This window comes from Sarcophilus harrisii, chromosome 1 (assembly GCF_902635505.1).
Source record: "Sarcophilus harrisii chromosome 1, mSarHar1.11, whole genome shotgun sequence".
Classification (NCBI taxonomy): domain Eukaryota; kingdom Metazoa; phylum Chordata; class Mammalia; order Dasyuromorphia; family Dasyuridae; genus Sarcophilus; species Sarcophilus harrisii.
This window is the reverse complement of record NC_045426.1, coordinates 360,263,539-360,335,627: the sequence shown is the minus strand read 5'-3', so window position 1 is coordinate 360,335,627 and position 72,089 is coordinate 360,263,539.

Sequence of the window (72,089 nt, the reverse complement as noted above, 5' to 3'; positions counted from 1 at the left end):
GATTTACATTTAATCTCCATAGTTCTTTTTCTGGATGCAGATGGAATTTTCTATCCAAAGTATATTGGGGTTGTTTTGGATCATTGAACCACTGAGAAGAACCAAGTCTTTCATAGTTGATCATTGCCCATTCTTGTTGTTATTGTGTTCAATGTATTCCTAGGTCTGCTTGTTTCACTCAGCATTGGTTCATGTAAGTATTTCCTGGAGAGCAACATTTGATGGAGAGAATGTTCTACTAGATCAGCGTCCATTCAAGACTATGAGATCAGTAATGTCACTAGGAGACATAGTAGCCATTCAATGCCAGAAGAATGCCTTGACCATATTGCTAACATTTGCATTCTCCAGGCATGTTCCCTAGGTGAGTGCATTTGCCTTTCTACCTGTATTCTTCATATATATGCACTTAGCAGTCAGCCTCTAAGTGTCAGGCACTATGGTAAACACTGGGGATACAAAGAAAGGCAAAAGACAGCCCTGCTGTGAAAGAGCTTACAATCTAATGGGAGAGATAATAAGCAAATATGTACAAATTAGCTATGTATGTGATAAATAGGGACTATTTGTGGATATGTGGGATAAATCTGAAACTATATATGGGATAAATAAAAAATAATTAGCAGAGAGTAAGCCTTAGAATGAAGAGGGATTGGGGAAATTTTCCTATAGAAAGTGGGATTTTCTCATTGAGGTTGTATTTGAACAATACATTCCCTGCCTGACAGTTCAAGGGAAATGCATTGATAAGGGATTGTGAGCTATAGTTCTGAGGTATGTGGGTCCACAAAAATGTACCTGGAGTAGTCATCCACTGGCAGATCTGATATATGTGTTGGGGAAATGCCCCTTCAGATGCTTACAGTGAATCCAATAAGTTCCATTGTCTAATAAATCTAGGAAAGTTTCATAGTTGAAGTAGAGGTAGCATATGGTGGTGGTGAGGGGGAGGGGTAATCCTTAGACCATTAAACCCCATTGATTCAAACCCAGACAGTCTTGGTAATTCTAAAGTTCGATCTGTTTTCCTGTTGAACCAGAAATTCAGTCTCAGAGCAACTTAATGCTTATGGTAAACTGTGAGCCCTGGGATATTGCAGTTTCTGAAAGCCATTATCTTAATTGGTCAGAAATTTATCTCTTGAGACATCATGGTCTCAATCATGGAGATTGAGAAAAACTTCCAAAGAATGTTTAGGTTGCCTCTTTGAGTCTCTGTAAAACTAAATTGTCCCTCTGAAGTGCAAAAAAAGCAATTGATTAAATGGGATAGAACTAACCCTGTGTTTTCGTTATTATAGGAATTTAGTCAACCCCCTTTTCTGAATATAGAAACTTGGGAGTGCCTGAAACACTGAGAGGTCAAGCAATTTAGTGTCAAAGATCAGACTTGAATCCATTCCTTTCTGCTTGCAAATCTAGTTTTGCCACAATTCACTATTTTGCCACAATGTTTGTCCGTTAAAAGAACATTCATCAACTCCTTTGAATTTTATTAAACAAACATACAATAATAACAATAACATCTAGCATTTATGTGGTGATCCTTACAGAAAATGTGGGAGATAATCATCACCCCAATTTACAGATGAGGAAACTGAATCAGAGAATTTAAGTGACTTGTCCAAGACCATACAGCTAATAAATGTGAGAGGCAGGAATCAACTCAGGTCTTCCTGAGTCCAAGTCTAGCACTCTGTCCACCTGTCTATTTCTAAAGATCAAATAAATACCTAGAATATAGGGATACACCCGTTTTTCATGTATCCCGAGAATAGGAATTTAAATTTCTACATAAAAAAAAATCAAAAGTAGAGTTCTGGATGAATTTTTTAGATGATAAATACTTGTTGACAGAAGAGCAGTTTTCTGTGTGAAGACATGAAATATAATTCTCTGGGATTTTGGGGCAGTGAAAAGATTAGCAGACTAGGATTTAGAGAATCCAGAATTTGCATATGTTTTCTTATATGCTTTCCTACATTAGAGTCTTAGCTTCTGTGAAATGTTTGGGATGCCTTTCTGTCCACCTTATTCAGTTGATCCATCCACAGGTAATATAGCCATCAAAATTTGATTGGACTAGCCCAATACCTTAATTTTATGTTCTCCTGACCTATGTTCTTTCATTTCTAATAATGTTTCCCAAACCCAAATATGGAAAATTAACCACCTGGAACTGGTAAGCACAAGATGCAAGGATAAGAGAAACAGAAGAGAGTTGGGTTTCTGTTTATTAAGAAGTTATTTTGGTAGTAGAAGTTTTGTAGATGGGACAAAATTTGTTACAGATTGTGCCAATACATGTTGAGGTAATTAGGAAAAATTCTATAATGCCAACTCAGGCTCACTTTTCAAGGCTCAGGTGGAGTCTGTCATGAAGTTTAACTTAACTTCTCTAGCCCTCACTGCTGTCTCTCTTTGAACAAAATTACTTACAGTCTGTACCTTATAATATAGCACTTAGTAACAGAATATCTCCTATGGTGTGGGGCAGTGGATAAAATGCTGGACCTGGAGTCAGGAAGATTTATCTTTCTGAGTTTAAATCTGACCGTAGAAACTTACTAGCTATGTGACTCTGGGCAAGTCACTTAACTCTGCTTGCCTCAGTTTCCTTACCTGTAAAATGAGTTGGAGAAGTAAATGACAAGCCATTCTGAGAAAAACTTTAAATGGGGTCATGAAATGTTAGGCATGATTGAAAAATGATTAAATAACAACAAATTATTAAATGTGCTGTTTTCACATTAATAAGACTGTGATTTCCTTACAGGTTTGGAATCACAGATATACTTATATACTCTTGCTCCCAGTATCCAAGAGCTCACATTTTAAAGTATTTTATGGTTTATAAAGCACTTTTCTCAATGGTCCTACAAAGTAAGTAATGGAAGTTTTCATTTTATTATTGTTTCCATTTTAAAGATGAAAAAAACAAGGATTAGTAGCTGCCAAAGATCATGCAATGAGTAAGTATTAGAGCCTAGATTCAAATCCATTTCTCTTCTGATTCCAAAGCTACTATTCTCTCCACAATATCTCATACAAAAGGATTTCACTTAAGTACTTGTTTTTAGTACTTTAAGGTTTACTCAACACTAATTGTAATGTAGGAAAGGATGATTGATTTAGAGTTAAGAGGAATGGATTTTTAATTCCAGTTCTCCAATTTACTACCTGTGTACTCTTGGGCAACTCATTTAACTCCTTTTTTTGGGGAGAATTATCTAGAACAGAGGTGTCAAAAACTTGATCCACAGGCTACATGCAGGCTACAATCTTCTCTGATGTGGCCTGAACCAGATTAAAATACAGTTGGGAAATATTTAGCAACATAAATAAAAATATAATAAAACATAGATAATGTTACATTTAAAAAGTAAGTTAATATGCATCCTGTACTTTATGAATAGTTTAGTAGTCCCTATTTCTTTTTTGAATTTGATACTACTAAACTGGAAGACTGAGAAATGAAATGACCTGTTCAGGGTTACATACCAAGTATAGGTGAGAGATGGAATTTAAGTCCAGGTCTTTCTGACATCAAATGACATCTTTTATCCACTCATCATACTGCCTCTCCTCAATAGGTAGTGTAAAATATCATTATCTCCATTTTACAGTTGAAAGAAGGATCTGAACTCAGAACAATTAGCTGATTTACTTGTTTAATCATCCAATCAGTAACTGATGTGCTTAGCCCCAGAGCTCACTGAATGTGGAAGCCCAAGTCTTCTGACTCCAACTCTGGTGGTGCTCTTACTAAATCCCATTACCCCTTGTCAATTGTATTCTCCTCTCTATTTAAGCCTGGCTGGCTTTTAGCAGCAGACAGGTATCCACAGGCCTTCAGAGCATGTCATTTGGCATTTCCTGTTTTAGGTGAGCTTAATACATAGGTTTCCACAGAAGGATGGTGACATCATTTCTTTTCTAGATTTCTTAAAAATTGAATTGTATTAAAGTTTAGTGTGGTCCAAACATATAGTCTGTGATTCTTTGAACTGCTTTGTTTGATTTTCTCAGGTTATGACATTCTGCAGAGTAAGGGACACTGGGTTCTTTTCTTTTTTCTCAGCTGTTGTTTTCCATGTGCATGTCATCTTAAGAGTTCCAGTTTGATCCTCCAATTGGAAGCACTGTCCAGGGAGTCAGGAATTCTGGAATTCAATTTCTTCTACTGGAATTAATTGGCTGGGTGGCCTCAGTGTGTGGGTAAGTCTATTAAATTCTCTCTGTCTTCATATTTTCATCTGTAAATAAAGCTATTAATACTACAGAGTAATCAACTCAGAGATTTTTTTTGAAATTTGTTTACTACTTTTTAAACACTCATTATTATATTTTTAGTTCCAAATTTTCTCCCTCCCTGTTCCTCCTCCCCAAGTCATTGAAAAGTCAAGCAACATAATATCTATTACATATGTGAAGTCCTGCAAAACTATTCCATATTAGCAAAAATGTTGCAAGAAAGAAAGAAAAAAAAAAAGACAGATAAAGAAAGTGAAAAAAAAGTTTCAATATGCACTCAGAGTTCATCAGTTCTCTCTCTGGAGGTGGATAGCACTTTTTTATCTTTAGTCCTTTCAACTCAGATTGTTAAAGATATTTCTGAAAAAAAATGAGATGATAAATAGGAACCATACTTTGACATTTTTTCTTCTATTTTAGGTGAGTCATAGCAGGATAAGGCATTTTATATTTTAAACAAATTGAGGTGATTATCTGAAGTTGTATTTGTTAGCTGTGTGATTTTGGCCAAATTCCCTTACCTCCTAGGGTTCCAGGTGCCTGATCTCTAAGACAGGGATGATATCTTGTATGAACGAAGATAGCACAGACATACTGAACCAGATCATAGTTAGTGATAATGAATGAATAAGTATTCACCAAGTACTTACTATGTGCAAAGCAGGTTAAACATTGGGGGTACCAATAAAAAAGACAGTTTCTGATCTCAGGGAGCTCCTATTCTAGTTTAAGAGATAACACATATGAAAGGTTTCCACAGAGATTCATGGAACTTAGGATAGAGCAGCAAAGCAAATTCTTTTAGCATCATTTCCATTGATAATTTGATAGCAGTTTTTGCTATTAAACTATTTGATAAGGCAATGGATTTTAGTGGCCAGAACTTTCTTTCTTTGGCTTTCAGAAGTAATGACCCTCCTGCCTCTCCAGGGGTGCCTTGCTTCTTTGGAGGCTGATGGCACTGGACTGGAAACAGGACATGGGGTCCGTAGGGCACTTAAGGCTCCTGAGATGGTTCCATCAAGATCTGAAGGGAAGTGGTCATCAAGGTGGTGATGGTGATGGTGATGGTTTCCTTTCCATGGCACATATTTCCTTTTGCCTTTTCTTTGATATGCTGCTACTTCAGCTAGGCTGGCATGCTTTAAACTTCCATTTGTATGGCAACTCCTATGCATGTCTTGCTTTCTTCACCTTAATTCCACAAGGTAGATAGTGGAAATTTACAAAACTTATGCTTTACAAGGGAAGTTAACTAAGGTTCAGAGAGACTGAAAAATTGCATCATAATTTCAAAGCTAGCAGTGGTTGGAACCTTGACACAAACACAAACCTTCTAAGATTACAAGCCCAGCAGAGCCACCATTGGGAATTCTCCATTCTATTTCCCCCCATTTATACTTATTTCTCTCCTTTAATCCTGTCCCTCTTCACCAGTGTTTAGCTTCTGATGTCCAGTTCCCTCACTATGCCTTCCATCAAATTTCCAGTTTCTCTTTTCCTTCCCCTTTCTCCTCCTACTTCCCTATAGGATAGGATAAATTTCTATATCCAATTAAGTGTGTATTTCATTCCCTCTTTGAGCCAAATACAATGAGAGTAAGGTTCAAACAATGCTCACCTCCTCTCTTCCTTCCCTCTACTGTAATAGGTCTTTTGTGCCTCTTCATGTGATATAATTTACCTTATTCTGCCTCCCCCTTTTCTGTCCTCCCAGAATAATCCTTTTTTTTTAATCCTTCAATTATTTCATATCATTATATCAAAGTCAACTTAGACTTACACTCTCTATGTATATTCCTACCTGTTCTAAAAGAGATACAGTTATTAAGTGTTACAAGTATCATCTTCCCATGTAGAGATATAAACAGTTTAGATTAATTGGATAACATGGGGGTATTCCCCACTTTGTTGGAGCATATTTAATATTTTCTCTGTGAAGAGTGGCTAATCATCTAAAAACTTTTAAGCCAGTTGGAATAGCACTTTCATCTTTTTATATTTCTCTTCAGTCCTGTATTTGAAGAATTAATTTTTTGTACAGCTCTGGTCTTTTCATCAGGAAAATTTGAAAGTCCCCAGTTTCATTATCCATCTTTTCCCTTGAAAAATTATGCTCAGTTTTGCTGGGTAGTTGATTCCTGGTGTAACACAAGTTCCATTGCCTTTTTGAATATCGTATTCTATGCCCTCCAGTCCTTTAATGTAGAAGCTGCTAAATCCTGGGTAATCCTGACTATGACTCCTTAGTATTTGAATTGTCTATTCTTTTTTTTTTTTCTGCTTGCAATATTTTCTTTTTGACCTGATAATTCTGAAATTTGGCTACACTATTTCTTGGAGTTTTATTTTGGGTTCTCTTTAAGGAGGTGATTGGCAGATTCTTTCAATGACTTGTTTACTTTCTTGTTCTAGGATATCAGGGCAGTTTTTCTTGATAATTTCTTGAAATACATTATCCAAGTTTTCTCTCTTTCTGGTTGGATTTCTGGTTTAAGAACCAGAAATTCTCTGGTTTTTAAATGATTTCTCCTGGATCTATTTTCTAAATTAGTTATTTTTCCAATGAGATATTTTACATTTACTTCTATTTTTTCATTCTTTTGATTTTGATTGATTGATTCTTGATGTCTCATAGTCATTAGCTTCCACTTGCCCAGTTCTAATTTTTAATTAGTTATTTTCTTCAGTTAGCTTTAAAAAAAAAATTTTTTTTTTAGCCTTTTCTATTTGGTCAATTCTACTTTCAAAGGAGTTGTTTTTTCTTCAGTGGATATTTTTCCATTTGGTCAACTGTATTTTTTAAGGAATTATTTTTTTTTTTCAGCAACTTTTCCCCCTATTTGGCCAAATTTATTTTTTAAAGAGTTTTTTTTTCCTTCAGTCAATTTCTGTATTTCCTTTTTATAGCTGTTGACTCTTTCCCCATAATTCTCCTGTATAACTCTCATTGTTCTCCCTCAATTTTTCTTCTACCTCTCATGCTTGATTTTTAAAATCCTTTTTTGAGCTTTTCCAAGAGAACTTTTTGAGCTTGAGACCAATTCATATTCCCTTTTGAGGCTTTACATGTAGGCATTTTGTTCTTTCTGTCCTCTTCTGAATTTATGTTCTGCTCTTCCTGGTTACCATAGTAGCTTTCTATAGTCAAAGCTCTTTTTATTTTTTTGCTCATTTTCTAAAGTTGAGCTCTGCTCCTGGGAAACAGGAGCTTCTTTTGTCCCAAGCTTCTTTTGCTGAGAGACAGGGGTCTTTCTGCGCAAGAGCCTGAGAGACCAAAATTATACAAAAAGGAGGTAGATGATCCAGAATTCAATTCAATCCTTGGTAAAGGCTTATAGTAAATGATGAACACTGAAATAAACACAACCAGGAGACATATAACACAATAACAAAATAGCATAAGAAGACAATTTTAAAGGATTTAACTGTTTAGTGCAATAATCATGACTGTTGGACTGATGATGAAAAATGCTATCCACCTTTTAACAGAGGGAGCATAGATCTCATATGCTGAATGAAAGACATACTTTTGGACATGGTTAATGTCCAAAGCTGCTAAATTTTGCTTTGTATAAATATGCTTTGTATAATTCTGCTTATTTTGTTACAAGAGTTTTTTTTTCACTTGGGAAAGAAGTTGGGAATAAGAGAAAAATACTTTTTTTTGTTAACTGAAAAGCATTCTTTTTTTAAAAAATATTCAATCTCAAGTTCTTTGAACGAAGGTCCAAAGTTTTCCCAACTCTACTATATTGCTTGTTATCATAACTTGATATTATTGGCATAACATTTATATACTTTAAAAACATATTGTCTCGTTTTATGTTCATAACAACCCTGGGATATAAGTGCTGTCATATTCTCCATATCCCATTTCCTCATTCCATGAGGAAACTGAGCAGGCAGATTAAATGCCCAGGCCACACAGCTAGTAAATATGTATTATTGACACAAAAATAAAGTTTATTCTCTAAGTAACATATATTTATCCTCAAAAAATCCCCATGAAAACTATGAAATAAAATAAAATAAAATTTACTTTCTAAGTAACATATATTGACCCTCATGGGTGGCCATATAAGGTTCTTCTACATTTGAGTCTTAATGCTTCTTTCTTTTTCCCTTTATGGTTCACTTTTGTGATTGTTTGCTTTACCCTTTGCAGCTTCTTGTTTTCTCTCTTTCTTTTGCCTATCTCCTTTGTCCATCTCCCTCTTATTTTTTTAATTTTTTATTGAAGCTATTTTCAAAACATATGCAACGATAATTTTTCAACATTAATCCTTGCAAAACTCTGTATTACAATTTTCCCTCTCTTACCTCTACCCATCTCCCTCTTATTTATTTTGTCTTCTCTCATTTCTGGCACCCATATAATCTACACACACACATATTATATATACATATATAATAGAAATTTAAAGTTAAAATGGTTATATTTTAAGTTTTGTGCTACTTCCTTTCCTCTTTTTCCATTTCACACTACAAAAGGCCACCACTTCACATACATACCCTCCCTACACATACGCACATGCAACTGTTCTGTGCATACTTCTATTTATCAGTTTCTCTGGAGGCAGATATTTTCTTCCTTCATAGACTCTTTGTAGTTGATTTAAATACTTATAATACTCAGAATAGCTTAGTCACTTATAATATTGCTATTACTGTATGCAGTGTTCTTGGTTCTGCTCATTTTATTCTTCATTATTTCATGCAAATCTTTTCATGTTTTTCTAAGATTATTGAGTTTATAATTTCTTACAGCACAGTAATATTCCATCGCAACCATTTACCATAACTTTTTTGACTATTACCCAATTGATAAGTATCCCCTCAATTTCCCATTCTTCATTAACTGCAGTATACAATTATAGACCCTTTCCACTCTATTGGAAATACCTAAGTCAAGGGTTCTTAATTTGTGTGTGTGTGTGCATGTGTGTTTATGTGATAAGCTTCTTTGGTATTCTGATGAAGTGAGTGAAAGGCTTCTTAGAATAATGTTTTTGAATACATAAAATAAAAAAAGAAAGAGGATTACAAAGGATACCAATTATATTGAAACATAGCTTTGAAAACATTAAAAAAGAAACAAAATTGGCAAAGGCACTGAAATCTACCCAAGAACTCCTTAAGGACCTGTTGACTCCAGCTTATCCCTCCTTCTCTCCAGTGATCCAAAATTAGGATACCTGACAAATATAATACTTCAAAGTTTACAAAGTACTGTATATACATTACTTCATTTGAGCTTTACAACAACCTGATGAGGGAGATACTATTCCCATTTTACAACTGGGAAAACTGAAGATAAGCGAAATAAGAGTCTCACACAGGGTCACACACTAAAGTATCAGAGAGTTTGTTGAATCTATTTCTTTTCTGATTCTGAACCTAGCATATTCTCTCCTTCATTTTTCTTATTTCTGTCTCTTTATGTCTCGCTGTCTCTATTTCTTGTTTCTGTCTCTCCCTCCTTTTTTTCTTTCCTTTCTCTTTTCTCTCAGTCTGTCTGTCTGTCTCATCACTTTCTCTATTCCTGTCTCTCGTTTGTCTTTCTTTGTCTCTCTCTCTCTTTCTTTCCTCCTCTTTTTCCTCTCTCTTTCCCAGTCTTCATTTCCTCTCTTTTCCTTCTATCTTCACCCTATTTATATCCTACAGCCAGATTCCCCAAAGATGTTAGAAGAATAGTCCTATTTCCTTTCTTTCATCACATTCTTAGAAATCTCCAGAAGATGGCTGGGAAACTCCATAAAACATGGTAGCAAACCCAAAGTCTTTCCCAGGTATTTCCTTTTTATTTATTTAAGAGGGAAAAAAGTTCACATCTTTTGGAAAGGGAAACCAAATCTGCAGATCCTGTGTGCTGCACTGAGGATATTTTAAGGATAATCACATAATGGATAAAAGACAGAGCAAATGGCATCTCTCAGCCCAGATGTCTCATTGATATTGCTTGTACTTTAGCTTTATTCGTTAAGCGTGCCATCTATGGGGTATCTAGGATTAATTGCCCCTGCATAAAACGAGTATTGATGATAATAGATGCTACAGAGCCCATAGAGGCTAGCCATTGTCAGACTCATCAGCAACAGGTGCCAGCAGAATAAGGTCTTGAGGAATATGAGATATGAATGTCTATTTGACTGCAGCTAGGTGGCGCAGTAGATAGAGCGCTGACCCTGGAGTGGAGAGAATTTGAGATTAAATCTGACCTCAGACACTTACTAGTTGTGTGATGCTGGACAAGTCACATAATCCTGATTGCTTTAAAAAAAAGATAACATCATTCTATCTTTATCTCTTAAAACATTATCAGTTCTGGGGTCAGCTAGGTGGTGCAGTGAATAGAGGAGCACCAGCCCTTAAGTCAGGAGGACCTGAATTACAATCTGGTCTCAGACACTTAACACTTCCTGGCTGTGTGACCCTGGGCAAGTCACTTAACCCCAATTGCCTCAGAAAAACAAAACAAGAAAACAAAAACATCATCACTTCTTAACTTTGTCTCTTTCCTTTTCCCCATCATTCTTCTCTGAGGGATGGCTCAATTAGCTGGAGTACTTTAGGTGTGACAATGACCACAGCTTACCTCAAAGAGATGTAAAACCTAGTAGCTTACACTCTCTCCCCTCACACCCATTAGTTATTATATCCATGGGCACCAGGACCTTCCTTTTGAGGGACAGAAGTTAAGATGGGGCATGGCAAGAATCATCTCCAGTGACTAAGTGGTGATGATCACCTTCTCATGTTGGGCAAAAATAAGTTGGGAGCCTTTCCAAAGAATCAAGGCATCCCATTCATAGAGGGTTTAGAAATGGAATTTGAATAAAATAAAGATGGAAATATCTTTGTCAGCATTCTTGTGGTTGTGCAAGTGAGCTATATAACAAGTAAACAAGTAGTGAACATTACTCTGTTTGAGGCCTACCATAAGAACCTAGGTTATCTAACTATCTATATATGATTTATGAAAAATATCTGATTAATATTAACTGGAATATCATGGGATATACTCAGCCTGGGATGGAGTGGAGGTGTTTCACTATTTGCTGAGTAGGGCTGTTGTGTTGTAATAGATTGTTATCAATGAATTTTTTTAAAATAGTAGGTGGAGTTGAAGACGGATTAAAGACTTCTCTGAGATTTTGAGAGAAAAGAGAGAGGGAAACTCATTAGAGATTGCTAAATCCTGGCTAGGGACCTAAGAAGCCTGTGTAATCAAGGACTCGGTAGCAACTGGAAAAGGGGTAGGAACAATTTAGCAGGAGACTGGAGGCCTTCCAAAGGCCCTAGGCCTTTACCAAGTGAAACAGAAGTGAAGAAAATTAGTTTTCCTCAAAGAAACAAAGAAACCTATCAACAATTGATAGTTAAGTGAGAGAAGGTCCTTAACTTTGTGCTTGGTTTCTTGAAAATGTTCTCCACAGTAGAAATTTATACACATATCTCTGATTATTAGCAATTAATATTCATACTATTATTTTAACTGAGTTGCATTTTATAGAAAAAGCATAACTGCCTAAATCATAACACATTGTGGATGGAAGACATTAAAGATCTAGTCTGACTTCATCCTGCAGTTAAGGAAACTGAGGTTCAAAGAGGATAAGATGTGTATAAGTTTATGTCAATAAGGCCAATTCTATGATTCAGATCTTGGGTTTGTGTCTAGTGCTCTTTTCATTCTTCTAGTTGCCGTTGTTCAGTTGTATTCAGCCATATCTGATTGTTTGTAACCCCATTTTATTTTTATATATATATATATATATTTTTTGGTGAAGATACTAAAGTGGTTTGCCTTTTTTTCTCCAGCTCTTTTTACAAATGAGGAAACTGAAGCACACAGAATGAAATGCCTTGCCCAGAATAAGTATCTGAAACTAGATTTGAATTTAGGAAGGTGAGTCTTCCTGATTCCTGGTCTGGCACTTTATCCTCTGCATCATCTAGCTTCCATTCCCTTAGAAGGTCTCTAAATCAGGAGTTCTGAAGTCAATTTGAGAAAGTTGGACTGGTAGTCTAATATAGCCATAACTTTTGGCATTATTATTTGTCTTAGTATTTATAAGCACATTGGGAAAGAGGAATGAAGCAACCTTTGTAATTAAAGTTCTCTAACTACTAGCTTAGAGTCATACAAGCACTTGGTTTTAAAGTTATTCTTTCATAGGATCATAGATTTAGATTTGGAAGAGACCTTGGAGATTATTGAGTTCAACCTCTTCATTTTAACAGATGAAGAAACTGTGTCCCAGAACATTACCATGATTTTCAGGGAGTCATGTAGACAGTAAATGGCAAAGCTGGGATGCAACCCTAACTCTTCTGACTTCAAATTCTATGTCCTTTCTACTTCTACCTCTTCCATTATTCACCTGCATTACTTGTACTACCAATGTTCCTTATTTCTTGAAAGCTAAATTTTTTTTCCCTCTTCTTTGTTCCTTTCAAACCCTTTGCTTCTTCCGTCTGTCTGATCCAGCATCACTTCCTGAGTGCCCCACATTGAGGTTGCAGAGATTAAAATCTCTGGTAGAGAATTTACATGTTTTACTCAATGTTAGTATTGTTTGAATTAGGAAGCACTATTCTATGGGGCAAAATTATAAGGTCAGCCTCAAAAGCCATGACTAATCTCTCACCTTTCTAAATTATGGGCTGTCTTGATGTGAAAGAGATCATGGAGACTTAGTATGCACTTCTCTAGACCAAAGGGAAATGAACTGCTATCAAATTATTTGAATAATTTGAACCAGATGGCAATAAAAAATGTATCCCTTTTGGTGTCTTCATTACCCAGAATAGTTAACTGAAATTATTATTTATTTTCCTGTACTTGGTGGTATCTAGACACTCTACATTCAGTATTCACACTCTATTATAAATTAATTTTCAACTTTTTACTCTTCTCTTGTTTTCGAGGCCAACCGTATATATATTGCAGAGCTGCATTTCTTCCCTGACAGTTCTAAACTTTTCCTCCCAAGTGAATGATAATGTTGATGGAACCATGGAAGCAACACCAACAAAGAAATTATATCATTTCAAGGTTCCATGGTCAGGAAATCTAATGTGCTATCACAGAGTGCCTAGGGATGAATGTACAACACTGCCAAATGCTTTTCAGAAGTTTGTTGTATTCAATAGTGATTTAAATACAATCAACCTAGATTTTTTTTCTCCACAAATAAAATAAACATTATATTTTTATATTCTAAAATTGTATTTTTCATATGCAAAATGTACATATATAATTATAAAACTAGCGGATGGTATCATCAGTCAATAACTCCATTCTTAATGGCATCCTTTTATGGACACTTTGATTTAAGGTTCTTCTATTGGCATTTTTGGGCTCCTCCACATATGAAAACACTTAGTATTCTAATATATTTGTTTTTCTCCTTCAAAAAAGCTTTCTGATAATTTTCCACTTCTTTCTCTCCTCAACATGCTTCCCTTTCACATTGAAAAACTACAAACTGAAGATGCTAACTTAACGTGTGAATTAAAAATTCTGCTCAGTTCCTAATAAAATTATCAGAGGATTTATAGAAATATAATCTTAAATTGGGAAATTGAAATCCATGTGGCATATAATTGTCAGCATATTCCTTCCTATCCTTTATTCTGTATGAATTAAAAATGATTTTTGTCCATCCATGTAAAATGAAGAACTGACGTGGTAAACATAAATTTTGGCATTTAGCATTGAACCAAAGTGCTTGTCATCTTAATAATTTGATTTTTCTTTCTATTTTATACCAAACATTTGTCAGGATTTCTCTGTGTCACACCTGTTAGAATTGTTTTTCATTACAGACTTGAGGAGCCCCATTTCTCCAAGGTAGAATTATTCTATCCAGCTCCATAGTTACATGACTATCTGGCTTGTTATTCTATTGATTGTAATTTCTTTTGTGTGCCAGGCTTTTTTTGAAAATCATATATGTTTTTACTGAAAGGGATAAGACAGAAGGATGAAGCAAAAAGCAGTCACACATCAGATTTGATCTCACTAATTCTGTGATTAGACTATTTTCATGCTCAGAGACAAATCACAGAGAATGGAGAGGATATTTGATTCCCTTAAACAGGATGTAATCAGCTCAGCCATGCAAATTTGTACATGCCCAGAGCCTAATGGAAATTTAATAAGCGCTTGCACTCTTTTTGACTACTTTCATGTTAGACTACTATGAGAAGGACTTTGGATTTGGTGTGGGAACTATGTGCCCATGTTTTGCTGAGACATGTCTTCCTGGGTAGAGCAGGTCAATTCCAAGGCTATTTTCTTTCTTTTCTTTAAATTTCAAAATTTTAGTATTTGCTGTTTTTAATTTGACAAACATCAACAAACATTAATTTTTACATATCCAAAGAACAGGAAAAGAGCATCATATGTGAAAATTTGAATCTTTATATATATGTAGTTTGGATTTTAAAAAGTATTAAACATTGAACATGCTAATTTCAAAGTTGTTCTGCTTGTCTGTGTCTCTTTCAGGTTTTATTTTGTGAATCAAATATGCTTCAATGACTTTTTTCTTCACTATCTCTGCCCCATCTCTCTCCAACCTTTCATTACAAATAAAAATGCATACTTTGGTCATGCCCAAAAATGTATGTCACATTTTAATAACAACTCACTTTTCTGACAGGAAATGGATAGTATGCTTCATCATTAGTTTTCTAAAGTGTGTTTGCTCATTTCATTGATCATGAAGAGCTACTAAGTGTTAGTTATTTCATCATCAATTCTCTAGAGTTAGTTATCAGATTGATTAGAGTTTTTAAAATTTTCAAGGTTGTTTTTCTTTGCAGTTTCTAATAAATTGTTTTCCGGGTACTGCTGACTTCCCTCCGAGTTCATAAACATCTTCCTAGTTTTCTCTGAATCCTTTTGTTAATTTTTATGATGCTATAATATTTCTTTTCATTTCCGTGCCATAATTTATATGACTACCCCAGTGCTAAAACAAACAAATAAAGAAACAAACAAACAAAAAAACCCTAAAGGACAGGTGCTACCATTTTGGAAAGATCTCCTATGCAGGATTTATGGGAAGATATTGACCACATTTCAGAAAATAGAGTCTGTGGATAGGATGCATTTTATATTATTGGAAGAAGTATTCATGCTAATGAAATCACAGCTTCATTGACATTGAACCACTGTTCAATTTACTCATTTTGCAGTGATTCCATAGTTTGTAACCAGTTCAAGCATCTAATGTTATTGAAAGTATGGTTCTGGTGTTTATATACACACAAGTATACACACCCCATATAATGCATCAATGAATATGCAAATATTAAAATATGCAAAAGATAAAGATGCAACCACAACTATACTATTAATAATTTATGGTCTACTGCAAGTTATATGCATTTCTTTTTTTAGAAAAAATTTTCCATAATAAAAAGTTGAAAATTATATGCATTTGGTTAATCATAATGAACCAGTTATAATATTTCCAGTACTATTATCATGAATGACTACTGAACTAAGGACAATCATTTATATTGATGTATGCCTAAGAGAATCCTAGAGCAGAGCTGTGCCCTGAGGCTAAAAATGTTAGTTGATAAATTTGTTGATAACAACCAATTGAAGGTGATTTTATTATACTTAATAAACTTACTTTATTCTTCAAATATCAAGATTTTTAAGGGACCAATGTATTAATATATAAATCACTAGGGGGCTTGAAAGTATGGGTCAATTTCTTTCACTGTTATCTATTATAGATATCATTGAATATATTATTTGATATTTAAGTGAAGTGGATTTATCAAATTAGTTAATATAAATTCACTTATGATGCTATCCATTGTAAATTCACAGTTCAGATCAATGATATACCATCATTTCATGTATGTATTTTAGTAGTCATTATAAATTATGCTGCATGAAGTATACAAATATAGGTATAATATTCTCATTCCATCTATTTTCTCCTCCATATTTGGTGGGTTTGAATGAATACCCTCAGTTTAGACTTGCTTAGTACGCTAAATAAATGAATATAATCAGAAGATGTGAAAAAAAACCTTAAATACATCTTTCTTTTTTTAAAGGCATATATTAGACTTCTTCCCTATATTTAGTAATAAAAAGACAAAGTTGCATGATTAAATCAATTTATTAGCCTTTTCAATAAAAATGAGTTCATGTCTTGTCACCATGTAACTTCTGAGACTACTCAAATTTTACTTTCTGTGTGTGTGTGTGTGTGTGTGTGTGTGTGTGTGTGTGGGTATATGTGTGTATATCTATATATGATATAAAACTCTAAGAAAAATTATCTCTCCTTTTCCTGTATGGACGGATCATGTAAAAATAAAAGAGAAGGGACTTAAAAAAAAAATTGTGTATTCAGGGAAGTTTCTTGGTCATTTCCCCTACCCTTTTCCCCCTTACCTTTATGTTTTATTTTACTACTCTTTGTAGACATTTTTCAAGAGTTCATTTCTTACAAATTTATGGTACACTTGTGCTCCTAAGGAAAAGAGATAAAAGGACAAAGAGAGCTGGAATATTAAGTGGGAGAAGAAGCAAATGATAAGTCATGCTAGGGTATGGATAAAAGCCATGCAAAACTGTCTAAAAAGGGTCAGGGGTTGAGGACTGAGGCAAATGCACTTGACTAAAATCAGCCCATTTCCAGGAAGGTATATAGGGTTGGAATGAATAAGTCATCATTAGTGAGGTAAGAGGAATTCCCAGGGAGAAAAATCCTTTTTCTAGGATGGAGACCTTTGGTTCTCTGTTCCTCATCTCCCCTCCTTAAAAAAAATATGCCTAAGTAATGGTGGGCATATAATGAATTGGAGGTATATATTTACAATCAGAAGGAGGGACATAGACCAGAGGGTACAGAGAAGCACAGAGGTAAGGCAGGTGTAGAGGACAAACTCTTCCACAATTTTTTTTTTTTAATATAGTGACTCAAGTGCTTAGAAGAAAGGTGGCCTTACATACAAATGGTAAAGTCCCTCATTCTTTCATTTTGTGACTATAAGCACACACTTTGTTAACTTTCAGCTTTAAGAAATTTAAGCAAAAAAAAAAAAATTGTAGATTATATATGGTGGGAAGTCAAGGCTGAGAAGACCCAGGGGCTCGATGGACCTACATCAGAATGCATCTGTTTTGTGAGGGCTTTCCCCCATAAAAAAATCTACATTTTTTTCTTTTTTGCTTAGGAAATACAGGGAAATTCACTGACAGCTGTTTTTTTTTTTTTTTGTTTGTTTGTTTTTTTAAGCCACTGGTGGTGAATCCTTTGTCCATACAATGGTCTTCAGTTGGGAGAATATTGGTGTCCTCCATTTAACTCAGGGGATCTTATCCTTTTTATGTGTATATTATGGAAACTTTCCCAAATCTGGAGAAACCCATGGACTCTTTCTCAGAATAATATTTTTAAATAATTGAATGAATTATTAAATTATATTAGATGTTAGTGAATATGAAGATTTGATATTTTTTTCCTATTCATGTTTGCAGGCGCCCCTGAAATCTAAGTATGGTCCTATTCATCTGTTGGCATTGGTTAAGAAGTCCTGATTTAATTAGTAAGGAAGACAACTTTCCTTGGTTCCCCAGATTCCCTAGGTATATGATATGTTCCTTCTCCCTTATGCAGCGACAATGATGGAAAGTGTTGGAAAGAGGACTAAAGGGTGATAAGAATAATAGTTTTTAGACCAGCAACATTAATTAAATCAATACTTTAATTGTTTAAAGACTAATAAGTTACTGGAGAAAGTGAACTTGACCTTCTTGCTTTAAAATGAAAAGAGAAGACCTAAATGAATTACAGCTAAAATGGAAGGATGAGTCATGGATTCTCTTCAGGAAAGTGCATGGAGGCAGAATTGGTTTTATTATGGTCATAAGAAACATTTTTTTTTATGAGATACTTAGTCATCTTGTCTTAATCATGAGGAGTATGAGCCAATGGACAATCATAAAGAAAGTTGCATCTTATATCCTAATATCTGTTATAGAAGATGAAGCGGTAAAGAAATTCTACAAAGGACTTGACAAGAAATTACACACTGTGTCAGCATGCAATGTGATACCTATTGATTTCAATGTAAAAGTAGGCATAGGGTTGGAAGATGAAAATATGAAATATTGGAAAACATGGTTTGGGATTAAAAAGATGAAAGAAGCCTCTAGGCTTGGAGGTTACTCATAAGTTTTATTTTCATTTATTGGGAATACTTTCATCGAGAAAAGAATGAGAAAGTATTAGATGTAATAATACATAATTATCATCACAAGAAAAATTAAGTTGCTTGTATTTTCATGATCAAGAAATAAGAACTTATTTAACACAGAAAGAAATCATTTCAGACCCAGATGTGTGTGTAGTCAGATCACCAATCAGTGAGCAAAAGTCAAAAGTTATATCAAATTAGGGGAAAAGCTCAAAATTAGAGATACTCTGCACTTTTACAATAGCTACTGAGTCTGAAAATTGTAAATTATTAAAAAAAGAGAAATTAGCTGTGATTTTCAACTTTTTTTTTTTTTTTTTTTTTTTTAGAGAAGCCTAGGAATTAACTAGAAATTTGATTTGATTGAACTTTCAGATGAGAAAATCCCTTTACCAAATCAAGTTAGAACTTACTCTGACACTTGAGTCTTAGAGAATTCCCTTGAACATGGAGAAGTTAAATGACTTGCTTGTGGTCATACTGCCAGTATGAGTCAAAGATGGAGATTTGAAGCAAGGCCGGCTTCTAATCTCAAATAGTTTCTTCAATAAAAAAGCCCAAACAGCCTAGAAACAGCAGACAATTGATCTCCTTTTCCAGGATTGTAGGATTCCAGGCAATCGCCAGGAAAAGGGTTGTTGTCTTAGGATACAAGTTGATTTATGTAACATTATGGATGATGATAATGATGGAAGATTATAGTAGCAGTGTGTTAAAGGAAGAACAGTGGGAAAAAATGGTTTCTGCATGTAGAAATGGAATCAATTGTTAGAGACAGTTCTCATATAGGACCAGAAGATATGGGGAATAGAGAAGGAAAAAGTTTAAGATAAAAACAAATTTGTCATAAAACAGCATTTCATAGAACATAGTAGAAGGAATAGAAGATCTGGAGTAGGACATTGAGGATGGGGGGTTTGGGAGAATGGGGGTAAGAATGCAGATGGTAGGAGGATGGGGAATGGGTTTTCACAATAACAACTAGGCGCGCAGGGGTCCTCAAACTTTTTAAATAGGGGGCCAGTTCACTGTCCCTCAGACTGTTGGAGGGCTGGACTATAGTACAAACAAAAACTTTGTTTTGTGGGCCTTTAAATAAAGAAACTTCATAGCCCTGGGTGAGGGAGATAATCGTCCTCAGCTGCCGTAGTTTGAGGACCCCTGAACTAGGGTTTCAGAATCACTGACATGGTGACAGTTTGTTGGGGAGGGTATGATAATCATTAAGAAATGAATCTAGGCAAACTATTAATGACTGGAGAGATGTCCCTAAAGGAATGTGGGTGACTGGACTCTTGGAGTCCAACTTCATGGCAGGATCTGTAAGATGCAAAAGGACAATCTTGTAGCCTAGGAGAATGTGAAAGTATGGTCTAGGAGTGTCTGGACAGGAAGGAGGAGTCGTCTGTTCAAGATGGAGATGGCTTGACAATAGCCTCTAGAGCACTGCAGAAGGGCCTGGAGTGAAGAGGCTGGAAAGAGACAGAATATGATCTAGGGCTCCAAATTCATTCCTTTTTATTGCACCGTACTACCTCTTTTGTTTAAAACTGTACACAGTTAGAGCTAAGCTAAAACCCAATTTTCCTGCCCCTTGTTCTAGAGAAAGGGTACTTTTTGCATTATGCTATATTGTCTGTCCAAATTGTTGACGTCTCTTTGTTCTAATAGAAAGACTCAGTCACTGAGAAGTAAGGTAGTCATACACAATCTAATATCATTTCTGGTCTATACCAAAGAACTTTTTATAGAAAGTCTGATAGTCTTAACTTTTATCTTCTACTTTTTCCCTATGTAAATTCTCGGTTTCTGCCAAAATGATTATTTATCATACTCTTGTTTTGTTAACATTTCTGCAAAATCTGCCTCTGGCATGTCTTTTCCCAAATTCAATATGGGTAGACAGGTACAATTAATTATATATGTTATATATTAATTATATATAATATATATGCATAATATAAAATACATATATCGTGATCAGATTCTTCCACCAATATAATATTCTCTATTACTATATCACAAAAGAGCCATTTAATTATAATTATTTATATATAATCATTTAATTGTTATGAAAAAAGTTAAGGACCCCTATCCGAGAGTTTTATCCAATGAAGAAAAATTCCCTAGTCTCATTATTGTGGGCCTATATTTGTTCACTGTTCTAATAACTTATTTCTATTAAACAATGAAGTAGATAGAGCTCTAGACTTGGAATCAGGAAGACTGATCTTTGTGAGTTCAAATCTGGCCTCAGACACTTGGTAGCTGTGTGACTCTGGACAACTGACCATTTCCAGTTTGTGGGCCAGCTTGACTCACAGAGGTTGTTGTTTGTCCTTCATTCTTGAAGAGGACCTTCTATCAACCAAAACTCAGCTCAAATTCTACCTCCCAAAAGTCTTTAATATCCTACCCTGGAGTGAGCCCTCATAAGAGCTTTGGTAGCAGTTATTGCCTATGCTAATTTAACTCAACAAATCCTCTCATGTCATAGATGAGAAAAAAATGGCCATGTTTAAAGTATATTGCATTTGTGGCAGGATGAGAATTGGACCTCATCTTCTGCCACATGCTCCAATGCTCTTGATCCATTGTACCATGCAGCTTTTGCTTCTTCTCCTCCATATTTTATTCTGTAACTCTGTGTTCAGTGGGGAATATTGCATTTTAAGAAAGGTATTGAGAAGCTGGTGATCATCTGGAGGAAGGTGAGCAGATGGGGAAGGGCATAAACATATGTCATGTGAAGAACAGATGAAGGAATTGGCCATTTCTAGTTTGCAGAAGATTGAGAAGATCACTACTAAAGCAGTGAGTAGAAGAGCTAGAGCATCAGATTTCTGTTTTATATAAAGAATTAGTTCCTCTGTACCCAAAGGGCTATAAACGCTGTTCATACCCTTTAATCCTAGAGTGTCTCTACTTGATCTATATACCAAAGAGAAAACAAAATATGGAAAAAGACCCACATGTGCACATATGTTTGTAGCAGCTCTTTTTGTACTGGGAACTGGAAACTGAGTGGATTCCCATCAGTTAGAGATTGGCTGAAGGTAATGGAATATTATTGTTCTATAAGAAAGGATGAGGAAGCAGATTTCAGAAAAGCCTGAAAGACCTACATGAACTAATGCTGAGTGAAGTGAGCAGAACCAGGGGAACTCTGTACACAGTGAAAACAGAATTGTGTGATGATCAACTGTGATGGACTTGGCTCTTTTCAACAATGAGGTGATTCAGGTCAATTCCAATAGACTTGGGAGAGAACTATAGAGACTGAATGTGGATCAAAGAACAGTATTTTCACCTTTTTTGGGAGGGTTTCTTGCTTACTTTTTTTTTTCTTTCTTGCAATCTTTTCCCTTTTGATCTGACTTTTCTTGTGCAGCATGATAAATAAGGGAAATATGTTTAGAAGAAATGTGTGTTTAACCTATATAGGATTGCTTGCTGTCTTGGTGAAAGGGGTGGGAAGAGAAGGAGGGAGAAAAATTTGTAACATAAGGTTTTGCAAAGGTGAATGTTGAAAACTACCATTACATATATTTGGAAAATTAAAATACTGTTAAAAATAAAGACAATAATCCATCAATATGTAATATGATCATAAAATCAACTCTAATACTCAAGAAAAAAAAGAAATAGTTCCTGATAATTGGAGCTACCTGAAGGTGGCATATGATGCTCATTCACCAGCAGTCAGCAAGTATAGGCTTGGTGGTCACTTGTTAAAAATGGAGCAAAGGAGATTCTTTAGGTACAAGATGAACTAACTAATTGACCTCCAAAGGCAGAGCCTCTGCAAGCTCTTATCTATGACTGGAAAAGTGTTGGAAAGAACACAAGTCCTTATCAGAAAATCTGAAAATGTTTACCTATAATTTGCTGGTAGTTTTCTATTACTTGGCTGGTGAAGGGAAGTAGGCATGGGATGGGAGAAAGGACTATTTCTGTTCTAATTGCTGCAGATTCTTCTATTTAACATTTGAACAAATTTCTTGCAAGGTATTTGACTCTTAAGCTCATTTCAGTACTAAATGTTTTCTACTCTCACTCATTACCTTCTCATTACTTGCTTCTTGCTTTTAATTCAGAAAGAACTACCCTCTTCAGGTTCCATTTTTAGATTTTGGACTGATAATCAGAAAATGAATTTTTATCTTGCTCCTGGGTTAAGTTGCATCTAGCATGCATTCATTCATTCATTTGTTTGTTTATTTATTATAAAAAACATTTAATTCAAAATCTGTGTCCCTTGTTTTGATCTGCTAAAAGGGAAATCTGGGGACTTCTCTGGCATCTGTGGTGCTACATTTGGCCTCTGCTCTACTGGGTTACCTTTGTAATCTTGTATTTGATACAGGGCTGGCCTTAATTGGCTTGCTTCCCAGCTCTGTCCATACTCATGTGAAAATGGATCCTATATTCAGAGCCAGAAGGGACTTTGGAGGTCATGGAGTAAATCAGCAAGCATTTACTGTGTGTCAGATGCTGTGTATAAGCACTGGGGATATAAAAAGGGAGAAAAATAGAGCTTCTACCCCCAAGGAACAGGCATATTCACATATAGATACACAATACAATATGCAATGCTATATACACATGTATACATAAATGGATATACACTCATATATTTGTGTGCAAACTACATAATGACACATACACATATCATATACACAACACATATATGCACACATACACACAACACACACATATATACATGTATGTATGCTTCCATATATTTTTGTGCATATAATAATTACACCCCACATGTATACAATATATATGCAATACTATATATACACATCCATACACATATACATAAATTCATATTTCCATGTAACACATACAAATACACTCAAACATACACTCATGACACACACATGTGGATGTACATGTATTCTCACATTTGTGCATGTATAATATGCACATGCACAAATACACATACATGCATTTATACAATATGCTCATATTTGCACGTATAATACATTTATACACATGCACACACACATATACACACAAGTATATACATCCACATGTATTTGTGTATACAATCTACACATACACACATATACATACATATAAACCTATGTACACAATGCAAAATATGTATGTACACTCATATTTGTGTATATAACACGTGCACAATATACATTTGTATATATATATATGTCTATATACTCACACATAGTTGTGTGTTTATACATAGATACATACATATACACAATGATATATCACACAAAGTATAAATGGGAAAGGAGGTACTAACTTTGTATTAGTTACCTAACATAAGACTTTTTGCAGAAGTTGAGATTTTAGCTGAGTCTTGAATAAATGAATAAATGAAGGAAGGAAGCATTTATTAAGTGCTATTTAGTTCTTAATACATGCAAAACACTGCGATAAGCTTTGGAGTCACAAGTAAAAAAGTAACACAGTCCCTGCTCTCAAAGGACATATCTCCTAATGGAGGAAGCAATATCTATGGGGGAATTCAGTTGGAAGACAAAAGAAAAAGATCTGTGGTCTTTAAGATGCAATGAGAAAGCAATTGTGTATATTTCTTCTTTAATCTCATTTCTTCTGGAAAAAATCTTATCAATTTATAATGTAGAACTACGTGATAATGTTGAGGATTTTGGTGGCAAACATTTTCTGGGTCTTTTGTGGCTATGGTTGTAGCGAGTACCAGGTTGCATCTCCATAGGTGTTGCTTCCCAGGATGATGACTGAGAATGGACACTCTTGGGCCAAGAGTGTTGGGCTACGGCTCTCAGAACCTGTATAGAGATAGTGTTCAGAGCAGGGCTTGAAGTGTGACTTGCCTGACACAAGCTGCCTCCTCCCTTCATCTGGGGACCTTGCTTTTTCGGCTAGACTGGCTTGCCTTCCCTCTGTGTGAACAGTTAGTTGACATTTAATGAGGAAGGCTAGATCCTTTCCCAAAGAAACTACTGTGACTGAGGTCTGGGTTGGGATGAGGACTTTAGGGAAGGTAGGGAATACAGGAGGCAAAGCTGAAAAAAGAAAGTGATTAGTCTGGAGACGAAGTATCATGTATGAGGTACAGGCTGTCACTGTCACTGGTTTATAGCATATGTGTAGGGGAGTAAAGCATAAGAAGATTGAAAAGATAGGAAGAGGCCAGGTTTTGAAGGGATTTAAAAGCCAAACAGAGGACCTTATGTTTGATCAAATACAGTATAACAAATCATTATGTTATAATATTGTATAATATAAATAAAATATTTGACCCTGGATCAGTTATGGAAGGGAAAATAGAGAACCATTAGAGATTATCAAGGAGAGAGGTGACATTGTCAGACTGTATTTAGGGAGGTCATTGGGCAGCTGAGGGGGAACGATTGGGGAGGGAGTGACTTGAGATAGGGCTGATCAGAAGGCGATTTATTGCATACTGACTCTGGAGTCAGGAGGATCTGAGTTCAAATTTGACCTCAGACACTTACTGGCTGTGTGACCCTGAGCAAGTCACTTAATCTGGATTGCCAAAAAAAAAAAAAAAAAAAAAAAAAAAAAAAAAACTTTGGAAAAAAAAGAGAGAAGGCTATTGCATTCTGCGATGTAATAATGCTTGGTAGATGTATATGTGGAAAGAGGTGGCTTATATGAGAGATTTTGTTAAGATAGAAATAATAAGTCTTAGCAACAGATGAGGCACATGGTATGAGTGTAAGTGAAGAATAAAGGATAACACTGAGGTTGGGAGCTCGGGAACTGAAGGAGAGTGGTATCTTTGAGGGTAATTAGTAAGTTTGGATGGAGAGGTAGTTGTAAGGACAGATAATACATTTTGGTTTGGAAATGTTATGTTTGTGATGTCTACTGAACATTCGCACAGCTGGATGGTGTGGTGGAGGTTTCCCAGGAAAACCAAAAAGCAAATCTGACCCCAGACTGTTACTAGCTGTATAATCCTGTTTGCTTCAGTTTCCTCGTCTGTAAATTGAGATGGCAAAGGAAATATCAAACCACTTCAGTATCTTTGCTAAGAAAACCCCATGAATGTACTGAAAATAATGCTAAGAAGAAATGCCTTTGGAAGATGAACTCAGATCAGAAAGGTCTAGCATGCCATGGCCCACAGGGTCATGGACATGACTGAACAACTAAACAATGACTTCAGACTCCAAATTGTGTTCTTTCTTTTGCATCCTCCTGCTTCTCTTAGTAGTTAGTTCCTCCTTCTTCTTTTCTTCCCCCTCCTCTTCTTCTTCCTCTTCCTCTTCTTCCTTCTCTTCCATCCTCCTCCTCTTCCATCCTCTTCCTCCTCTTCCATCCCTCCTCCTCCTCTTCCTCCTTTTCCTCCTCTTCCTCTTCCATAATCCTCCTGCTCCTCTTCTTCTTCCTTCTCATCCTCTTTTTCCTCCTCCTCCTCCTTCTCCTCTTCTTTTATCCTCCTCCTCTTCCTCCTCCTCTTCCATCCTTTTCCTTTTCTTCTCCTCCTTTTCCTCCTCCTCCCTCTCTTCCATCCTCTTCCTCCCCCTCTTTTTCCTCCTCCTTCTCTTCCTCCTCCTCCTCCTCTTCTTCTTCTCCTTCATTATCTTTTGAGAGCTTTGAAATTTTGTCAAATTCAAAGTATAATTAGTTTTTATTCATGTTTTAATGGCCAAGTTTTTAAAGAATAATTCCTTCACTAGAGAAAAGAGATAAAATCAACAACATGAATTAATTAGAATAGTAACCATTATTGTTATAGTATGTCAAGATTAGCAAAGCACTTTACATATTTTATCTCACTGGAGCATTTTAATTAACTCAACAATTATTTATTAAGTGCCTATCATATATGCACACTATGCTAGCCTTTGGGGATCCAAATACAAAAAACCCCCCAAACCAAAACAAACCCTATAATCCCAGCCCTTGAGCAGCTTTCATTTTTATTGTGTACTTATTTATATACTTGGGATCATGTAAAAATTTCTTGGGCAAAAAGGAGTTGTGAATGGAAAAAGGTTAAGAAGCCTTAGTCTAGACAAGAAATAATGATGGCCTGAATGAAGGTAGTGTCCACATGAGTGGAGAGAAGGACATTGACTAAAGAGATGCCACAGAGCTTGAATTGATGAAATTTGGAAACCTTTGAGATTTTCATTTCTATTGCTATAGGATTTGGGTGATGAAAATATTTCATTATGAGTCTCTCAGGAGTTCTCTCAACTTAAAAAAAGTTTTATTTGGGGTTTTTTCCTTTTGTTTTCTATTACTGTCACATTTCTGCCTTCCCTAATAGAATTATACCCTGTAGCAAATAAGTGATGTCAAGAAAAACAAATCATAATGTGTCCAAGTCTAAGAACATATACCTCATTCTGCATCTCTTGTCTACCACCTCTCTCCTGAGAGACTGGAGGCTTACTTCACCATCTGGTTTTTGAAGCTTTTATCAGTTACTATATTGATCAGTTCTAATGCCTTTCACTGTTGTTTTTCCTTTATGTTAATGTGTGTTTTTTTTTTTAACCTCTTTGGGATACCTTGCTTTCTCTGGGTCAAAGTCTATGTGCAATTTAGTGACTTTCTATGTATAATTGCAAAATATTTTCCAGAATGGCTTCTACATTTTCTTCATGTTAGAATGCTCTTCATGTTAGATCCATGGAATCTCTTGGTTGCTTGGGTCTCTTTAGTAACTCCAATTTAATCATTAAAAAAATATTGTTGTCAGATAAAAAATGCAAAAGCAAAAACCTACTTTGGATAGTTTTTGTGCACATAATCTAAATGATAGTGGCAGTAATAGAAAATTCAATTTATTTTTTTAAAATGTATTATTAAAGCTTTTTATTTTTCAAAACATATGCATGGACAATTCTACAACATTAGCCCTTGTAAAACCTTGTGTTCCAATTTTTCCTCCCTTCCCCCATGCCTTCTCCTAGATGGCAAATAGTCCGATATATGTTAAACATGGTAGAAATACATGTTAAATCCAATATATGCATACATATTTATACAATTATCATGCCCACAAGAGAAAAAGTGAAGCAAAATAAAATGAAAGCAAAGAACAACAAAAAGAGTGAAAATACTATGTTGTGATCCACACTCAGTTCCCAGCATCCTCTCTCTGGGTGTAGAAGGCTCTATTCATCACTGAACAATTGGAACTGGTTTGAATCATCTCATTGTTGAAGAGAGTCATAGAACGTCCAATTTGGAAGAAATTTTTAAGAGGCTATTTTGTTCAACCCTCTTCATTCTTCAAAGGAATAAATTAAGACAGAGAGATGAGGAAGCACTTTATATTAGGACAGAGCTGGACTAGAGTTCTGGGTAGCCTTGTGCTTTTTTCAAAAACTTACACTTTCTGCTAAGGGATAGACAGGTAGCATCATCTTTTGTTATGTAGGGGCACATAGTAATGTAAAGAATGCTAAACTTGTAGGATCATATATGTAGACCTAAGGTCATTTTAGCTAAAGTCAGCTTAGAAGTCGTCTTGCCAGCTCCCTCATTTCACAGTTGAGGAAACTGAGGCTCAGGAAGGTTAAATATCTTGTTCAGAATCATTTTGTTACTATCAGAAGAATAATTTAAATTCAGGCTTCTTACTTCCAAATCTTGAATTTATCTACGACCTGACATTGCCTCCAAGAACCAGATGAATTGAATTGAAGTCTTTGCAAGTTAATAGTTTTGTGACCTGGGATAAATTATTTAATCTCCTCTTTGTTTTCCTCACCAATATAATACATGTAATAAAATTGTACACATCTATTACATATTGCTATACATGTTCGAATTAATATTAACTAAGAAATGCTTTGGACTTTCTCCCTCTTACCTCCCCCTCCTCAAAAACCTAGCACAGTACTAACAATAAGGTCATTAGTATCAAGGAACCAATTAACAAGCATTTATTAAACTTATCTGCCAGGTATTGTGCTTAGGAATGGAGATACATCAATATTTAAAAACCAAGTCTTTCCTTTAAGAAGGGAAGAGAATTAAATTTTATTGAATGAAAGAACCTATAAGAATGTAATATTTTAACTCTTAGAAATATGGAAGTAATGAGAAATGCAATGTTATTTATTGAGAGGAAACATTTTTACCAAATGTTCACAAGAAATCCTGACATTTGAACTTTTCAAAGAGGATGCTAGAATAAAAAGGACATGGAGAATCCATCTTGGCTGGTCATATGGAGGGGAAGGAGAATGAAGGGATGCTGCTGCCATGCTGGGAATCTGGCCAGGGACTGGGATTGCCTCCAAGACTGTCCAGGAAGAGTACAGAAATCATGGCCTGAGGCCATTGCCCCTTGGACCCAAGGGGAGGGTGAGTGGCAGAGCTGTGAATGGCATGACATCAATGGAAGCAGCAGTTCATGGAAAGGGTTAGTGAGCCACACATACTCAGTCCCTGATTCCTCCTTTGTCCTTGGCAGGCAAGAGGCTCTCTATTAACTGTCTAACTATTCTTTTCCTGATTATATTCCCTCTTAGAGAGAGGTCTATTATATTTGCTACATATTCTTTGGGGATGCTTCTGTCATTCCAACTGAATTGTTCTCCATTTGCTTATAGTCTTTCATTGATTAGAAATTTATTTCCATTAACATTAAAAAAAAACAACTGATGGCCGCCAATTTTGAGTGGAATGCTTAATAATCATGGCCATGGCAAGACTAAGAGAGACAATTTTTTTTCTTAAAATAAGAGAAGATTTTCTGTTCACTTTAGAAGCTGCAGGGGAACTGGAGAAATTTAGAGCCAATGGGGGAAAATAAGTATGTAAATCCTCCATTTTCTCAATCCAATAGGAGAAATCATATATCATTACACTGCGATCCTTATTATATACATGACTACTTTTTTTTTTTTTTAATTGGGTAGTTTGCAGGTGGAACTCAAGTTTAGATTTCTTTCAGATGACTTTTTTTTTTTAACCAGTATTTAGGATCTTTCCTTGAAAGTAAGACCTTTAACTTCCTTTATATGTGGGATTTTATTTACAGATGTAGAGAGTTTTATATAAATTTATATGCAAACAAATATATGAAACTCTCTATACAAATATATGTGTATATAGAATTTCACATATAATATATATCACACACATATATGTGGGAAGTTTTTATGTATGTATATATGCATATATCCATAAATTTATGGAAAATTTCATACACACATATCAATCTTTCCACATTTGTATGAGCTCTTACATATTAAGGAAGTATATAGTCTCTTTTATTTTCAAGGAAAAATTGAATAAAGTGCAATCATATAGAAAAAAACCCCCCAAAACTTAGGCTGAGTCCCACCTGTAAAATTTTCTCTTTCTTTCTCTTCCTCTTTTTTATCTCTTTGTCTCTGTCTCTCCCTCTTTACATATACACACATGTATATATATGTCCAATGAAGAAAATCATCTATGATCCTATGGGAAACAATTTAGAGAGGTGAGCTACCCATCCTCTTCTCTGTCACACACACACATATATGTATATATTACATGCTACTCATGGGAGCTGCTACCTTAAGTTTCAGGGCTAACCCTGTGGGCATTAATATCTGCAACTATTGCTTGTGAGCCTTCTACTAGAATGATTTTCCTTAAAAATTAGCATGTATATCATTTAAAAAGGCATTTACTCTGATGGGATAGCAAAAATAGTACTTAGAAAACATCCCTCTCCTTTCTTTCCTACCAATTATACACAGAATCCATGCAGGAGCTTAGGTACAGACTTTAAAGTACAATGGTTGTGAGGCATAAATATAGGGATAACCTGTGGCCAAAGTCATTTCCAAATCATTAATATTTCAAATATCAATGTAATTTTTCTTATTTGAGTAACCCCTTGAAGTTCAGTAAGCTGAATGGTGCCTCAGTTACTAGACTATGTTGGGACCCTTCAGGGAATGGCATTTAATTTGGATAGATGGCTCAGTTGGGCTTGTTTTTCACAGAATAAATAATAATTCTCCTGGACAGAACAATCTACTACTGGGCTAGGTCAAGCAGGTTGCTCCATTGCTCAACTGGCTCCTCTTAACTCTGTTAGATAGACTAATCTGTTAGTCACCTTTCCGGGAACACAGTCAATGGGCAGCTGTGGTCTCTACCACTTCTAGCCTCAGGCTTGCTGGCCTGGATGTTACTGAGCTTTTTGGCTAGATTATTACTGTTTTCTTTTTGAAAGGGCAGAGAACTTTGGTTTAGGATTTGGTCTGCTAATTTAGAATTAATAGAAGCCTCTTCACTTCTGTTTCTTTGGGCTTTGAGACTTTTCTTCTCCTAGGAAAAAGGCAGAAGAATCTTGTTTTTCTTCAATTGTGTTTGCCTCTTAGTGATCCCATTTGGAGTTTTTTGGGGGCAAAAACTGCCATTTCCTTCTCTAGATCATTTTACTGATTGGGAAACTGAGGAATACAGAGTTAAATGACTCTTAACAGAATAAGATAACCATTAAGTGTCTGAGCCAGATTTGAACTCCTGAAGATGAATCTTCCTGATGGTTCTTGGCTCAAAGCTGGATTTCCTTAGTGAGAATGGTACCTTAAGTTAAAGTGATCACCTAGTACATTTCTCACATTCGCGCTGGTCAAGGCAAAAAATGACTGAATGAAAAGGTACTGAGGCGGGCTGTGTACAGGAGCCAACTTTGTCTCTTGTAGCCTTTTCATATGCAATCAAGCTACTCTATCACACTGGATGGAACAGTGGATAGAGCACTGGCCTTAGAATCAGAAAGATTCATCTCTATGAATTTAATCTAGTCTCAGTCACTTACTAGCTGTGGGTCCCTGAGCAAGTCATTTAACTCCTATTTTCCTCAGTTTCTCATTCTTAGAGAAGAAAATGGCAAACCTCTCCAGTGTCTTTATGAAGAAAAAGAGACAAACATGACAATAATACAGCACAGATTCCCTCCAAGATATGGAATGCTTCCATTATATCTGCACTGGCTTCACCTTTAATTTGTATTTTATTGTCTGTCTTTATCCTCTATAACATTCAAATTTGCTGAAGTAAAAAATAGGTCTCATTTTCATATTAGTAAATATAAAATATATAGAAAGTGAATAAAAAATAAGGGGATTAAGGAGACAATAATGGGTGAGGGAACAGGAATGGTCTTAAGTAGGAAGTAGAGTTTGAGCTGAATATTGAAGGCAGTTTCGGTTTTATTTTAATAGGAAAGAGTGAAGAGGGAGTATATGCCAGGCGTGGGGGCCAGCATATACAAGGACGCGGAGATAGGAGGTGGAATGTTGTTTGTCAGGAACAGCAAGTAGACCAGTTTGGCTGGACCACAGAGGGTGTGGGTGATTGGGAGTAACAGACACTGGTTTCTTGATTTTTGTGCTGATCAAAATTTCTGGGCATATAAAAATCATGGAGAATTTTTTCCCAAGTGCCAAATGTTGTTTTCAATCATGGGATACATGCTACCCTCATTTACATAGGGTGTTACCTACTAAACCAGTCACTTTGTCCTTCCTCACTCTGTGTTCCTTCTTATTTCTTTAGTTTTAGAAGTGCAAGATAGGAAGAGCTAGTCCTACCTGTCTCTTTGCATTTCAGATATTAAAAACAAAAACTCAGCTCTCTTGATTGCTTTTAATCATAGTTACAAGTATGCTTCCCATCCTTCATTCTCCCCAGAAGCCAGGGTCCTTCTTTACTTCTGCTATTTGATTCTCTACATGGTTTTCTCTCCTTTCCCTTCTTTTAGCTAGTTCCCAGATAATTATATTTACTAGTCTTCTTTACTTGAATTAAGTCTTATTCAAAGAAAAACACTCCTCCAGTGAAAAAGTCTTTGGGAAACAATTCAGACATATAACCTACCCATAGGTCTCTTTTGAGACAATATATTTAGAGAAGGATGAGATTGTTTAACTAATTATACCTCTCATTATTATTGAGGAGAAATGGCAAATAGGCCAGTTAGATCCTAGAGAGCTGCTGGAAACAGCTGAGATGCCAGTGTGGAGACCCTTACTCCTTCCTTCTATCCAGCCATGGTAAACCTCCATCCTGATACAGTCGTTTACTTTGGGACAAGTTAGGGAAGGCAAGAAATAGAGCACAAGACACATTCTGCAACTGCAGTGAAAAATAGTCACTATTGCCTTTCTCTCCAAAATGAAAAGAGGTCATGAAAAAACTCAGGAAAAAAAAAGAAAGAAAAAGAAAAAAAGTGACTTTTCTATCATGTTAATAAGTAATGGTAAAGTGATATATATGTATATATATATATATATATATATATATATATATTAATCTAATTTGATAACAAATATATTAATATATATATATGTGTGTGTGTAATTCATTTTGTGCCTTAATAAAATATAACAAGATGATATATTTACCTTAATGTATCCATTGAATTGACTTTGGTCAGAAATAAATATTTGTTAATGTTTATAAATGTGTTTGGAGTATTCAAGGAAGACTAGCCCCACAAGTGTGAGGACTTGATGAATCCTTTTCAAAGCTGCTCATCCACCTTCGATGTTCACCTGTCACCTAGCTCTTACCTGTGGTTCCAAGAAGCTGCAGCATGTATAGCAGCTACATTTTGGCAAAACTGCAGTTTTGGCAAAGGGGCTGAACCAGATTGAGGGTAACTGAAAGATCTCAAAATGGTCAGTGAGTCTATCCCAAGCATGTAAAGACTTTTATTGGAATGGATTGATGGAAACAATTTTTTCCATTGGCCATGAAGACAGTTGAAGCAGGTTCTGTGGAGCATTTAGAGTTTGATCAATCATTTCCAAGGTCATCCATTGCATCCTATGCTATTGCCAGTCATCCTGTTACTGAACTTTTGAATCTCACCACTGGACTTTACTGACTCTGGAAGAGAGAGTGAGGCTGATGACTGTGTAACTCTGCCTCACTTAAATCCAATTCATGAGCAATCCAAAACATTACTGTGGGATCCTATTCAAAAATGAAGGATGAACAACATGAAATACCTACTATGTGCTACAGAAGAAAGGCAAAAAAGTTCTTGCTCTCAAGAAGCTCACAGTCTAATGGGAGAAATAACATGCAAACAACTATATACAGACAGGTTTTGTACAGAATAAATTGAGAATATTAACAGAGGCAAAGCACTAGAATTAAAGAGGATAAAAGTCTTCTTGTATAAATAGGATTTTAGCTGAAGAAAAGCAGGAAATCTGGGAAGTAGAGATGAGGAGGGGGAGCAGGCAGTAAAAATGCTGAAATCTGGAGATAGAATGTCTTGTTCAAGGAACAGCAAGGATATCAATGTCACTGGATTGCAGAATTCATGGATGGAGGTGTTAGATATAAGAAAATTGGAAAGATGTATGTGTATGTGTGTGTATGGGCAGGTTATGAAAGGCTTTCAATAACAAACATAGGATTTTAGATTTTAGTCTAGAGATGATAGGAAGTCACTGGAGGCTATTGAGTGCATGTATATATCTGTGGGTGACATAGACCTGCATTTTATAAAGGTCACTTTGATAACTGAAAAGAAAATGGAGAAGTTTATGACAGAAAGCTCCACTAGCAGGTTATTAAAATAGTCTATGAGGATGCTGGTAGCTCCAGAGGAAAGAAAGGGACATCTTCAAAAGATGCTACAAGGGTAAAATCGACTGGTTTTGACAATAGATTGGATTTGGGGGTGTAAGACTGAGGAGCTGAAGATGATCCTATCTGTGTTGGAAGCCTGGGGAATCAGGAAGATGATTGTACACTTGACAGTACAGACATATCTCAGAAATATTGCAGAGTTAGGAAGAAGATTTTTTGGGGAAAGATAAGTTCAATTGTAGAGATTTAAGAAGGGAACGAGAAGAAAGGAAATAGGATAATCTACTGGCGAAAGCTTCTCAAGAACGTTAGCTACGACAAAAGGAGAGATATGGGATAATAGCTAGCAAGGATATGGATAGATCATTTGGGGATATGGAGACATGGATAATAAACAACAAGAAAACAGTAAACAGGAAAAAACTGAAAATAAGTGAGAGATTGAGGATTATAGAGATGGTAATATGCTGGAAAAGACTGGATTGGAATGGAATCACTTTTGCAGGTAGAAGGATTTGCCTTGGCAAGAAAAAAGAACTACATCATTATGTGTGGGTGAAGGAGAAAAGTAAGTGAAAGAAAATGAGTGTCAATATATATGTTGAAGTCCCCTAGTGTGAAAGTAAGAATTGAAGAAATAAAAAGACTGTGAATCAGTCTCTGAACTCTTTGAATGAAGAAGGGGAATTTCCTGGAAGTATGTAGATAAGAGCTACCAGGATTTTGATCGTTTTTTAACTGTGGATTGGATGAATCCCAGTGAGAGGTTCTGTGGATTTTGAGTGTGTTTGAATGTGTGCATAAATTAATCATCACAACCCCCACTTCATTGTTGTTATTCTGTTATGTCTGACTTTTTGTGACCCCATTTGGGTTTTTTGGCAAAGGTACTGGAATAATTTGCCATTTCCTTCTCCAGACCATTTTACAGATAAGGAAATTGAGGCAAATAGGTTACATGATTTGCCCAGCCAAGGTCACATAGCTACAAAGTGTCTGAGATCAGATTTGAATTCCAGAAGAATCTTCCTGACTACAGGCTCAGCGCTTTATCCATTGTACCACCTAGATACATTATTAGTAATGTTGATTATTGATCTGATTCACTCAAGACAGCCAATAGCTGCTCATGAATATTAGAATAGTCAAAAGGAAACATTTAATTAAAGGTGAGTAAACTTTGGATTCGTCGTTCATCCTTTTATTTTCCCATTTCTTTTTTTTTTTTTTAATAAGTTCAGCAAGTTTTCAAAAATCTCTTATATTTACCTTGAAATTTTAATCTCATTTGAAGGAAATATATTAGTTCCTATTTATTGTCACTTTTGGCATCCCTCTCCCTACTCCCAGGCTTTGCATAATATATTATGTTAAATGTTTTCTAGGTCTTTAACATACTTTGAAGGAGCTGAAACTTGAGTCAGAAGACCTATTTCTTATACTTAAACTTCTTATATTTCTGTGTGATTCTGTGAAAGTCTTTTAACATCCCTGGGGTCGCCTTACTTTTTTTTTTTTTCACAAAACTCAGTATGTCCAAAGTGGAATTCATTATTGCTCCTCCTAAAACCACTCCACCTCCAAAACTCTATTCTTTTATTGAGGGCACTATTATTGTCCCAATTACTCAGATTCTTCATTCTCCCTAACCTCCCATGATTCATCAAATGCCAACTTTTATGAATTCTATATCTACAATATCCTTCACTCTCAAAGAAACTGACCTGATTCAGTCTTTAATTACTTCTATTATAGATTATGTTAATAATTTCTTTCCTTGCTTCCAGTTTCCCCAGTACTGCCCAATTTCCCTAACACAGTAGTCTGGTCAGTCTTATCATCTGCTCAAATACTTTCAAAGGTTCCTTACTATCTATAGGATAGAATACAAACTCCTTAGCTTTCCTCTCATTATTTATCCTGCTCCTCTACAATTCTAGCCAATTTGCATTACAAGCTGTTTCTTGACCTTGATGCTCCATCTCCTACTTATATACATTCATATGCATCATCACTGTCATGCCTGAAATATGTTCCTTCCTCATCCATACTTTACAAAACTTCCTTCAAGAGTTGGCGATATGCCACCTGCCTTGAGAAGCTGTTGCTGATCATTCCACTTGTTAGTTCTCTTTTCTGCATTTTTTTCTTGTGCCCTCGTAATTTGTGTATATATTGAATATAAACTCCTAGAAGGAAGGGATTGTATAATTTTCTCCTTTCTATTTCTGGCCTGGTGCCTGTTCCATAATAGGTATTTAATAAACATTTATTGAATTAAATTGAATTCTTAGATTTTCAGCATTCCACTCCTCCTTTTGATATCTTAACTCTCTAGGGCCTTTCAGAGCCCCTTCCTTCCCATCTCAATCCTGTCTCCCCTCCCAGGTTCTTACTAGCTATAGGATATCTGAGATCTCATTTGGATGTCAAAAACCTAGGAGACTCTGAAATGCCAGACGACAACAACTTGAGTATAACTATCTCTACTTATCTTTTAAGGTCTAGTTTAAAGTCAACTCTTTTATGAAGTCTCCCTTGAGTTTATCAATCACAAATGAATTCTTCCTCTGAATTTTCACAATATTTATTATCTGCACCACTCTATCATGTACTTAGATAGTATATATATATATATATATATATATATATATATATATATATATTTAGTCTGGGAGAGATAGGGAAATGGGACCAGAGCCATGACTGCCTTCATTAGTATAGAGAACTACTGGCGAAGAATTTTCCTCTACTAATACAGTAACATCTTGTAATACAGTGAACAGTGTCTGCCTCCTTCCTCCAGCTTTCTAATTTTCTTTTTATAAGTTCAGCCCATTTTAAAAATCATTTTATTGTGTGTCTTGATTTCTATTACATTCACTAGCACCTGATTCTTACCAGTTATTGAATGGATAGATGGATTAATGAATGAATGAGTGTACAGGAGAGAAATTTCTCTCATTTGGAAGGAAAGGGTACTGTGGCTATGTTTACAGCTCATGGGCTAGTAGCTGCTATGTTCTGTTCTGCTCTTCCCCTGGGTACGTTCCTTGGCTATTTTTCTGATTGAATTAGCCGTGATAACATTAAAAATGCACTTTTGGAACAATTGCCAGTGACTTAAGAGACACGTCCGTGTGGAGTCTTCATAAATGAATTGGAGATTCTGCTTCAACTTCTGCTTCTGGAGCAGAATGGCTCCCTGGCTTGCACCCATCCTGGGCAAGATCTGATGGAAGGCATTTCTGTGGGAGTGTTGATTTCACCAGCCTGGGGCTCCTGGCTTTCAGTTCCAACTTTCTCTGTTTTCTGGGGTAATGGAGAAAGGAAGGTCTATTTTGTCTCTGCTGGTGGCCATGGTAACCCCGAGGGAGAGGTGGCTTGCCTGGAACTGCTAATTCTCCTACCTGGCGATTTCTTCTCCATGTGGCTGGATTTTGCTTCTCTCTGTTTAGGTTTTTGTCAGGCTCCCAGAAGCTACAAAGCTTGGAAGGCAGCATTCCATCAAAGCCAGTAAATGTACATCTTGTCAACCTCTGAGCTCAGCCTACAAATGCCCAGGGTATGCTACAGATGTTCTTTCTTGTTTAAATGGATCGGTCCTACTTCTCATCCCATCAGGGTGCCTTCCAACATGGCTGTAATTTGGAAAAATTGATTTGAATTAGTGTATAAATGAGAATGATGCTGGAGGAAATCATCTAGGTAACAAATATGTTTGTTATGACAGCAGCCTTTTGGAGAAAATTCTTACATACATTGATTGCCCCTTCCCACTTTTGTTGTCCAAACCAATTAAATCAATGCGATAGAATTGCAGTCTTGGGGATAGATCAGGATGGAAGAGGAACATTATAAAAGCTGTATCACTCAAATCATTCTGTATAGCTTGTTGCTCATTTTGCCTCCACGGAATGGGCTCATAACTAGCTAGGTCTAGCAATGGGAATGGAGAGGAAGTTGACCTTAAGGCAATGTATACTATCACCTTTTGTGTACAATGCTTTAGGGTTTTCAAATATATTTTCTAATCTTATCTCATTTAATCAATCAATCAATCAAAATGCATTGAGTCTTACTCTACAAAAGAGATTCCCAGGTGTCAGAGATAACTGAAGAAACAATTCTTGCTTTCAAAAAGCTTATATCCTAATGGAAATAGCAAGCATGGGGAGGGAATAAGCCTATCTCTATAGATATGCTTCCAATGTCCCAGGAACTGCCCTAATTGTTTTTTTTTAAGCAAATATTATCTCAAGGATATATTAAATAAATATAAAGAGAATGAATATAAATGCACCACAATTAAATGCATGACAATTAGGGAGAGAGGGTTGTTAGGAAAGGCTTCAGTAGAAGGTGGTACCTGAATTTTGTCTTGAAAGAAGAGAGGGATTCTTTGAGGTGGAAGTAAGGAAGCAATGTATTTCAGGCAGAAGATTATTTAGCCAGTGCAAAACAACAGAAGGTGTTATTATTTGCATTTTATAAGTGAGGAAATTCTGATAGAGTTTAGACTTTGATAAGAGGTCACAACTATTGAGTGACCAAAAAGGGATGTAAGTCTAAAACATTTCCAGCTCCAAGGGTGAGATGCTTTCCATTACTGCATACTTGCCACAGGCTAATGCAGAGAATAGACACCGGGAACACTACATGTGCCAATAATGCTCTTACATGGTATGTTGCATTTTGGAGGTGGAGGACAGTAAAGACTATATAAATGAGTTTCCTATTCACTTCACAGCCAAACACCCATTCTCTGACAGTGACTAAAGGCCCCAAGCCCTTCCCTGCCTCATGAAAATGGCACATTATTTAGATTTGGTCTTCTCCATCACCCCCCTTCCTGCCTTACCCTATTTCCTTCATAAATAGAAGTCTAAGATAGGATAAAATTCTAGACCTAATAAAAATCTATTTCAATTCTGTATTGTGTCCAGCTCATTCTTTTTTCTCTGAGAGGGGACATGGAGACATATGTTGTGGGGGGGACCTCCTTGGAGGCAGTTTCTAAAGATGAGGAATGCTTCCAAATCAAAAACCCTCCTTTGCCTTAATATCCCATAATAAACCCATCATTAACGAATAGATCTTAAGCTTTTTTGGTAGCTATTTATATTTTTAGTCTGTACTACCTCCCAGGGTAATGACTTCCTTAAGATTCCTTCCCTGTGGTTCAAAGCAGAACTGACTTTTTTTTAGGTCTCCTATACATGAAATTCCTTTTTAAATTTCAGAGCTCTCAGGGTCCTTTCCACCCATCAACCAATTATGTGCTGTACTGCTGATAAATATTTGTTAGTTTTGTAAGAGCAAAACAGTCCTCTGTGATTATTTTGTCTGTGTTCCCAAAGAGTTTTGAGTTTGATTTTTGTTTGTGACACATGATTTGAGTCTTAGATTGAATCTTTACACATTCAACAAACTGAAGAATTGAGATATTTATCTGGATTGTTCAAGCAAGGAATTCTATCACCTGAAATGTTCAAATACTTGAAGTTTGATGTAAAGTTGATGTAAAGATTTCTTCCAGTTCTCTAGTTTACTTTGCTGTGTAGACATGGCAATATGCTACAGTAAGAAGGGACACCGAAACCGGCCAGTTTTTGACATCATCCCTTACTGTGTGACTATGGACAGTTAAGGTCTCTGAGTCTTATTTTCCTTTTCTATAAAATGGGGATAACACATTTTTCACTACTTACCTCATAGGGCTGCTGAGAGGATCAAAGGAGATAATGGATTTCCAGTACTCTGCAACTATAAATTACCATATAAATGCAAGCTATTATTATGTTAAGTATAATTTGGATTGGGAGGTTTAGCTTTCTCCTCAAAATAATGGTCTAGCATATGGTGAAGCTCAAGAAGACTAGATACCTATTAAGACACAGTCAACTACACTTAAAAAGATGCCACACACAAACTAATTAGGTAAGGGTTTTTGAAAAATAAACCAAAATTAACAAATATTTGCGTGCTTGTTGTTTCTTAAAAAAAAAAAAAATCTGCTTTGTGTCATGGGAACTATAAGGCCCCAACCTCCTCAAGGAGCTTAAAATCTAGCTGAGGAGAAATAAAGAGCATAAATACATGAAAAATTAAATAATAATGAGCACAGACTTGACTTCAGGAGAGATGATGCAAGGCATTAAATCATTAATTGCCAAGTGAATAAAATGGACAATAAATACTAAAAGTTCAGAGGGGGAAGAAACTGTGCTAGAATGGGCTGGGATAATTTAAGGGAGGAAATATAATCAATACAAGGTCTTGAATATTCAGACAGGACTAAGGTAGCAACACAACATAAAACAAAAATTTTCTCCTGTGCTTTTGGTATCTAACAGGTTTCTTCATCACTTTCATTCCTTTTCACTTTGATGCATGTTAACCACCACATTAAGCTTTTTCTTCTGTTATAGCCAGAAGCTCATCTCCCTCCTCTACTGTCCCAAAGCACATAAAGCAGCTGCCAAGAGCAGGGAAGGTTAACACTCATTAAAAGCCATAGCTAATGAGTCCTCATCAATTGATAACTTTAGTGGGCTAATAAGAGGAAACATCACTTTATTTATTTATTTATTTCTTATTAAAGCTTTTTATTTACAAAACATATGCATGGGTAATTTTTTCCAACATTGACCCTTGCAAAAACTTTTGTTCCTAACGTTCCCCTCTTTTCCCCCACCTCCTCCCCTAGATGTCAGGTAGTCCAATACATGTTAAACATATTAAAATACATGTTAAATCCAATATATGTATACATATTTATACAGTTATCTTGCTGCACAAGAAAAATAGGATCTAGAAAGAAGAAAAAGAAAAACTGAGAAAGAAAACAAAATGAGAGCAAATAACAACAGAGAGTGAGAATGCTATGTTGTGTTCCACACTCTGTTCCCAAGATTCTCTCTCTGGGTGTAGATGGCTCTCTCATCACTGAACAAATGGAACTGGTTTGAATCATCTCATTGTTGAAGAGAGCCATGTCCATCAGAATTGATCATGGTATAATCTTGTTGTTGCCGTGTATAATGATCTCCTGATTCTGCTCATTTCACTCAGCATCAGTTCATATAAGTCTCTCCAGGCTTCTCTGAAATCAACCTGCTGGTCATTTCTTACAGAACAATAATATTCCATAACATTCATATACCACAATTTATTCAGCTACTCTCCAATTGATGGGCATCCACTCAGTTTTCAGTTTCTGGCCACTACAAAAAGGGCTGCCACAAACATTTTTGCACATGTGAGTCCATTTCCTTTCAATATCTCTTTGGGATATAAGCCCAGGATTAACACTGCTACATCAAAGGGTATGCACAGTTTGATGACTTTTTGAGCATAATTCCAAATTGCTCTCCAAAATGGTTGGATCCATTCACAGGTCCACCGACAATGTATCAGTGACTCAGTTTTCCCACATCCCCTCCAACATTTCCTGCCATCTTAGTCAATCTGACAGGTAGGACACATTACTTTAAAGGAAAAGCCTTTTACAAAGTCAAACTTAAAAAGAGTTTACTCAAGAGAAAAATCTATACTATATATCAACCATATTAACATTGTTTTAGATGTATGTGTATGTGTAAATGCATATATAATATATATATAAATAAGTCTATATGTTTGTATTTATATAGGGTATGTAGCTGTGTATATGTGTGTGTGATGAACAATTATGAGTATAATATACTCTATAATTATATGTGCTTTCTTTAAAAGAAAATTTATTATTAAATATTTTGAATCCTCCCTTATGTTTTGCTGATCAAATGACAATATTTTTTTCTTTTCTTTTTTTGTGTATTTTGTTGTTTTCTTATTTTGTATTTAAGTTTTAAATAAATACATTAGAAACACATTTAATTAAGTGGTACAGAAAAATAAGTGACAAGTAAGATTTCCTCATACATAAGAGGATATATTCTTCCATCATTTACCATACCACAAGTCAAGGAGATGATTCATAAGAGAATTGTGTAGCCATAGAACACACATATAGAGATCATGTAAGTCCAGGGAACTTGTATGGAAAAATATATGTTGCTAGGGAATACTCCTTGAGAGATGCATATAGTGAAAATGCATGGATTATGAATGTCTTTGGAAGTGGAGCAGCCTGAAGGGTAAGAAAGAAGTGAAGTATGAGTCAGCATGGGCCATGAGATGGGGGCTCCCGAATTTAATACAGTCATTAAATTGGTCTTTACAAGTGAACTATCTCTGGCGAGTAACTTCAGAATAAGCATTAATGTCTTGGGAAGTAGTCTTTTACAGTGGAAAGAATGCTGAGTTAACAAGTAGGAGATAAGTATGTGTGTTTATACATGTCTGTATACACTTCTTTATTTCGAGTTCTGCCAAAACTTTGTGATGTGAATAGAGAAGAAGAGATACATTCTGGAGATCTTATGAAGGTAGAGATGATAAGATAGGCAATACAAGTGATTTGTTCATTTAAGTCACACAGTTAGAACATATCAAAGGTATGACTTCAAGTCTAGTACTTTAGACACCATATTCTCTGTCTTAAAGAACTTCCCTGTCTCTAGATCCTATGAAATTAAGATTAAAACATACATTAGGTGAATAATAGATAATATACAGTACCATATAAATTTAGATAGTATTAGCTGATTATATTGTATATGATTATATTTATTATATCAATCAAAAAAATTATCTCAAGTGCCTAGCAGTACCTTGTACAATTAACTGTTGATAATCTCTTAGCAAATATAAAGAAGAACAAAGTCTCTTGGTGGATCGTTTCCTTAGGAGTGCTGGGCATTTCCCAGTCTGATCAGGATGACAGGGCAGGGAAAGCACAGCTGGTGCTGGCACTGCTGAGTTTATGCATGACATGTCATGTAGCAATTTCTTAACAGCGACTTACAAGTTGATGCTTACAGATCTTGGTGATAGGCAAAATTTAAAGTGGATTCCTGAAAACTTCCCTTTTCTCTCTCTGTCCCATGGCACAGGGATAGAGCTGAGACTGGTAATGGGAGCAAACCTTTTCTTTGAGGAATTTGTCTGTTTAGCCCCTGGATCCAGATCCCCGACTCCCTTTTTCCTTCTTCAGTTCACCCTCATTAATCAGAATTGGGAGGATCATAGGATCATAGAATTTGGAGCTGGAAGGAACCTTAGGAAGAAGTAGTTTAATCAGTTTATGGATGAAGAACCAGACAGAGGCCTTGGAGAAGGGATATACTCAAAGTCACATAGCAGGTTAGTGTCAGAGTTGGAACTACAGTGCAAGTGTCCTGAAGTCCTGACCTCCAGACAGACTGCCAGTCTCAGTTAACCCCTGAACAATATCAGGCTCATTTTTCTATCACCTTGCCTAGGTATGTTGATTTCAACAATAACTTAATTTTCCTTCTTTTTCTCTGGCAATCAGTCACTGAGTCTTTGTGTAGGTAGATCAGAAGAAACTTAACTCAGGTTCCTTGGGGAGAATCCCAGGCCCCATTGTGATTCTCCACTTTTCTAAAGCTATACCCAATTGTCTATTTTTTGTTATGGTTCCATCTAACAATGACTCCTAGTTCTTAGAACACTGCCCTCCTTCCCTCTTTCCCTATTCCTCCTAGCCCTTCCCTACTTAGGTTTGGGATTGATTGGTCTGGTTGAATATTCTATTGTCTATTTTTGCCACGGTTTCATCCAACAATGACTCCTACTTCTTAGAAAACTGTCCTCATTCCCTTTCTACTCCTCCTAATCCCTCATTACTGGGTTTGGGATTGATTGGTCTGGCTGAGTGTCCTAGTTCAAAGCTTTGGATTTGTTTTAAATCTGAGACTAAAATTCCATTTTACAATTTTGAAGCCAACTTTGGCCAATTGGGAAGGTTCCCTGTGACTGCATGGTTTTTGATGCTCACATTTCTACCCAATTCTATTTGATTCAACAATTCAAGTCAATAAACATTTAGTAAGTGACTACTAGTGCAAAGCACTTGTGATCACTATCCTCCCAGAATCAAGAGTAAGAAAATGAATCATTATGCTAGGTAATAAAAACAGATACAGTAAAACAATTTTCTCCTCATTTTAAAATAAAAACCATAATTACAATCTATCATTTGTAGCAAGTTGAATAGATATAGCCATAGGAAAAAAATCAGAGTAGGCAAAGTTGTATCACCTTTAACCCTTGGGTCTGACCCAAGCTCCCATTCTCTTCTTTATGCTTCTTCTTCACTGAGCCTTTAAATTGTTTTTAGAGTTGGTGGCAAGTAAGCACTAAAGGTGAAATGAGCATCCTTGAAAAGGACTCTGCAAGCTCTCACAGCAGAGGTGCTAGTCCTCCCTCATTATCCCATATAATCCAAGTAGCTGTTGCAACAGAAGTCACATCCTGATAAAAATGGTCTTGGCAGATGGGATAACCCTGCTTGAGGATTGTGATACGTGTCAGACTGGTCGGTGGCTTGGGGGAATGTTTATCCCAAGCATATGAAAACATCCCCTGCCAGAATTGGGTGGATGAGAACAATTTGTTCCAGTGATTATGAAGGCATCTGGAACAGGTATGGTAGAGAGCTTAGAAAAGAAGCCATGGTCATCTTCTGTATTTTTGATCATTGCCGTCATCTTGACTTTTATCTTGCCATTGGACTTTGATGATCTGGAAGAGAGTGAAGATGATGACTTTGTATAACACTGCCTCACTTAAATCCAATTCATAAGCAAGACAAAACCTCACCTGTGATGCTATTGGTTCTCTTTGAAGTGAAGGAGAAACAATAACTTGTCTTTAGCTAGCTTTCCTTTCAAGGATTTTTCTCCCTCCCCATAAGCCAAATATAGTTAGGTCTGATTATATTGGATTTATCAATGTGACCTTCACTCTAGATTTCCTCTCAATCAGGCTTTGAATCTTTTCTTCTCTTATCAAAATATTCTTATCTAATGACTGTCAAGATAACAAATATTTACATCCTTCAACATACTTTCATTTTGTGATATATGAACAGTTCAAGAGACATAGTTTCTGGACAATTAACAATAATTTTTGTTAATTATGACTAGTGGATAATTAGAAAAAGCATCTTTTGGCTGTTTCTACTAAACCAGAGACCTCTCATGGAACCTACTCAACACTTACATGTCCACAGAAGAGTGAATGTTTCTGAGGGTGGAAATCAACTCTGATTAACAGGTAATGAGGAGATGAATATTATAATGAGATTAGCTTATTCTAATGAGACTCAGAGGGATGTGACTCATTACTCAGTCTTTGGATAAAGAGACTTACTATACCAGTCTACTCCCTGTCTAAGGCAATCTAGACAAAAGGGGGAATTCACTTCTACTCAGAAGTGTCTGATGAAAACATAATGGACCAGAATTCATGACTTCCCATAGACTGGAATTTATTTACCTTTTGATTTAAGTTTTCCTGATTAGGTAAGACAGAGTTTCACTCATGATTTCATGTTATTATCAGCTCTGCACATCAAAGGCTCACTAAAGAATCTATAGGACTGTTTTCTGATGGAGGAAATAGAAAAGGGGAAAAACCTTAGTCCTAATTCAAGAACTGGTTATTAATACAAATGAATAACCATCTCTCTCACTTTTTCACTGGGATTTTCGAGAAATTTTGGCCTAAAGGAATAAATTTCAGGTTGGTGGAGAGGATTTTGAGTATCCTAACATGTAGGTCATCATCTATCTGTTTAGATGTCCAGCTAGTCCAGATCCCATTCCAAGGCAAACATCTCATTTTGGAAGAACATTGTGTCTGGAGTCAGACAATATGTGTTTGATTCCTGGCTCTGCAACACACTAATTGTTTAATCATTGACAAATAACTTAACTTCACTTGGTCTAAAGTGGGAGATCAATAGCAATTCATTCTTTCATGTATTTATTCAACAAATATGTCTTGAGCACTTACTAGGAATGATAACTGATTTGGTGTATTAGATTATTTCTTTTTAAGATCCAATCAACTCAGCATTTCCAATTTTTTAATCTGTGGATTTCCATCTATTCCTTCTAATCCTACCCTTTGAGCTAAGCAGAACAGGTCTAATTTACTCTATTTAAACACTTGAAGATAACTATCATATCAAGTGGTCATAACAAAAATTTATAGGGAAGGAGGAAGAGGGAAATATTTTTTCTATTATAGCTTTTCATTAACAAAACATATGTATGGGTAATTTTTCAACATTGACTCTTGAAAAAACCTTGTGTTCCAACTTTTCCCCTCCTTCCCTCCACTCCCTCCCCTAGATAGCAGGTAGTCCAATACATGTTAAACATATTAAAATACATGTTAAATCCAATATATGTATGCATATTTATACAGTTATCTTGCTGCACAAGAAAAATAGGATCTAGAAAGAAGAAAGAGAAAAACTGAGAAAGAAAACAAAATGTAAGCAAATAACAACAGAGAGTGAGAATGCTATGTTGTGTTCCATACTCTATTCCCATGGTTCTCTCTCTGGGTGTAGATGGCTCTCTTCATTACTGAACAAATATAACTGGTTTGAATCATTTCATTGTTGAAGAGAGGCATGTCTATCAGAAATGTTTGTGGTATAGTCTTGTTGTTGCCATGTATAATGATCTCCTGGTTTGGCTTATTTCACTTAGCATCAGTTCATGTAGATCTCTCCAAGCCCTTCTGAAATCATCCTGCTGGTCATTTTTTATAGAACAATAATATTCCATAACATTCATATGCTATAACTTATTCAGCCATTCTTCAACTGATGGGCATCCATTCAATTTCTAGTTTCTAGTTCCTACTAGGGCTGCAACAAACATTTTTGCACATGTGGGTCCCTTTCCCTCCTTTAAGATCTCTTTGGGATATAAGCCCAGTAGAAACACTATTGGGTCAAAGGGTATGTGCAATTTGATAACTTTTTGAGCATAGTTCCAAATTGCTCTCCAGAATGGTTGGATCCATTCACAATTCCACCAACAATGTATCAGTGTCCCAGTTTTCCCATATCCAAGAGGAAAATATAAGAAAGCAACTTCTCTTTTATTGTTGGCAGAAATAATTATTTTTACTATATATGAAATGTGTCTTTCTATTTCAAACCTCTACCATCCTCATTCTGGAAAAGCCAGTTGCTTGGGAGTAGAGAAACATCTGAATAAATCATGGGAGGAAACCTGGGAAAGTAAATAAAACTAATAAACTTGGCTTGCTTATTGAGCTCTGGACCTGGCAGTCATCTTTGTTTAGCAGATGAACTGAGAGTTGGTTACTGGTGCCTCTCAGACAGAAAACAGGCACTTAATGGGAAGCCTAAGAAGGAGTATTGGTATAAGATTTGAAACAGGAAGACATGATAATTTTATGTAGGCTACTAGAAGGATCAATCCAATTTAGCCAAGCTCTGGGGATGATGTTGCCAGCCTTCAGGCACATGGCTGATAGAAATAATGGGCTCAGAAACTAGCCTAGAATAACAGGTAAAGAAACAAAACCCTATCAGAGGGGCAGTGAGAAGCAATATGGTATTGCAAAGAACAATTGTCTTGGACTTAGGGCTACAAAACTTACTGGCTATGAGACCACGGGGAACTTGACTTAACTTTATGAATCCAGATTCCTCAACTGTAAAATTGGGATAATGATATTTATGCAACCTACTTTACAAGATTATTGTGTTCAAAATATTTCATAAATCTGAAAGCATAATGGATATCTGTGTGAAAATTATTATTAGCTGCTAATGCAAATGCTTTAGGCAAACTAACCAGGATGAAGGTGGAAAGTGAGGATCTTCAAGGACTCAGAACCATAGAGACATTGAAGAAGACTAAAGGAAGCCACTATAAATTCAGTAAAGGATGGCTAGAAATGCAGGAGAGAAATCATTAGGGGTAGATAAAGAACTGTCTTCTTCACTCTAGATTACCAGACACTAGGGCAGAATACAAAAGGACCAAAGAAAGTACAGTACATTACTGGAAAGGACAGTACATTGGACAGTACATTCTGCAGCTAAAGGGAACATCCTGGAGTCTCATGTCTTGATATAAAACTGGGAAGTAAATTCTGGAACAGACAGAGAATAATAATGGGACCAGGCTGAACCTTCTAGTCAAGGAACCCTCATATATCAGTCATTAGACTGATTAGAAGACCCAGACATGTTGGAGCAAAAAAAAGATAATAATGATGATGATTATGACTTATTAATTATTATAACTTTCCATAAGCTATGTTGGCCTAGGCACATTTTGGCTAAATTTGAATTACCGTAGAATAAAACATTTGTATGTGTTTTTACTGTTCAAGCTTCAGCTTAGTGAATTTATGGACTTTTAAAACCCACTTGGTCTGGGGATAATGATTTAATTTTTAGTCAAGGAACCTCTTGAAGATCTTCCACTAATTGATAGTGGAGTTTCAGTCTGTACTATTGGAGTAAGAGATACTATATTGATTTTTGCACATATAGGTCTTTTCTTTATGACTTTGGGGATAATCTGATAATTAAAATTTTTGAGAAATCCTAAATCTCCAAGCATGGGGGTATATCTCTGTAATCCCTACTATCAAGGATGCTGGGAATGGCGGATCTCTTGTGTTGAGGAGTTCTGATCCACAATAGGCTAAAACCAATCAGGTATCTGTATTAAAAAAGCAAGTGCTTCAAAGTAGGGATCCCCAAGGCTTTATAAGGGTGAATTGATCCATAGTGGAAAGAGTGGTCAAAACTCTTATGCCAATCAGTAGGGAGATCTGGCTACACTTGTAGCCTGGGTGAGATAGGGAGATCTAATTTCAAATAAAAATTAAACAACAACAACAAAAAAGTACAAAACAAAAATAAGAAAAAAATGCAACCATGTCTTGGTTCATTTAAAGGTAAAGGTGAGCTGACTCCAAATTTAATAGGTGATGCAGTGGATGGATGTCAAAACCATATTCATAATAATACTAAAATATTAACCTCTGTTTGCCTCAGTTTCCTCATCTGTAAAATGAGGACAATAATAGTACCTACACCCTAGGCTGTGAGGCTCAAATAGTAATCATAAAGCACCTAGCACAGTATATTAGCTGTTTTTATGTTTGTGTTCAAATATTCAACTTCATAAATACAAAGTCAGTTTCATGTTTTAGTGGAACTGAATTCAGCTCGGTGTACATCATCAGTGTGAGATGGTGGGCAAGAAACCTTAGAGTTTCTGTATTAATAAAGTATTCAAAACTAGGAAGGGGATAAGCTCACTGTATTCTGCTTTGGTCGGGCTACATTCAGAGTGTAATGTCTATTAGCCAAGGCCACATTTAAAAGCTGGAGATTATTCAGAGGAGGATGATCAGGATGGTGAAAGGATTTGTGGTCGTGCCAGGTGAAAATAGATTGTTCAGGATGGAGAAGATAAGACTTAGGGGTGAGCACGTTAAGAGGTATGAGTCTTTGAAGGGCTGTCATATGAAAAAGGAATTCACTTTATTTTACTTGTTCCCAGAGCACATAGCACTAGGAACAACGGGCAGATTTAGACTTGATATAAGGATAACTTTATAGGAATTAAAATTATCCAAAAGTTAATTAAGTTATACTTGGCGTTAGCTACTTCCCATATGCTAAAATTCTTTAAGCAACTCATATACAACCACTCAGGGTGTTATTTATACGGGAAGCCTTTGCTCAGTTTAGGTTAAGGTTAAATGGCCACTGAGATCCCTTTCCAACTTGGAGACCTCATTTTGTTTTTGGAGAGACTGTACTGGATATTGGTGATGACTGAGTTTTCTTACCAAAAGCTTATCTTAGAAGAGAGATAGGGATCAAAAGGCCCAGAAGGGGCCTGGCTTGGGGGTGGGGGAAGCTGTCTCAGATTCTAGGCTATGTCTGATGGACCTGCTTATGTTGAGAAGTGAAAATTCAGCATAGGAAGAGTTGGGGGGGAAAGCTGAGGGCCAGCTGCTATTACTGACTGCTTCTTGTCGGGATCATTTCCCTCTGAAAGAAGAAGGGAAAAAGGAAAGAAGAAAGGTGACTAGAAAAAGGTCATCAATAGTTCTCTCAAATGCCCTTCTATGTCATGCCTTTCTCATCCCTAAAAGCAGTGCTTCTTGAACTTTTTGGACCCCTTTTCACTCATAAAAATTATTGAGGAGCCCTAAGAGTTTTTGTTAATGTGAATTATTATTAATTTTTATTATTAATAATATTTGCCATATTAGAAATGAAAGCTGCCACATTTAAAGATATTTACTTATTAATTCATTAAAATATTAAAAGCTAGCATTTACATAGTGCTTTAAGATTTGAAAGGCATTAAAAATATCTCATTTTATTCTTATAACAACCCTGATGGATAGGTGCTATTATTATCCTCTAAAGTAGGATTTGAACTTGGATCTCACTTACTTTGGGGTCAGTGCACTGGGCCATCTACCTGTGGATTATCTCTTAATATAAATAAATATTATATAAATAAAATATTATAATAAAATAAATAAGATTTTAAAATAAAAATAGTAGTTTTCAAAACAAAAAAATTAGTTATTTTTAACACAATGAGAAGAGAGACATTGTTTTCCATATTTTTGCAAATCTCTAATTTGTTTAATAGAATATAGCTGGTTTCTCATACCTGCTTTGTATTCAATCTGTTGCTGAATGTTTTAGTTAAAGTATATAAAGAAGACCTGGCTTCACCTAATAAATACATGGTTGGAAAAGAGAATATTTTAATTGCTAAATTGTATTTTAGAATTATTATGAAAATGGTTTGGATGTCCCCGGGTTCCCCCTAAAAGGATCACAGTGATCCAGCGTCCACAGGCCCCTCTGTGAAAAATGCTCTAGAAACGCGAGCAGGAGAGGAGAATTTCAGTCACAGTTGGAGAAAACTACGCTAACCAAGTGAGGTGTGAGGCAGCTTGGGAGTGGGTTTGTTAGCAGCCGCCTGTGAGAAAGGAAGTGGGCCTGAGAACGGCACTCCTCGGTGCAGCTGGTTATAATTAGCACCTGCACCTGGGAGACTGGGCAGCTTCCTGTCCTTGAGGCTGAAAAGTTTCAACCTCACGAGTGAAAAACAAGCTGGCGAGGAGGGCGTCTGGAAGGGAGGCAAGGACAATCCTGAGGAGCTCGGGCAGCCGGAGGCTCGGGTCGCGGGCCCCCCCGGCCCTGTCCCGGCTGCTCGGGCTCTGACATCTTCAGCCTCCGGTCTGCCTCTCCCCGGCAGACTGGCATTTGCCTCTGGAGGCGGTGGGGAGGGGAAGACAGAGCCCAGAATGAGCAGTTTCGGAATTCTTTGACTCTCGCCTATCTGTCTGGGGGAAGCGTCTTTCATCGGTTCAGCTATGCTGGCATCCTGGGCTGGTCCAACTTGTGGGGGTGGCGCTCACTTGGCAGAGGATGGGAGGGCTGGCCTTGGCAACATGAGGAGAGTAATATTTTCCCAAGAATGAACTCTCCTTGAAGAAAGTTCTCCCCGAGGCAAGTCCATTTTCAGCCCCACAGAGATGACTGTGCTCCTGGCAGCCTAATTAATGCCAGGGTTCTGCTCCCTCTGCCAATTCTAGTCTTTCTAGGGTGCAAGGAAGGGGGGAGAAGATGAGGTTTCTGGCCCAGGGATTTCTGGGCCAGCCTGAGTTCTTTGGGTATCTGGTCTGCTATAATGACGGAAGGGGTTTATTTTGCTACTCTATCAATCAGTCAATCGAAATAAGTACTGATTGAATTTTTTTTTTTGGGTGGGGCAAGTCTCTGTGCTAACTAGGTGTTATGGAGTTTGCAAATAAGACATAAGTTAAAGAGATGTATTAGAGAAAGGAGGTAAGACCCATGCAGCCATATGCAATTAGATGCAGAATCTCATTTAGAAGTGGAATGGTAGAATGGGTAGTGTTGATTTTTTTTTTTTTTTTTGCAAAAGAATCCTATTTTATTAAAGGTTTTTTATTTTCAAAAGATGCACAGATAATTTTCAACATTCACCCTTACAAAACCTTGTGTTCCAAATTTTTTTCCTCCCTTCCCTTTACTCCCTCCCCTAGATGGCAAGTAATTCAATATAGGTTAAACATGTGCAGTTGTTCCATACATATTTCCACAATTATGATGCTGATCTTTATCAGGAAGACCTGGATTTGAATGTCAGCATTGATGTTTACTAGCTATGTAACCATAGTAAATGAAGTAACCTCTCAGGGCTTCAAGTTTCTCATCTGGAAAAATGGGAGAGATGGAGACACATTCACAATCACCAGACAGACAGACAGACACACACACACACACACACACACACACACACAGAGACAGAGACAGACAGAGACACACAAATACACACAGAGAGATACACACAAATACACACAGACACACACACACACAGACATACATACAGAGATACAGACACACACACATAGAGACAGAGACAGATAGAGAGAACATAGAGACACAGAGATAGACAAAGAAATAGAAAGAGACAGAGACACAGAGACATAGAGACAGAGATATAGAAATAGAAATAGAAAAAGACAGAGATAGAGAGATAGAAAGAGACAGACACACAAAGACACAGAGAGACCCAACACACACAAAGGGAGAGAGACACACAGACAGAGGGAGAGAGACACACAGAAGGAGGGAGACACACACACTCAGAGGCAGAGAGACAAATGGGTATAGAAATCTTTTAAACTCATCAGTTGAAATTTTGTGAGATTTGAATTCTGTAAATCTTTGAAGAGCTACATAAATGCCAATTATTAATGTCCCTTCTACAGAAAAAAAATGTGCCTAAAAGAGCAAACTGTTTTATATATACATTATTGATCACAGTAACATGTGGTCTGGTGAGATTAAGGAGACAAAAACTTGCAGGAGGAATATGGTACTTTGGGTTCATATAGTTTTGAGGTCAGAGAAGATCAAAGAGCTAGAAGGAGGTCCTCAAGTTACCTAGGAGATGGGAGAACTTAATTTAGGCCTTGAAAAGAGTGGATAGGATTTGGTTATACTAAAACCTGGAGACACAAAGTATAGAGGTGAGCAGACTCATCTGAATCCAGGCAGCTATGTAGTGTGGAAATGAGGTTGGAGATGTGGGTTGAGGTCAGATTATGGAAGTTCATTCATTCTATCTTTGGGGGAATAAGTTGATTTTTTCCCTTATCTTGCTGCCTGAAAGCTTATGAAAAATCTTTTGGCTTACCATCAAAGGGCATGAAGTAGCAATGCTAGCTCATGATCAGGAAAGAAGAGTAATATAGGGCATTGTTATACTCTTGTTATGTATGGGCAATAGAAGATTATTTGGCACTGGCATGTTAAATTTTTCTGTTCCAAGATCTTATGCAAGAGTGAAGAGAGTACTGAGCTCAGATGGATTGTTGACTGAGCTTTGATTTGAAAGTTTCTCCTTTATGTATCCAAAGAGACATGAACCTGGGCGGCTTGATTAATGAGGTGAAGTTAATATTTACCATCTAGATGCTCATCTTGGCTGGTTTTTTTTTATTGCTTTGGACTCATTATCCAACTCTGCTCATTCCTGTACCTGGAGTCTACTCAGCACTTAGAGCTTTCCTTGCCAAGAATGCTTATACCTTCAATTTTTGGATCCCATTTTCAATAGTTCGTAGTGTAGATCAGGAGTTTTTAATCCCTCTTTCCCTCTCTCCCTTCTTCCTTCTCTTTCTCCCTCCCTCTTTCCTTCTCCTTCCTCTTCCTTCTTCCTTCCCTCTCCTTCCCCTCCCCTTTTTCCTTTCCTCCTCTCCCTTTTCCCCCTCTCTTTCTTTCTCCTTCCCTCCCTCCCACCTTCTTCTTTCCCTTCCTCCTTCTCTACTTTCCTCTCTCTCTCCCTCCCTTCCTCTTTCCTTCCCTGCCTCCCTCCCTCTCTTTCTGTTTCCTCCCTTCCTCTTTTCTTCTCTGTCTCCCTCCTTCCCTCCCTCTTTCTTCCTGTTTCTCTCCCTTCCTCCCATCCCATTCTCTGTCTGCCTGTCTAGGTAGGTCAAAAGCAGTTGAATATGGAGTTGGGCATGCAAATGATTTGTGGCTTGTATGCTGATAAAAAAAAAAGTTGACTATTAAAAATACCTCTTTCACATATTTCAGTTAGAAATCAAATGAATAGGCTCCTCTTTTAAAATGCAAATAAGGGTACATTAAATCTATTATCCTTCACAATTTAGTATAAATTACTCCTATGACATTAATATCTAATTTAGGTTAGTAATCTGAGTAACAGTTAAGAGTTTTAATTGGACTAGGGAAAATACTCAAGTGAAGATGGATGATAATGATAATTTCTATTTCTATGGCTAAAAGGTTCTTAGACTTCCTTGTGTAAAGAATACTTTTATAATTTTTAGTGAAGCCTATAGATTCCTCATCAGAATAATGCATTTTTATTTGTTTGTTTGGTGAGGCAATTGGAGTTAAGTGACTTACCCAGAATCACACAATTACTAAGTGTTAAGTGTCTGAGAATGCATTTGAATTCAGGTCCTATGTCTCCACTAGTCTATGCTCAAATTCTATGACTTTGAGTCCATGATCCTCCAGCCACCATTCATATGCCTTTTGTTAACATTTGTAACACTATACCACTTCATTTTTTCTTGGCCTGTATCACTCGATTTTTCATTTGATTATAGTCTGCCTTTTAATTCTCTGGTCACTTTTTGATTGTTAGATTTGAGAGAAAAACATGGATGGCATAGTGTGAGAGGCAACTTGGCATAATGGTAATAAAGCTGTTGTATACTGGAACTCAAGGAATATTGGCTTTAAATCCCACTTTGATATTAGCTATATGACCATGCCTTTGCAATCTTTGAACCCTAGTTTCTTCATTGGTTAAATTAACACCATGGTACTTTAACAAATTAACTCACACTTTGTTGTGAATGAAGCTCCAGTGATTGGGTGTATGTGTTTGCAAACTTCAAAGCATGATAAATTGTCTGATATTATTTTTGGTGTCATTCAATTCAACAAATGAAGATTGAACTCAAGCAAAAGAGGTCAGTAAATATAGTAATTTAGAAACTTGCTGCACAGAAATATTCAAGAAAAGGTAAAGAAGACTATGAACTCAAAACACCCTAGCAGAATAAGGGAGAGTTCTAAAAGAAACATGTATAAATTTATGTTTCTAAAGGTCAGGTCTTAACAAAACTGATGCTTTATTATCTTTAACTTCTAAAATGCAAAAATGTAGTTTGGATGATCTCCTTCCTATCTTATTCCTCTTGCTTAAAAGAATGGGAATAAAGACAGAGTGGGGACCAATACTGGAAGGGCAAGGTGACTGCTCTAGCAGGTAAAAAAACCTTATGTAAAGGAGAATAGCATTTACAAGAGACCTATAAACAACTTCTGAAGATTGGTGAAAAAAATCCCATGCCTTCCACATAAAAAGAAATGTTCAACAGGATACAAATCAGTCAACAAATATCTGTTATTTTATTTCCCTTCATACCCACATCCTATGGTTCAGCCAAATTGGCTTCCTCACATATAACATCCCACCTATATCTCTGTTTCCTTTGCATAGGCCATCTCCCAAGCCTGGAATGTGCTCTGTTCTCACTTCTGTCTCTTAGATCTTTTCGTTTCAATCAAAGCTCATATGCCATCTCCTACATAAAACATTTCCTGAGGTGTTAGTCACTGTGCCCCTGAAATAAGGGGGCATGATCAGTGGAAGCTTGAGTCAATGACAAATATTAGAAGCATCTTTCAATAATCTTTATGGTACTCTAAAGTGGGGTAGGGAAGAGTAAAATGTAACAGATCTGGCTCTCAGACAGTGAAACTAGAATTATGTTTTACATTTGTATAATGCTTTAAAATTTTCAAAGAGATTTTTATACTTTATTTTAAATATATTTAAGAATGGATATCTTTTTCTTTTACATAATTTAATGTCTAATCTAATACTACACTTTTATTTAATGTAAGATTAGCTGTTAAAAAGTGATATTTACTTCAAATATTTAGCAAGAAAAAAATACAAACCTTTCCTTTCACATCTTTTCCAAACATATCCTTTCTAATAAAGAATAAAAAAGAAAGGAAAAAATAATTTGGCAAAATTAATGTCTCTCAACCAAATCTGACTATACCCATAATCTCAAAGTTGGTGAGGAGGTAATTTCTTATGTCTCTTTTTTTTGGAATCACCTTGGTCATTAGAACTCAACTGTTTAGTTTTCACTTTTCTTTCCATTTACATAATTGTCAGTGAGTCATTTAAGGTTCCTGGTTCTGCTTACTTTACTTACTATCTACTGGTAGAAGTCATTCTCTGGTTCTATGTATTCATCATAGTCTGTTTCTTAAAGCATGTAATATTCTTTTACATTCATACACCACAGTTTTCTTACCCATTCCCCCAAATGATGGCCCTTTACTTTGTTTCCATTTATTTGCTACATGGAAAGTATCATATAACTTACATGATTTGACTAAACATTTGCTATTTATTGTTTGGCTCTTCCTCTATACCCAGTATACTTTGATTCTACCTTGCCAGGAAGGAGAATTAGATTATTTAAAGTGTTTCTGAATACCCAGAAAACCGGAAGTATGATGGGCTTGTTCTGACCTTGTTGCTATTTTTAGCTTGGTCAACTGAGTTTCAGATTTCTCCTGGCTTCACTGATCTGAATGTGTCCTTCTGCCAGCTTACTGTTAGCACTATAAACTGACCCTTTATCATGAAGAGTAGGAGGAATTGAGAATCTCAAGCAATGTTTCCTTCTCTAAATTCCAACTTTCAAAGCTATTAAATTTGCTTTTTAGTTAGATTGTGCCCTCTGGGTGCCAAGCCAGCAGCCCTGGTGAAAGCAGGCTTTTCTTCTGGCAGCCATGCAGAAGTACCAGCTGGCCATTCTCCCTTCTTGTCGGGAAAAATTCTGGCAGAGGAGAGAAGAGATAGTACATGGGGGTGTGTGCTCAAGTGCAGTGGCCCATTCGTACTTTTGGGATCAGACCAACATAGGGCAAAGTAGTCTCACCCAGCCCACGTAGGAGAGCCGAGTCTCCCCAAATGGACAGAGGCAAGGCGGCATTTCCTCCCTCTGTTCTTGCCAAGGTCCTATCCAAGTGCGATTACTGTGTAAAACCCATTAGGGCATCTCAGGCATGAACAGCTCTACAGGAGACCACATTTCATTTTCTTCTATTTCTGCAAAGCAGCTTCTCCAAAGAACATATAATACTCTGTGGGGGTTGTGCCCTCACTTATTATTTCACTGTGGCGGGTGTTGTGACCTTGTACCAAGAGTGGCCCCCAAGAGTAATTACTTTCATTATTATTATTTTTTTACATTGATTGTGCACCGATGAAAGCACAAGGCACTGTCAGAACCCAGAGTTAGACATACTTCTTGCCCAGGGGGCTCCCAATCTAAATTAAACAGAGACAGGTCATAAACAGGAGACCAGGGTGTTGAGTCCTTGTACTCAGGGGAGAACAGCAGAATTACATTTATTTTTCTCCTTCTTTGTGGATATTAAACGCCTTTTGCATTTTCTAAATTTGAGTGATTTTTTTTCCCCTCTTCTAAAAATAATAATAATTAGAATAACAGAAGCTCCAAATTAGAAGGAACTTGAGAGATCATTGAATTTAACTCATACATGAGAATGAACTCCTTCTACAATCTGCTTGAGAGTTCAGCATTATGTCTGTGCTCAAGCACCTTGGAAAGAGGGGAGGGGGGGGGAAAGGAGAATTCTAGCTATTTTGTGCAGCACTATTAAGAAGATTTTCCCTTGTATTCAAAGGAAAGCTACCTTTCTGCAGCTTACCCCATTGCTCCTACTTTTGTCCTCCAGGATTAGGCAAAAATGTTATTCTTTGATATGAAGCAGTGATATAGCAGTAGGAAAACTAGACTGGAATCAGGAAATCAAAGTCAGAGGTCCAGCTCTGCCATTTACTAGCTACATGACTCTAGGTTAAATCCTGAAAATAACTTCTTTAAACCTGTTTTTTTCATCTCTAAAAAGAGAGAGAATAATATCTGCAGTCCTGATCTCACAGGCTTGTAGGATTAAGTGAGATAATTTATGTAAAGTACTTTGTAAAACCTGAAAGCCTATATAAATGTAAGCTATTAATATAATACAATATGGGGGCACCTAAATGCCACAATAGATGGAGTTCTGGGAGTTAGGAGGACCTGAGTTCAAATTTGACACTGGATATTAATTAGTTGTATGACTCTGGGCAAATCATTTAACTCTGATTGAATGCTCTCTCTCTCTCTCTCTCTGTCAGTCTATAAATACACATAAATATCAATATCTATTATATAGTATAAATATAACTTATAATACATAAATATACATGTAAATAGATAGTTTTATATATTGTATAATTTTATATATTTATATAAATTTATATAATATTCTAAAATGTAATACATATATTATACACATCTCATAAAATGTTTATAATGTTATATATTAATATATATATGTATATATATATGTGTGTGTGTGTGTGTGTGTGTGTGTGTGTGTATGTGTGGCTATGGGTTAAAAAAACAAACAAACCATGAATCAAGAAAACCTGAGTTGGTCCTATCTCTGAGTCAAGACTCCTAACAACCCTCATTTCTCTAATACTCAAAGATGCAAGACTGTTGCTAACCTGTTTTGGTGGAGGGGTTTTCCTGTCAGAGTTAATTATGCAAATACAATTACAAGCCTGGGTATCCTCCCACATTTTAAAAATTATTTGAAAATCATTCTTATGCTGCTTTTCCAACCTTTTGTCTCCCCTACTTAGGCTAAATGTTCTCAGTTTCTTCAACTGGTCTTTGCACACTGTAATCTCCATTTGACTCCCTATTCTGGTCATTTATCTCTATATACAAGCTAGCTTTTTTGCTGTCCTTTGTAAAACAGACCTGAATATAGTATTCCAGATGTAGTCCCAGTAGGGCAGAGGACACTGGAAACATCTACATTTCTCATTTTGGTCACTTTTTTTTTTTTTGGCTATTGATTGATAAATCATACTGTTGATTTACATTGAACTTGAAATACATTTAGAACCCCAGATCTGTTTCTTACGTAATCTGTTGTATAAGCAAGAGTACCTTCTATCATACCTATATGGTTGATTTATGGGGACCAAATATAGAACATTACATTGATCCTTTAAAATGTCATCATACTGAATTTATTAACCCATTTTTAATATCTTTTAAGTTATATTTCTAGGACCGCTGAATGATAACAATAGATAAAGTGATGTGAAGTCAGAAAGTGAGTCTTTCTGACTTCAAATAATTACTAGCTGTGTGACCCTGGGAAAGTCATTTAATCCCATTTGCCTTAGTTTCCTTATTTGTAAAATGAATTGGAGAAAAAAATATCAACCTTCTCCAGTATTTTTGTCAAGAAAACTCCAAATGGGGTCATGGAGAGTGTAATACAACTGTGAAATGATTGAACAACAAGAAGTCGTATCCCAATTCTATCCGCTAAAGTGTTAATATGTACTTCAAAACCCCATTTTTATGCTAATGTTTTTGCAGTGATGCTCCATGACTGAGAATTACACAGCACTACTATCTCAGAAAAACAAAAATTTCAGGTGACTCAGAAGACAATGGGAAGACACATGGTGAGTGTAAGTAGACTGCTGAATATTGGCAATGATAGGATTCCTGAATGGCAACTTTTATGCAGTGAGTTTAAGCTCTGGAGAAATAGAAAATCGTTAATTTGGAAGCACAACTGCAGGAGGTAGGAAAAAAGAATGCCATATGGCACTTGTGCAGATTCAGAGAGCAGAGAAGTTGGGGACAGAAATGTCATTGTTCTGTTGCTGGCTGGGAGGTCTCTAACCTCCCAGTGTTTCAGTTTCATCATTAAAAAAAAAAAAAAGAATCCATTTGGTTTCCCTGGCACTAGTCTTTTCTGGTTTCCTTATACATAGCCAAAACAATCTTCCTGTGGCCCCACTTTCACCATGTTATTCCTTGAATCAAGACTTACAGTGACTTCCCATTTTCTACCATATTATACATACACATCTCTTCTAATCTTTGAAAGCCCTGCATTATCTGGAACCAACATATTTTTTCTAATTCCTAAGTTGCCTCTTTCCAAATCTCTGCTCTAGTCAGGATTAGCTTCTCTTCCCAGTTTCATAAGCAATTCATGTTCTTCACAGTTTTCATGTTATTCCCTTCACCTGGAATGACCCTTCTTCTTCCTTCTTCCTATTAGCACAGTAGACAGAGTACTGGACTTGGGAACTTCCAATTCTATCTCAGAGACTTACTAGCTTTGTAATCCCAGACTTAACCCTGTTTGTTTTTGTTCCCTGAATTGTAAAAAGAGAATAGTAATAACAACCACCATTTGGGCTTCTGAGGCTCAAATAAGGCAATATTTATAAAAATAGTACTGAGTATAGTGCTTGGCTATATGAATGCTTATTCCCTTCTTCCCTATTTAAGATCCTAATTAGCTTTGGTGGCTGCCTCAAGGTTTACCTTCTCAGGAACCTTCCCTGATCATTCCAGCCCACAGTGATCCCATAAAATGAAAGCCACAGAATTTAAGAGCTGGGAAAGACACCCTCCCTCTTTTCCTCCTCTTCCTCCTTCTTTCTTCTTCTTCCTTCTTTCTGCTGCTACTTCTGCATGTGTGTGTGTGTGTGTGTGTGTGAACTGAGGTTAAGTGACTTTCCCAGGATCACACAGCTAGTAAGTATTAAGTATCTGATTCCTGATTTGAACTCAGGTCCTTCTGACTCCAGAATTGGTGCTTTATCCACTATACTGTCTAGCTGTCCTCTATTACTTCTTAAAAACTGAATTGTACCCTGATTCTATCAACTAATGAGTTACTTTCAAGTTCAAGTTACTTTTTTCCTTCTTTTTTGAGGCTGGTCCAAGGTCAATAAATATCTTGAGCTGAATTTGAACTCAGACGCCTGGGTTGGTGCTCTATTCAATGTACCCTGTAGCTTTACTAAATTCATCATTTTGACACCAAGTTTTTCTTCAATGATTGGGAGTCCATTCCTAAGGTGCTGAGGCAGCTTGTTACATTGCAGATAACTCTAATCATTAGGACATTTTCCAGCAAGCCTAAAGCAAACTCTCTGCAGCATTTACTCAGCTTGGTTTTGCTCTCTGGGGAAAAGAATGACAAGCTGAATTCCTCTTTCACATGAATAGTCCTTCAAATACTTGAAGACATTATCATATCCTCTCTATACTTTTTCTTCTCAAGGTTGAGTTTTCCTAATTACTTCTTTTAACTGATGCTTAAACTGGCACTTTCCCATCTTGCTTGCTCTCTTCTGGATATGCTCCAGCTTGTCGTTATTGAAAATTTGGTTTTAGAGAAAGTAGTCTCAAGTTAGTTTGTGGGACTAAAAATCAGATTGCAAGGGACATGGTGGGGATGGTGGGGACATAGAGGAGGTGAATGTAAAGGAGTCTTTCTAGGACTTTAGCACTTAAAGGAAGGGATGAGAGATAATGATTAAGTAAGAGCCCAGGAGAACCAACGGAAGGTTTTCCTAAACACATTTATAGAAAGTGGGGAAATAATAGACAAGAAAAGACTGAAGATGAAGCATGGGGAGGAATGCTTGATTGACTAAACTACTGGAGAAGAAAGACCAGAATAAATGGCATTGAGAACACAGGTAGACAAGTTAATATTGACAAGAAGAGCCAACTTCTCCTGACACAAGAATAAAAGATGAATGGAGATTTAGAGGGGTTTGGGAATGTATAAAGTTGGAGAGGAGAGAAAATTATTTTTTATTGTAGAAAATTAATTTATTTTAAATACACATTGATTTATGAATCATGTTGGGAGAGAAAAATTGGAGCAAAAGGGAAAAACCATGAGAAAGATAAAAAAACAAAAAAGAAGTGAATGTAGCATGTGTTGATTTATATTCAGTCTCCTTAGTTCTTTTCCTGTATGCAGATGGCATTTTCTGTCCAAACTCTATTGGAACTGCTTTAGATTACTGAACTGCTGAGAAGAACCAAGCCTTTCATAGTTGATCATCACATAATCTTGCTGTTATTGTGTACAATATATTCCTGGTTCCGCTTGTTTCACTCAGTATCAATTTATGTAAATCTTTCCAGGCCTTTCTAAAATCAGCTTGTTCATCATTTTTTACAGAACAATAATTTTCCATTACTTTCATATACCACAACTTGTTCAGCCATTCCCCAATTGATGGGCATTTACTCATTTTCCAATTCTTTGCTACCGCAAAAAGAGCTGCTACAAATATTCTTGCACATATAGGTCCTTTTCCCTCTTTTATGATTTCCTTGGGATACAGACGAAGTAATGGCACTGCTAGGTCAAAGGGTATTCAGTTTTATAGCTCTTTGAGTACTGTTCTAGATTGCCAGGAGAAAAAAATCTTTATGGCTTCTAGTCTTTCAGTTAAATAGAAGGTAAAAGATGGGTAGCAGAGATTTTTAGGGCTCTGATAAGAGGAGTTTGAAGGAAATTTCTGAGGGGTTTGTCATAGAGTTAAAGGTAGAATACATGAATTACTGTGTAATTGTAAGGACCCAAGTGGTATTAGATAATATGAATTTTTAGTGGTTTGTAGTGGGCCTAGTTGACATAGTGTTGTGACTTCCTCAAATAGTGTTTAACAACTTGGAGTAGGAAGGAAAAAGAAGGATTATGGTGGTTATCCAGGCTTGAAAATGGCAGGTTGTTAATGCCAGTAGGACAACTGAGTAAGGCAGTCAAGGATAGGAAATGTAATTGAATTAATCATCCTTAGGATCATAACAGTGGAGAGTCCAAAATGAATCTGGAGTGAGAATGATAAACTGAGGATTCAGGAATTAAATAAAGAAGGAAAGGGAAGAAATTCTAGGTATGGAAAATAGAATTACTGGGAGTTAGGGGAGGAGAGAGTGATCTGGTTTTGATGGAGAAGGATACTATGACAGGAGGTTAGAAATGCAGAGTGATTAGAATATAAAATTATGATGATTAAGGATTGTTTAATTTTTTGTGCTTGTATCCCCAATTGCTAACACAGTGTCTATCACTTAGTAGGTGTTTAATAAATATTTGTTAACTGATATATTAAGGATGCTAGAATTGGACCAGATAATATTTAAGGTCCCTTCTTCCTCCTGTATTCTATGATTATGTAATTCAATTCAACTAAGTCAGCATCTGATAAGTTTCTACTATGTGCAAAGCTTTGTGCTAGGCTCTGGATATGAATCTGAAGTGTATGTTTAGAAGAGAGTGCTAATGAGATAAAAGTCAAGAATTCCATTATCAGTGTGAGCTAGTTGGCTTTTTTTCTTCTTCTGTTTTTGCCAAAGGGTAGTATTGATCAGAAGGAAGACCTGCGAGTAAAATGTTAATGTGAACCAGTCCATTGCCAGCATCAGAAAAACCACTTTATGACCTACTAATGGTGGGTTAGAAGTATCATCTTTGTATGTGAGGGACAGCATTGTTATTAATATTAATAAATAATAAAGGAGATAATTACATTGTAATAAGAGAGCAGCCCCTGGATTTAGAAAGCTTTACAAATGAAATGTTGCTAATTCTGTTCTACACAAAGAAATGCAAGGTATAAGGAGACCATGTGATGTACTCAAAAGCTTTACCCCAAGGAAACCACAAAGTGAACCAAGGACCCTAAGAGTTTTCATTTTGAGCTCCTTAGTTTGACCTCCAGACATTCCTTTTTTGAATAACCTTTCTGTTATTTCCTTTCACCGTTCTTCCAGCAGCTGAGTGAGCTGCACCAAGGGTATTAAATGAGAGAATCCCAGAATTTGGAAGGGAAATCAAAAGCTCATCTATTCCCATTCTTCATTAAGGATCATGCTTAGGTTGCCTAAAAATAATAGTATAATAGTATATTTAAGGCTGGAGAGTCCAGCACCTCTTTTGATGGAAAATCCACTGTGGCTATTGAATTTCTTTTAATGTCAGGAAGGTCTTCCTTATCCATACTACTTAATGTGGTATTAAGAGAATGTATTGCTGTTTGGGGGCCAAGGGAGCAGAAAGATTCCAGAAATTAGCTACCACACGAGTGATGATCTGTTTGCTGTGAAAATTAGACTAATCATATGGTTATTAAAAAAAAGTATTCTTGGATTGTACCAGTTGGACTTACACACACACACACACACACACACATACACACATACACACATACACACAGCATTTACTATGTTCCAAATATTCTATTAGAGATTATGTAAAGCATAGCTTCTGCCCTCAAGTAGGTTACAGTCAAGCTAAATAGAAGAGATTAACATAAAAAACAAATATCAAACATTATAACATAGCATATGGCCAAGTGTGTGAAATAATGTGCTATAAAAGCTGTTAGATTTCAAAGAAGGGGAAGTTCAATGTGAGGTAGAAAAGAGGATGGAAGTTGTGGAGAGACAAATTTTAACTTGCTGTAAGGAAAAACACCCTAATAATTTGACCTGTCCAAACATGAAATGGGCAGTTTCAAGAGAGAAGGAGCTGCCTCTCATCTGAGATGTTTTAACAAAGACTGGATAATCAATTTTTATATATGTAGTAGACATTCTTGTCCACCTACAGGTTGGGTCAGGTGATCTCTGAGGTCTCTTCCTTCTCTGAGATTCTTTGAGTTTAGTCAAGAGATAAAATCAGTGTGTGTTGATGAAATGGATCTTGACTTAATCCTTGAAGGTTGGGTAGGATTTGTTTATTCATAGGGGGAAGAAAGATTACACAGAAATCCACTATATCCAAGGTAAGAGGTCAGGTGAATAAAAATATTGGGAATGGGAATGCGATTATTCTGAATCATTTTAAATAATTCCCCTTGCACCTCTTCCTTCTCATTAGCCTTATTAAGAACAGTGATTGGTTCCTCAGTGAGACCCTTAGTAGATGCTTTTTAAATGATGATGCCTTTGGTCAGTTACTTTAATTCTCATAGTCTCATCTTGCTCATCTGTAAAATGACAACCAGACTATATGATCTTTGAGATTCTTTCTTAAAAGATGAAGAGGCAGATAAAGACTTTTTTGAATTACATTTTTTTTTGTTGTTGTTGTTGTTGTCCCTCCTTTCTTTGCTATTTGGTAGTAAGCCATAGCATTTGGTAGAAAATAATTCTTATACCTCCCTAGGAAGCTGATGCAATATAGAATCAAGCTTTTATGCGGACATTTCTTTGTGATGGTATGAATGATGAACAAAGGGTGCCAACTGTCCCCCCCCATCCTTCCAGTTAATATTTATAAATTAATGCTAGTTATTATTATTAATATTAATTAGTATTAATGCTCATTATCATCATCACCACCATTGTTATTACTAAGTGCTTCCATAAAACTTATCAGAAGTGTTAAAGTAATTTGCACAATTTGATTGTAACATGCTAGAAGTTTAAAGGGCAGATCAAAAATTTTGCATATGTTTATACTAAGCAAACTAAGTGTTCTGAATTGTGAATTAGACCATACAGTGTGAAGTTTGTAAAGGTCAGGGAAAGGATGGAAGGAATTTATTTACCTAATTCAGCAAGGAGTAAGAAGTGGGGATCTTTTTATGCAGGGGGAAGAATAGCAAAAATCTTGGAATCTATCGGGGGTGATGGCCCTTTTCTGTGTTAATATATAGCCTTTCCCACAAAAGAGCTGAAACATTGTGTTGATTTGTTATTGAGGCTAGTTGGCTAGGATGGTCTCAGAAAAGAGGAAAATATTGTAGCCATTGATAACAACTTCAGTGGGTGGTCCCAGCTAAGTAGAGCAGTCAGAATAGTATCAGATATTGGTACCAGTAGATGGCAGCAGCAACTCAGCCAAGAATCAATGAATGGTAGCCCAAAAGGCAGAGAAGAATGGCAGCTCCTGAAGCAGAATGGAGGGACATCATTGTAGACAGAGCAGAGACAGAACTGATGGCAACTATGGAAGTGTATAGCATAGCACTGATGAAGGCATAATGGAGCAACAGTGGCAAGGTGGTACTCCTGGACTGTGCTGAGCAAGTTGTGAGATGCAAAACTGAGAAACCATAAGGCATTGGCAGCTGCCAGGGGGCTGAAGATGTGCCAGCTGTGAGACAACCCATTGCCACTTAAGAATGGGGATTTTCCAGGGACTGCTCCCTCCCCACCAAGTATGAGAGTTGCAGGGAGATTGTATACCTTCATGTTTCAGGGTGAGTGGGTAAAGTGAAGAATGATATTTCCATTACTATTTTCTTTGCTATTGTGTCCTAATTAAATACTTTGCTATTTGATTTATAATTCTGGCCTGGTTCATTAGTGGATAATGCATGAAATAGGGAATTGAGCTCCCATAACTATGAAGCTCCAAAATATCACATATGGGGCCTAAGGAAACCAGAGTTTCCAGAATCAAGTAGGATTTGTGTGACACTAAAATTTTAATTTGATTAATTCTAATCTGGTTAGTTAACTTTTTTGAGATTGTTGTTGTTGTTTACATGGTCTAGGCTAGAAAAGAGCTAAAGAGATTTAAATTTCTTAAAGAAGATATGTAATGCTTTGGTTCTTTGATGTTTTTCTGACACTCCCTATTATTACAAGTGTATTTTAGGTTAGAAGTATTATCAAGCCTATCACAATTAGCTCAAGAGAGGGGCTTTTGTCCAGAAGTGAATTTGAGTGAAAAATTATAATCATTGGTAAAATTCTTCTTCTTTGAGAAATGTGTTGGTTTGCTATTGTCTTCTTTTTGATTTTGCTTGTACAGGAAAGATCTGTTTTAAATTAATCTTCATCCTCTGAGCTCTGTTCTTCCAGTTTTCTTGCTTGTAGTATGAATGCAATGTCTTATGAAATTGTGTTCTTTGATCAAAAATAGAATTTTTGACACCAAAAACTCAGTTTTGACACAAAACAGAGTAGGGGATAGAGGAATAGATGGGTGGAAGAAAAAAAGGAAGAAAGGATATTATCAAAGAGGAAGGAAATCTTCAGTAAAAACTTAAATTGTCTTTGTTAGTGAACAGCATTGATGTAGTGCAAATAAACTTAGATTTAGATAGTTGAGATTATACATAGGATTGGCCATATATTAACTATATGATCTTTCACAACTTATTTCCCCTCCCTGTACTTAGTTTCCTCATCTGTAAAATGGAAAGTTGGACTTGATGACCTTTAAGGTACTTTTTAGATTGAACATTACTGGGCAGATCTATCAGATTTGTTCTATGCATTCAACCCAGTCATTTCATGCTTATTGAAAGCAGCATCTTCAGTTTGTATATCTCTCAAGTGTATGGCTTTGACTTCTAAGTCAACTGCCCAATCATTGTTTTTCTTCACTAACAGCTTCAGGCAAAGAAGGCAGAAGTCTGTCTGTCTGTCTTTCCTTCTCTTTCTGTAACACCATCTATACATAGTTCAATTTGTCAGTTCTTTCTCTGGAGGTTCTTCATAGGTATTGGATCACAGGGTATACACAGTTTTATAACTCTTTAGGTATAATTCTAGATTGCTCATCTTCAGTAAGATCAGTTCATAGTTCCACCTTAAGTATATTAGTGTTCCAATTTTTCTGCATTTTCTCCAACACTTGTCATTTCCACCTTCTATCATTTTGACACGATTTTATAGATGTTAGATGATATCTTAAAATTGTTTTAATGTTAATTTTCTAATCAAGAGTGATTTAGCGTTCTTTCATATGAGTACATATAACTTTTATTTCTTCATTGAAAAATGGGCTATGATATCCTTTGACTATCAATTGGAGAATGACATTTTTATAAATTTGACACAATTTTCTATATATTTAAGACATGAGACCTTTATCTGAGATACTGTCTATTAATCCTCTCCCCCCATTTTATGCTTTCCTTCTAATATTGGCTCTGGTGATTTTATTTGCACAAATCTTTTAAATTAAATATAAAAATATTATCCATTTTACACCTTAAAATGCTCTCTATCTCTTATTTACAAAATTTTCTCCTATCCATCAATTTGATTAGTAATGTTGAGGTTGGGGTCCCAGACTGGTGTCCAGAGATATCCCAGAAGAATTTGCAGTCTTAAACCCATCTAACCAAGGGCAAAATTTATTGAAAGTAATCGTAATGGCATTACAAAAGTGGGTTAGAATTCTAAGGGAATTCAGCAGTGAGAAGCAGAGACACATTTATCCAGTTTTTTAGCATTGATATACTAATTCTATGGCTCATAAGTAGGAAGGAATTTCGTTCTCATTGACCAGATTATCATTGTCTCAGGAGTTTGATCTGTGGGAGTTTCCTGAGGCCAGAAGTTATCTGACTAAGGAGTAGTCAGAATTAGACAAATTGGGCATGGGAGTTTCCTGAGGCAGAAAATCTAGAATCACTAACTTATTGCCAGAATAGAAGTCACTCTAAAATCAGGAGACCACAAAATCCTATTACTCCAGTAATATGTCCTATGTTTATCTAATTTACTTATTATATCTCCCTTTATATCTAGGTTATAGATCATATACATATAAATGGTATAAGATACTTGTTTTTACGTAGTTTTTACCGACTGCTTTCCAATTTTTTCAACGATCTTTACTAAACAGTGAATTCTTATCCTAAAAGCTCAAATTTTTACATTTGTCAAATGAGCTTAATAAAACCATTTATTTTTGTGTATTATATGTCTATTCTGTTCCACAGATCCAACATTCCATTTCTTAGCCAGTGTACCACATAGTTCTAATAATTATCACCTTACTATAATATAACTCAGTTTCAGTAATGCCTTCTTCAGTTTTTCCTTTCTTCAGCAAATGGCACTTGAAAACTGCTCCAGAGGAGTAGATCTCTAGCAACTAATTTTTAAGAAGCAACTGATTTTTAAGAAGCAACCATTCTGGAGCATTATATCTCAGTGTTTATAGCTCTCTGTCTTTCTCTGTCTCTGTCTCTCCATCTCTTTCAACATTCCTAGGCCAGAGTACTTTCAGTTTTTTAATTAAAATTATTTTTATTTTTTATATCCAAGTTCTATATTCTATTAAAGTTATATGAATGTTCTCGTTTTTGTACCACTCACATAAGTTTTTGTTTCTAACTTCACAATGGCTTATGGTGAGTCAATTCTATATCCCAAGTAAGCTTCCTATTCATTTTAATAACTCTCAAGATTTAGAAGGTATTTCTTTCTTTCTGTCTACCTGTCTCTCTCTATCTCTGAATTTTTATTTCCTAATTTCCTCCTGGGGAGCTGTACCTAGTTATTCAAATTATTCAAAGGATCCTTTTCAAAAGCTTTCCATAGATGATAAAAGAATGGGGGAGAGGGAGGAAATCTGGTTACAGATAGTGCTTGCAGCAAGCTAAATAAATGAGAATATATTGTAGTTCTTGTTATGTACGTGCCTGAAAGAGAAGCACACCAAAAACAAAAACAAAACAAAAACTCAGCCAACAATCTTTGTGAGATTTGAGGAAGAAGTCATTACTGACTGGGATGGGAGAGAGTTATGGAAGGTTTCATAGAGAAGATGTGTTTAATATGAAGGTTGAAGGATAGAATTTCAATGGGTAAAGATAAAAGAGAGGGTATTCCAGATATAAGAAATGACATAAGCAAAGTCATGCAGGAGTCTTCAAACTTTTTAAATAGGGGGCCAGTTCACTGTCCCTCAGATTGTTGGAGGGCTGGACTATAGTAAAAAGAAAAACTTTTTTTGTGGGCCTTTAAATAAAGAAACTTCATACCCTTGGGTGAAGGGGATAAATGTCCTCAGCTGCTGCATCTGGCCCGCGGGCAGTAGTTTGAGGATCCTTGAGAGGATGTAAAGGGAGGGTTATATTTTTAATGGTTTTTTTTTTAGATTTCTTAAACTTAATAGTTGATGGTTCAATAATCATTGGTAGCCTTGTTCTCTCCCTGCTCCCTTCCTCTTTTCTCATTCCACTCTCCATACTATTTAAACAGTTGTCAAATAAATTGGACAATGAGCTAATAACACGATAGTGATTTATAGTATGGTTGAAATATCCTTCCCATAACCAGTAGAAAGTCCAGTGGAGGCTTGCTGAAGGAGATCCTGAGTCATTGCAATTAATTCAGTTCAGCTAGTATTTATTGAGCATCTATTATATTCTCTTTTTTTTTTTTTTTTTTATTTAATAGCCTTTTATTTACAGGATATATACATAGGTAACTTTACAGCATTAACAATTGCCAAACCTCTTGTTCCAATTTTTCACCTCTTACCCCCCCACCCCCTCCCCTAAATGTCAGGATGACCAGTAGATGTTAAAATATATTAAAATATAACTTAGATACACAATAAGTATACAGAGCATCTATTATATTCTCATACAGCTTTGGGGTTAGAGAGAGAAAAAGGGTGGGAGGCAGAGAAAAACTAAATCAACCTTTACACAGGCTGTCTGATAACCATTCACTAACTAGTAGTTCAAGTTTGTAGATACAGAAAACTAAATTGCTTGGAAAAAGATTCTCCCTGTGGTTTTCTGTAGCTATTTTTTGAAATTTCAAAGAAAGGCAACTCACAAACAATTTCATTCCTACTTGTTTATTTGTGCTTGTTGTGAGCACAGTTGTGTCATTATCACATTGCATAATCAGTGCCTCTAAAAAATCCCTTCCCTCAGTCTTTTCATTCCCTGTTTTAAGAGTTTAATTATATTAGTAGGAGATAGTACCTGATCCGTTAGGTGCAAGAAATCATTTAAATGGCTTCTCTGGGAACAATAATGAAATACTATTCTTCGTTGATGTTAGATTTATTTATTATACGTTTGCAAGTGTTCAGTTTGTTAATGTAAAAATATGTTGGCATTTTCCTCAATTAAATGTTCCCTCTCCATACCCAGATTCTGGTTAAGAGAGTATTTTTTGACATTTCTTTTTCCTGTGACCATGGATGCTGAAATAGAAGCAAGAAATGGGGAACAAGACCTTATACTTTTCTAGATATGTATTTGTTGGGGGTACATTAGCAGAAAAGACTAAGAGAAATAGTTCACTCATCTTTCTCCTTAGTTCTCACAATCTGTTTATTTTAGTTCTTTCTAGGCCTTAGAACTTTTGTTGCTCTCCAGCCTGTTGGCGATATAAAAAAACTTTTTCTAAACATTGGATAACATCTCTGCTCAATGAAATGAATAATCTTGACTTCTAAGGACTAACAGTTAGACATTTATTTTTCCCTATAGTTGAAGTAGATAGGATGATTATAGGTGTGGAATGAAACATATCCTGTCAGACATAGCCAACATAGCCAACAACATTTTGTTTACAAAATGGGAAGTGTCTCAGGTCAGATCTGAATTCAGATCTTCCTGATTCCAAATTTACCATTCTACTCATTGATTTATGTCACTGATCAAATTCTGGCAAATATTGGAGGAGCTGTATCAAAACAGGAACATTAATGTATTGATATAGGTGTGAAATAGTCCAGACATTTTCAAAAGGAGCTTGGAACTATGTTCCAAAGCCATGAAATTTTGACCTATCTTTACCACTATGAGACCTATGCCTCAAAGGGATTAAAAAGAGAGGAAAAGAACTCAGATGTACAAAAATATTTATGTGAGGTTTTTCTTTTTAAATAGCAATAAAGAACTGAAAAATAATGAGTACCCAACAAATGGGGGAATGACTGAACAAATTATAGCAGATGGATATAATGTTTATTGTGATATAAGAAACATTAAAAGGAATAGTTTCAGAGAAAGCTGGAAAGAGTGTATGAAGTAATCAGAGCAAAATGAACACAATCAAAAGAATAATTTATACATTTTAACAACAGTTTTGAAAAACCTAAAAAAAAAAGATTGATTAGTGCAATGATCAATTATAGTCCCAGAGGACCAAAGATGAGAATACTACTCTACTCCTGAAAAAGGTAATAAGTGAGACATTTTTTAGACATGGAATGTGTAGGAATTTGTTTTGCTTGACTATGAATATTTGTTATAAGAATTTGTTTTTCTTTATTTTTTTAATCTCTTTATTTTTCCTAATGGGGAGTGAAAGAGAAAATAAATACTCAA